This window comes from Artemia sp. Qi Xiang Cuo, chromosome 6, assembly GCF_049724085.1.
Source record: "Artemia sp. Qi Xiang Cuo chromosome 6, ASM4972408v1, whole genome shotgun sequence".
NCBI lineage: Eukaryota > Metazoa > Arthropoda > Branchiopoda > Anostraca > Artemiidae > Artemia > Artemia sp. Qi Xiang Cuo.
In genome coordinates, this window is record NC_142799.1 from 54,799,285 (window position 1) to 54,866,408 (window position 67,124).

The 67,124-nt window shown below is 35.0% G+C and overlaps 3 protein-coding genes across 3 annotated transcripts; all 3 read right to left on the reverse strand.

Annotated features, from left to right (window-relative positions):
• Positions 1-9,254: 9,254 nt before the first annotated feature.
• LOC148951392 (uncharacterized) lies at positions 9,255-9,620 on the reverse strand. The gene has a single exon (XM_089091084.1). It carries the CDS (start codon positions 9,618-9,620, stop codon positions 9,255-9,257), a length of 366 nt encoding a protein of 121 aa, XP_088947210.1.
• Positions 9,621-9,698: 78 nt separating this feature from the next.
• On the reverse strand, positions 9,699-17,266 carry LOC148951393 (uncharacterized). The gene is made up of 3 exons (XM_089091085.1): positions 17,120-17,266; positions 10,802-11,040; positions 9,699-10,017 (listed from the first exon to the last, which is right to left on the reverse strand). Exons 1-3 carry the CDS (start codon positions 17,264-17,266, stop codon positions 9,699-9,701), a joined length of 705 nt encoding a protein of 234 aa, XP_088947211.1.
• LOC148951394 (protein gooseberry-like) lies at positions 16,168-60,552 on the reverse strand. Its single transcript, XM_089090842.1, has 8 exons — positions 60,435-60,552; positions 55,843-56,015; positions 51,377-51,507; positions 44,714-44,811; positions 27,664-27,863; positions 22,964-23,201; positions 21,620-21,846; positions 16,168-18,078 (listed from the first exon to the last, which is right to left on the reverse strand). The coding sequence occupies exons 1-8, from the start codon at positions 60,469-60,471 to the stop codon at positions 17,845-17,847; spliced, it is 1,338 nt and encodes a 445-aa protein (XP_088946968.1). The 5' UTR covers positions 60,472-60,552; the 3' UTR covers positions 16,168-17,844.
• Between the last annotated feature and the right edge of the window lie 6,572 nt (positions 60,553-67,124).

Genomic DNA, 67,124 nt, shown 5'->3' on the forward strand with positions numbered 1-67,124 from the left:
ACGTATTTCGGCTTGCCGTGAAAATTTGATTTTACAAGGGATCCAAATTTTGTATCTCTTGCTGCTATTTTATGCAAAATGTCGCAAAAGATTGCAATGAAAGGTTTTATGGCAGGATGCGTACTTTGCCCTCTCCCCAAATTGAACAACAAAACGATTTCAGCTTTCCTAAAATTGCACTGCAAAATGTGGAACAAATCTTTGTGAATTTATAAAAATAAAACAAAAAGGGGAGACGGAACTCCCCCCCCCTCTTCTTTTTAATTTTTTTGTGGGCTCAACATCTAAAAAATGTTTTTAAATAAAAATAAAGAGCAACGATGAAACTTTACACAAAGTACTTCAGATAAGGTTGCAATTAAAACGAGGCAAAATGACCATGTATACAGAATAGGGGCTACCGTCTACTCAATCATCCAGTCTGAGTGCTGAAGTTTCCATTGTGGTCTATTAGAAATTTACCACAATGCAACAAATAGACGCGTTTGGTTACTACAACAATTCTTTAAAATAAGCTAATTTTTAGCTTCCTAAAGATGCACAAGTTGTTTAAAATGTTTGCTGTTTCAGTAAAGCACAAGTAATTATTAGCTTTATGAGCTAAACAGTTCGATTGAATTAGCATATAAAAAATATATAAGCAACCTATATATTAACAACTACTTGTTGTAGGTGTTGATAATTTAAAATATGTTATAATTTTAATAATAAATCTACTTATAATTTTACGTTATAGGCTATAGGTTTAATTGACGCTTTGAAGAAGTTCAACGTAGCAGCAACAAAATACATTTTGTGGATGAGTTATTATCCAGAAAATCTATGGATAATAGCTATCACACAGTGAAAAAAAAACTGTCTAGTGAGAAAAATTGTCATTTGTAGCTGATTCGGGAATAGTAACTAAAGAGGTGAACATGTTGTAAGTAAAAATAAATGTATCTTTATTTAATGAAATTAAAATGAATGTTCAACAAATAAAATACTATTCATGGTATTTAAGGCTCGACATACAACGCTAATACTTGCAACATTAGAATAATTACTCAACAAAATTAAGCATGGTCTTCATGCCTAAAAAAATAATCAGTGACCCCTGAAGAGGCTTTTAAATTTCAAAATGAAATTTTTATAAATGTCAACAAAAACGTCGTAAATACTGTAAAACTTCACGGTTTGTAAGCTAAGAACAAAAGTTTGGACAAGAAAACTATTATCAAAAAGGATAAAAAAAGGTGATTGATATGGAAATCTGATTGTTTGGAAGCATTCAGCCTACAAGCTCCATTACAAACAAAATTATGTTTCTAATATCTTCTTTTTAGAAAACCCAAATACTGGAAAATGTGAAAGAAAATATTTATAAGTATGTAGAAGCTGTGGACGATGCAGAAATTTGTCTATTCCTTTGAAATTAGTGCCTTAGGTGCATATAATCAGTGGTGTCAACTCACAGAAATTAGGGAGGGGTGGCAATAATACATGCTTTGATGCATATGTTTTTTGGTTTTTCACTGAAAGTACCAGAAAGCAATTTTTCAAAGAAAATACCACAAAAATAAGTATTTTTCAAAAGCTAGATGGGTCAAAGAAATCATATAGGGGCCAATGTTCCCATGCCCAAGGAACCCTCCCCAGACCTACCTGACACAAATGCCAATAATAATGGTATTAAATTGTCACCACAACTCAATACTGATTTCTAAACATTCCTTTTTGAATAAATAAAAAATGAAAGTCCCAACCGAAAGTATAAATTGAACAGGCGGAAAAATAACCGTTTATTTTGTAAAGCATACCAAGTTAAAAGATTGCTTTCTGGTTAAGTCAAAATGACAAAACTTGACAACCAAAGTGTCAATTATTCCAGTTCTTCACTCAAAAGACACGTTTTTTCTTAAAGCTATTCATAAATCATTTTTCTTTCAAATTGAATAGAAGTCCAAGAATGCTATTATCTTCATCGGCTCTTTTGCCGCACACACACTACAAGAATAAAAAGGGTTTATTCAGCTAAATATTTTCTGTAGGCTAATATTTTCAGACAAATTAAAGTTTTTACTCCTTCTGGGCGAGAGCCCAACAAAGATATTAATTTAATTTAGGTGAGACACAAGGCTTACAATAAATGTCCATTTATGCAATTGTAGAAAGTAGTCTATCTGTAACTCCATGGTGGTTCCGGTCAGGTGACTAATTTCTTGTACTAAACTTTCTTAAAATTTGTAAGTCTTTTCATAGGTCTTAAAATTTAGTACTATATCTAAAACCAATTCTTGTCTTTTTTTTCAACATCTTTTTTTGACAAAATTCAACTTTAGCGTAAAGATCGAGGTGTTGAGGAGGGGGTAACCCCCTGTATGTACATAATAATTTCTGTTCGCTTTAAGTTTTAATGTTGCTCCTTACTTACAGTTAAAAAATGTGTTTTTTTTTATTTAATTTCTGATCGTTTTTTTAAATAATGCCAGGAAGTCTGGCCCCACGTCCATGGAGGAACCCCCTCCCCACTGAAATATCCTCTAGACAATTCAATCCTGGTGAAAATTTGCCTTGAACAATTACTCTTAACCACTCCACGTGTAAAATTGTGAAGGAAAACAGAAAGCAAGACATATAAAATAAATTTTGTATAAAAATTCTGACAAATTCCCCCAGTGTATAATTTCCCCGGATAAGTTCACTCCCTGGAAACTTCCTCCCCCCCGCCATGGAAAATTCTCCCTATGGAAAAACCCTGGCGGAAAATTTGTCCCCCCACACCCAAAATGTATGCCTATATTCGAATAACAAATACTATGCGCAAACAATAGGCAAATTTTATAACTTCAAGACCTTTCCCCTGGGGCTGTGAGTTACAAAGGCATAGTAATTGGACCTTTTAACTATAATGAACAAAATGGCTATCTCAAAATTTTGATCTAACGATTTTGGGAAAAAATGGGCGGGGTGAGGGGCCTAGCTGCACTCCAATTTTTTTGGTCACTTAAAAAGGGCACTAGAACTCTTAATTTCCGCTCAAATGAGCCACCTCGCGATATTCTAAGACCACAGGGTCTATACGATCACCCCTGTAAAAAAATAAAATAAAAATAAACACGCATCCGTGATCTTTTTACTGCAAAAAAAAAAAAATAATACAAAATTCCACATTTTTGCAGGTAGGAGCTTGAAACCTATACAGTATGGTTCTCCGATACGCTGAATCTGGTGGTGTGATTTTCATTGAGATCACTTTACTTTAAAAGACTGTTTCCCCTTTTTTTCGTAAATCAGGAAAATTTTATCAGGCTCGTAACCTTTGATGGGTAAGACTAAATCTAGTGAAATTTATATAGTTGAAATCAGCATAAAAAAACGATTTTTTAAATATATCTATTGGTATCAAAATTCCGTTTTTTAGAGTTTCGGTTACTATTGAGCCGGGTCGCTCCTTACTTACAGTTCGTTATCACGAACTGTTTGATAATCTGAAATTACTACAATCAATTGTGGTATTCCACCCTATCTTCCAAAAGGCTAAAGCGTCGTTTGAGCTTTACGGAGAGCTCAACACATTGCTTGGCTTTACTGAAAACTAAGCAGAGCTTCTTGAGTTAGGGTTATGTTTTTCCAATTTATTTCTTATACATTTGAAGAGAATGGATTTAAAAGGAAGAAAGTTGTGATAAAAATTAGTTTCATGTTAGACAAATAAAACTAAGCTGGTTGTTACAAACATACTGACAGCAAAATCTTTTCCAGTCCCGAAATACTCCGAATTAGTATTTTGTTTTTAATAACAAAATCACATGGAAACCAAAAAGTCTTTTAAGTTCGTTTGAAGGTTTCACACATGTGGCATACTCCATCCAAATCAGGATGGGTAATGTATATTACGTGAAAGACAACTAAAGGGTTAAAATGATATTTTACTGTTGGAGTAAGCGAAATTGGAATACTCTGAAAGCTAAGAAGTTGATAATTCAACCGGTCAGAGGGAAAGGGTGAAATAAATCTAAGGGACCGGGAAAAATAAATGAGGAGCAAAGAAAAGTTTACGATGCAGAAGAAGGAATATAATATTTTTCAACGTCAAGTAACTGTTAAGATACTGAATCATTTGTTTCCTGGATTATAGTTATGGCTTTAAATTTGGGCATTAGAAAGTGATATAAGAAAATAAAAAGAAAAACAGACACTCATTAATCCTGTTAAACATTTTAGAGATTCTTTGGTGTGTCATGGACTCTGCATACCTTCATTTTAATCAAGTCCATTGGTACTTAGAAGACAAATTTTCACCAAGTATGATGTCTTGGCTGTCCTTTGGTCTGCCAATAAAATCCCTGGACAATTGAATTTTGGATAGTAGAAGATCAACTATAGATGTACAAGAAAAATTTAAAAATCAGAAATGGAGACGCGTAAGGCAAGAGGGTTAGCTGCTTGTTGTATATCAGAAGCCATTTGTGACCAGTATTTCTCCCTGTCGTTATGAGCGGACTGCTTTACCAGCTTACGAGCATTTTTTAGGGGTTCTTTATGGCTACTGAGAAGGGACCGTTTCTTTTCCACTAGCTTAATTGTGGTGTCCGAGATCCAGAGCCTTTGTTTCCTCTTGGTGTGACCATTAACCTGTTCAGATATATCTTGTGTCAGGACTTTCAGCTTGGACCATCGTTCTTCAATGCCAGTGTAGTCAGTAAGGGCCTAAAATCGGTTGCTAAACTGTAGCTCAAAATCAGCCTTGATCTTTGGACTCGGTAGTTTTGATACAGCAAACCAATGGAAAGTGATTTAAGAAAAAAAAAGGAAAACAGACACTCATTTTTCACCAAGAAAGACGTCTAGGTAATAGGCATGGCTATACTTTGGTCTACTAATATAGCCTTTGGACAAATGAATTTTGGATAGTCGTGGATTAACGATAGATGTACAAAGAAAAAAAAATTTAAAAATTCAGAAATGGAGGCACGTAAGGCAAGAGTGATAGTATCAAACCGAAGTTAAATTCTCTCACTAAGGCTTACAAATCTTGTAGGAACTTCAGTCTCGGTTCTCCCAGAAGCAATAATGGTGCTGCCATCAGCAAAATCAACCAGAGAATCCAAAGTTGGCAAACTATGGTTGTGGGAACGGGAACAAATAAAATGACACAGGCAACAACAATACTAAGGTTTTTCATTTCTAATTGCAAAAATCATGCTATGTACATAAATTAGAAACAGTAGGCTACTGACCCTGAAACTTACACTTGAGGCAAAACATGGTGAACTTTTGAGGATGAAAGGAAAAACAGATCAACTGAGATTATTCTATTGGACATGTTACACCTAAACCAAAGAAGTGTGCTACCTCTTATACCAAAATGAGAAAGTTTACTGAGAAGAATTTAGTGGATATTACCAAAAAAGCCAATTTTCTTAAGATACATATTAAAAGTATGTAATTGCCCCTTCTCCCGCTATTCTCGTCCCTCAATTAGCGCGCTTTGCGAACATTCAGGAAAAAACAGCAGAAATGAAACAAGAGTCTAGCATAAAGTGAAGATAGTTCAATAGAAAATTTAAAGTGGGCTCTGTTGAATGATTTGTTCAAAAAACAAACTTAGATCAAAAAGAAAGTCCTGAAAAAATATTGAGGTGAAGAAGCATGGCTTTTTCAAAAATTTTGCTAAACAGAAACTTTGGCCAATAGGTAACTGGATCATTTTGTGGCCCACTCCTATTTAGTATGATAGCTCGAGCACACCTGAAAGTATTCGGAAAATACCATGACAAAAGGGAAGGGAATAAGCTTAATTAAGGAATAATAACGGAAGAAAGTAAGAACCTGATTACTCTAATAAGAGTTTTACTAAGGCCAGATTACGAGGAATGCTTCAATCCTATAACAGTTCTGGTCTATATATGCCGCTGGTTATAAACACATTAACTTAAAAAAGATGGCGCAAGGCAAGACTAGACATGGCACTGTGACCGAGAAGAATTAGTAGCAGAAGCTGTCCCTCTTCTTATACGTTAGCAGCAACCATGGTGAGTAATCTTTCTGAGATTAAAAATGAAAGGAAAAGTTACAGTTGCTTTAATTCACATAAATGTAGGGGATGCATAATATATTTTCGAAATCCAGAGGGAAATCTCCTGTTTTTTCAAAGTTTTTCAACGAAAATACCGAAAAAAGAGATTTTTCTCTTTGGAGAACTGGAGGAGAGGAAGAATTGACCTCCCTGAATTGACGTGTCTGAAAAAATGTCAACAAAATAATCTTTGATCCGAATAGTAGTGGAAGGAGCAGTCGTAATAAGAAAAGTCATCTAAGGGTAGTGGGCTGGAAGTACTCGAAGCAGAAACTATCTGCCTCGAGGTAGATAATTTCTATTATAATTTATATTGGATATTTTCAATTATAATTTCTATTATAGTTTATAATAGATAATTTCTATTATAATATCCACTTGACGTAGAAAGTGTCATGGTATTAACGACTATTTTTGAGTGTTCACAGTGAGATTAGTGCGGGGCTCCCACAGAGTCAATAAAGTTAATAAAGCTGTCCACGAAGTTAATAAACCGTTTTCTTCGCATGACCCTGTTGAATTTATTGCTGTCGAAAAAAAATTGAACTTTATTTAACTTTTTTAAGAAAGTCCACAAAGTTCAAAAGACGGGTGGAAAATTTCAAATAAACAATGTACAAATTAGTGTCTACAAGTATAATAGTGCATACTTGTTTAAATATTTTGCTTGAAATTTTTTTTTTTTTTTAATAATATTAAAATGAAAAAATGCTTTAAAAGATGGTTTCCTCTGCTCCATTTCTGACTATTTCGGTTACTTTCTATGAAAAATTGCCGTAAAGTCAAAAAGGTAAAATCCTTGTGTGAGCGGGACAAACTTTATGGTTCACACTTTCATGAAGAAGTTTATTAACTTTATTGACGCCGTGGGAGCTGCGCATAAGAATGGCAACAGATGAATAGAGCTTTCCCATCAAGTTGACCAAGAATCATCGATATGTGCCCAAAACACATATCAAGGAAAATGTTTTTAATATTGAACATGAATATGACACTTTTTGTAGCTAAGCGAACTTTTTAAAGGTGGGCTACCTTACTCTGTATAATTTTGTGTGACTGTCTTTTCTGTCCAAAACCCTGAAACAGTTTAATTAGATAAATATAACACGCAGAGATGGAGTAAATACCCCCTCAAAAGTCACTTGTATATGATATAAATGCGCATGATCTATAATAGAAAGGAAAGGGAACATCGTACAAGCACATCTTATTGTGTTTCCATGAATAGGGCCGTTAAATCCTTTCATTCGTCAAATATTTATGTTTGGAAGGTATCATAAAAGCTTGAAAATGGTAGCACAAAATATGTGACTTATGCAAAGAAGACATTTCTTTCAAAGAAGCCGACATTTGGTGTAATGGTTTCGAGTGCAGCTTATTTTTCTGAAGAAGAAGTAAAACTGTGTTTCAAATGTTAACGTAACTATAACGCTTAATTTAACGCCCATTCAACGCTTAACAGAAGAAGAAGAAGAAAAAAACTTAAGATTTGGATGATTCATTTGCGAATATCTTTGTCTTTAAAAAAGAAGAAGAAAATATGATAATGTGAAATTATATCAAAGAATACTTCGCCCGTTGTTTAAGTTTCCTCTGCTTTCAAATTAAGAGCAAAAACAGGAAATTGTGAGTTTTTAACTGATCATCAGTTCCTTGTTTAATCATTGTCTGACTCAAGAAAATAACCTTGCAATGGTCCAATTGAATGGGTATACTCTTTGCTATCTGTTGCAGGGTTTTCTATTTGTAGCACGGAAGTGCTATTTTAGCACTATATTATTATGTGTAACACTGTAACACGTGCTCAGGTTTGCCACATGTAGCACGAAAGTGCTATTTTAGCACTGTTTTAGCACTATTACAGTCAGTTTTTTTTACAGTGGCACCGAAAATCGCTACATAGCACGCATATTTGTGCGATTGTAGCACTTTAGGAGCTGACCGTTGTGGCAACCCTGATCTGTAGTCTCATTCGACTGTGTTAATCCAAGAGGTTTTATGTTACGAGTCATAAATTTTATAATAGAGCGAGAACCGAGCAAACGTTTGTAGTAGATTGAGGAATCGAACTGAAGTTCCGAATGGGGCACCTCTTGAGGCCCTACAATCAAATATCGAGATAATTATTGGATGATTCTGATTTGGTGCTCTTAAAGCAAACAATATTGCATTCTCAGGCTTTTGTATTCATTCACATACTATCCTCAATTGATCTGCCCCGGCAGCAAATCCTTGAAATCTCTGAAAAAAAAAATCGCTTTGTTTGTTTTGAGTTTGAAGAATAAATTTATCCTGATTTTTTTCTAGTATTTTTTTTTTTTTGCAACAATTTTTTTTTCATTTGGCCTTTTTAGTGCACCTCGTAAAGAGCAAATGATTCGATTAGGTGCTTTTGATGTTAAATCTAAAAAATTCTGAAACTGACGACTATTAATTTGAATTTGACTTCTGAACCATTCTATTATTTCGGAGAAAATATGTCGGATTGTAAGAATTGGCATTAACTCATATTAGATTAAAATTGGCTAATATGTTAAGTCAGTAGCTGAATTCGTCTTTTGCTTAGTTACTTTTTATTTTTTGTTAGATCCCACCGTTGATATGTATTTACATTATCATGCACCTAAAAATACTAAAATGGTTGTTAAATACGCTGATTCCAAAGAGTATTAATGCTGCTTATGGTCAATTTCGGTTTTTGAAGAAACATTAAATAAAAGAAAGCCATATTTACACTGAAAGTAAGGAGTAACATTAAAATTAAAAGAAATTATTCCTCATATGAGGGGGTCCCTCCTCTCCTCAACCCTCATTTTTTACTTACTTACTTTACTTTCGGCGGGAACCAGACGATGATCCATCCTACCCGGCACCAATGGATGATGGGATGACTGACGTAGTCCAACATGATCTGTCAGCAGCAGCCTCTTCTGCAATCTTCAGCCAGTCCTTATCCCAATGACATCCGTGTCGGCAGAAGCCATCCAATGGATCCAGGTCATTCTTGAATGTCTGCCAGAGATTCTTTCTTTGGCGACCTGGTCTCCATTTCCAAATTGGAAAGGGGTCTCAGGTGAGGACATCGCGGGATATGGTTCCAGCTGACCGTCGTAGTGTGTGTCCCAGGAAATTTAGTCGTCGTTGTTTTATGATTACCGAGAGTGGAGCTTTCAGGGCACAACACCTTCGAACCTTAACGTTTGAGATATGAGACCATTGGCTGACCCATAGTATGTGCCTTATAGTGATGGTCGAATACTTCTAGTGAACATGTTTTTTCGGCCTTTAAAGGCGAAGTTTCACAGGCGTACAACAGGATCGATCGAACAGTTGCCTTGTAGACGTTCATCTTCGTTTTGATTCTAATTTCATGTTTATTCCAAAGCGACTTCTTCTTGCTTGTGAAGACACGCCATGCCTTTCCTATTCGAGCTCTAACGTCAGCTTCTGCACCTCCGTTCGGTGTTAGGATAGAACCAAGATAGCGGAACTTTTCAACAGTCTCGATGGTTTCGCCCTCTAGTTGGACATCTGGGTGGTTTGGGACATTTTCTTTCATGAATTTTGTTTTAGACTTGCTGATCATGAGGCCAGCTTTCTTTGATGTACAGGATACATCGTTGACCACTATTTGGAACTAAGCCGACGAGCTACTCTTGAGGCCCACATCATCTTCGAAGTCAAGGTCTGTCAGGACGATCGGGTTGTCTTCTATCTGACCGACGACAAACCCTTTGTGGTTGCAAATCATATTCACCATTATCCAGTCTATTATGCTATTGAACAGAGCTGGCCAAAGGGGGCACCCCTGTTTGACCCCTGACTTAATGTCAAATTCCGTTGTTTCGCTGTCGGCAGTTTGGACTCTCGTAAATGTAAATTTGTAAGCTCCTTTGAGTGTCTCGATCAGTTCTGCTGGGACACCGTCTTCCACCTTGATGTTCCAAATCTCGGTCCTGATAAAAGAGTCAAAAGCGGCAACAAAATCGATGAAGGCGATGATAGCACACAATCAAAATATCACGCTCTGCTGTAGGATGAGGCAAAGGGTAAGAATTTGTTTTTGACAGCCCCTGTCAGGTATGAAACCTGCTTGTTCTGGTCTTGTCAACTTGTCTCGGACATTCTTGAAACGGTTGAGGGCGATTATACAAAAGACCTTCATCGTGTGGTTTATTAGTGATATACCTTAGTAGTTCGAGTAGACTGTATTGTCTCGCTTTTTATATACCGGTATAAGTACTGAGAACTTCCAATCTTTCGGGAATTTCTTTTTCGTCTATACCTCAACTAGAAAGTCTTTCAGCACACATAATAGTGTGTGTGTGGGGGTGGGGGGGTGACTTATACATCTCCACTGAGATGCAATCCTCTCCCGGGACTGTGTTATTTTTCATGTTTTTCAGTGCCCGCGCAACATCGGCAAATGACGGTGGCTGTAGATCTATCTGGTAGGGCTCCTTCAGTACACTCTCGAAATCGGGTAGATCACACGGAGCTTTTGTGGGATTAGGGACCTCGGAGAAAAGTTCTATCCATCTCTGAAGGCGGTCTTTTCCCGTCTGAATAAGGTTGCCGGTTTTTTTTTTTCAGGGAGTCCATAGAGTTGGACGACTTGCCTGTCACATCCCTCAGTAGCTTGAATTTTTTCTTTGGGTTAAGCGATTCTGAATCTTGTTGCATATCAGAAGCCATTTGCAACCAGTATTCCTCCCTGTCGTTACCAGCAGACTGCTTTACCAGCTTGCGAATATTTTTAGGGGTTCTTTAGGGTCACTGAGAAGGAACCGTTTCTTTTCCACTAGCTTAATTGTGGTGTCCGAGATCCAGAGCCTTTGTTTCCTCTTGGTGTGACCAAGAACCTGTTCAGCCGGCTCTTGTGTCAGGACTTTCAGCTTGGACCATCGGTCATCGATGTCAGTGTAGTCAGTATGGGCCTCAAATCGGTCACTAAGCTGTAACTCGAAATCAGCCTTGATCTGTGGACTCGGTAGTTTTGATACATCAAACCGATTTGGTTGTTATCTTCTTTTTGTGGGTGCTTAGTCTTAGACTGAATTTACGGATGAGAATAAAGTGATCGGAGCCGTTTGTTGAGTCTGTATCTGCACCTCTGTAGACTCTTGCATCCAGACATGAGCTCCCCCAACGTCTTCCGACGAGGAAGTGGTCGATCTGGGCTTTGGTGACCCCGTCTTTACGCTAAAGTCTTAAAGTTCTCTAAATACTCCTCATTCAAAATCAACTGCCCTTGTAGTCTCTCCTAAGGAATCAGGACAAAAGGTCAAACTTTAGCATTAAAAGCAAAGATTGGGGAAGGGGTGACCCCACTCACATACAGAATCATTTCTGATCCTTTTAAGTTTCACTGTTGCTCCATATTTTTAGTTAAAAAAAACTTATTTTTTATTTAATTTCTGACTGTTTTTTATATCACACCCTTTCTATATCCTTTTTTAAACCCCCTGCTATATATGATGATATTTGTGCGTATTAAGTTTTCATTTTGCTTTTTACATTTATTTGGCAAAAATATCTTTTACATATCTAATCTCTGTTCGTTTTCGTGCCATATTAATTAAGCAAAAACAAGTTTTTTTCTGATGGAAGTAAAAAGCAATCTTTAAACTCGAAAAGAAGACGATTTATTGCTTCGTACCACATGCAACAAATATATATAAAACTAGCTCAAATAAACTGACTCTAATATTTTCCTATATTCGTAGAATTTTGAAAGAAAACTAGGCCTTTAAGAAATCGCTAAACAGTGTATGATTTTCGTAGAGCAGAAACATAAAGCATTTTCAGATATTTTTTCAAACAGATCGTGGTAACGAACTGTAAGTAAGGAGCAACCCAGCTCAATAATAACCGCAACTCTAAACAGCGGAATTTTCATACCGATAGATAAATCAAGAGAATCGGCATGTGATGCTGATCTCAAATATATTAAGTTTAGTCATACCCATTAAAGGATACAAGCCTGAGAAGATCTGCCTGATTTTCGAAAAAAGGGGAAACAGCCAATAAAAGTCATAGAATCTTAATTAAAATCACACCGTCAGATTCAGCGTATCAAAAAACCTTACTGTAGAGGTTTCAAGCTCCTGTCTGAAATTAAAAAAAAGAGCAAATTTTTTCAACTGAAAGTAAGGAGCAACATTAAAACTTAAAACGAACAGAAATTATTACATATATTAGGGGGTTCATCCCCCCTCCCGTCAATACCTTGCTCTTTATGCTAAAGTTCGAATTTTGTTCCAAAACTTTAGAAATGACCCCTGAATCACAAAGGCCGTTTAATTGGAATAAATAGCTCGTTTGAAAGTACTAAAAATACTTTAGCGTAAAGAGCGAGGTATTGACGAAGGGGCCAACCGCCTCACATACATAGTAATTTCTGTTCGTTTTAAGTTTTAATGTTGCTCCTTACTTTCAGTTGAAAAAAACTTTTTTTTTCATTTAATTTCTGATCGTTTTTTAAATAATGCTGGGAAAACCGACACCCCCTTAATAGAAAATTCTCTTCCCCCATGAAAAAATCCTCAGTGGAAAGATCCTACCCCGTATCCCTCTGCCCCCCAACCCTCCCAACCCCACCAGAAAAATATACCCCAAGAAAACATCTGTAGTAAACTTCCTAATAACCAATACTATATGTAAACAATGGGTAAAGTTCATAACTTGCAGCCCTTCCCCCGGGGACTGTGGGGGATTAATTCGTCCTCAGAGATATAGTTACTAGATTTTTTTTACTATGCTGAGCAAAATGGTGACTTTGATCCGGTGACTTTGGGGAAGAATGAGCGTGGGAGGGAGCCTAGTTGCCTTTTATTTTTTTTGGTCACTTAAAAAGGGCACTAGAACTTTTAATTTCCGTTTTAATGAGCCCTCCTGCGAAATTCTAGGACCACTGGATCACAGTGGTGGATCCAAGATTTTTTAGGGGGGGGGAACAGGTTGATCCGATAAACTTGCGTTAGGAGCAAGTTTAATTAACGCAAAATTGCTTTAATTAAGTAAATTACACTACTTCAGACTATATAAGGGGGACCCCCCCCCTTGCCCCTCCCCTGGATCCACCACTGCTTGATCAATACGATTACCTCTGGGAAAAAAAAAACAAAAAAACACGCATCCTTGATCTTTCTTATGGCAAAAAATACAAAATTCCACATTTTTGCAGATAAGAGCTTGAAAACTTTACAATAGGGTTCTCTGATACGCTGAATGACGGTGAGATTTACATTAAGATTCTATTACTTTTAGGGGGTGTTTCCCCCTTTTTTGAAAATAAGGCAAATTTTCTCAGGCTCGTAACTTTGGATAGGTAGGACTGAAGTTGATGAAACTTATATATTTAAAATCAGCATAAAAATTTGATTCTTTGAATGTATCTATTGGTATCAAAATTACGTTCTTTAGAGTTGTGGTCACTATTGAGCCGGGTCACTCCTTACTTACAGTTCGTTACCACGAACTGTTTGAAAATGTGGAATTTTGTATTGTTTGCCAGAATAAGGTCACGGATGCGTGTTTATTATTTATTGGTTTTTTCCTCAGGGGTGGTAGCATTGACGCAGTGTTCCTATAATATCGTGAGAGGGTTCATTAGAACGGGAATTAAAAGTTCTAGTGCCCGTTTTAAGTTAACAAAAGATTAGAGGGCGACCCCAACCCTTTTTTCCAAAATTGTCCGATCAAAATTTTGAGATAGCCATATTGTTCATCATAGTTGAAAGGCCCAATAACTCAACCTTTGGATATAACATGACCTTCCACAGCCCCAGGGGCAAGGTCTTTAAGTTATAAAATTTGTTTATAAAATTGTTTACGCATAGTATTTGTTATTGGGAAGTATGCATATATTTTCGAGTGGTGGGGGGGGTGAATTCTCCGCCTTAGGTTTTTCCATGGGGAGGGAAGTTTCCAGGGGGTGAATTTTTCAGGGTTTATTTTTCTTTAAGAATAACTCCTGAAGCATAAGGGTTGTTTAATTAGAATTAGAACAATAGGAAGCTTTTTTTAAAATAATAAAACACTTTAGCGTAAAGAGTGGGGTGTTGAGGAGGGGGAACCCCCCTTCATCTGCGTAATAATTTCTGTTCGTTTTAAGTTTTAATGTTATTACTTGTTTTCAAATGAAAAACTTGTTTTTTTCGTTTAATATAGTAAAAGAAGTATTTTAGTATAATCTTATATGAACTGAATTTGCCTATTTTGATACGAATTGCGTATTGAAACTTGCAAAAAAGAAAAAAAAAAGAAATCTGAAGTGAAGGTGTCTAGGTGGGATTAAAATTACAGACAAACCTCAGAAACTTGTATTATAGCTTAAATTCTACCTACTAAGTAGAATACCTACCTTGATTTCCTATTGAGGCTTTGTTGTTTCTTGATTCCACATACTGAGTTGCATTTCAACTGTTAAAAATTTACATTAGTAGCTATTAACAACATGGCAGATTAGATCAATGATTTGTTTTTTACAAAATTCTAGAAATATAGGGAATACCACCATGGGCGTAGGCAGGATTAGGCAGCATATTGTCTAGGGGGGGGCAGTCGATAGTGTGATGGAGTTTTATCAACTGCTTTTTCCAAACCATCTGCTTTTTCAGCCATATCTAATGTAAATTTGAAGGTCTAGGAGGGGGGCATCTCCCCCCCCCTGCCCCCCCTCCCTACGCCCATGAATACCACGAGTCAGTTTATTTTAGCTAGTGCCATAGATGCATGTTACATATGCATTATTTGTTCGGACATATATTACATTTGTTCGTTTTTAAGTTTTAACATGACTTTTTGTTATCCATCTGAAAAAATTCCCTATTTAAAATTAAATTTGCTCGTTTTAGTGTTTTTTCAATATACAAAAAAAAACGTGACAAAAAGGTCATTAACGAATTAAGTGATGATAGAAAAACAAGAATTTATCGTTAGTTTTAGTTAGAATAGGGCAATAAATTTAAATTTTATATCCTGCCCCTGTGAAACATTCCCATGAAATATGTACAACATTGTTATATAGATACAAGTCTCGAGGGGCAAGATATTACTCCGCTCTTTACGCTCAAGTTTGACTTTCTCACAGCTCTACTTTTAAAACAATAAAAAACTTTAGCGTAAACAGTGGGGCGTTCAGGAGGGGAAAGCCCCTTTCATGTACGGAGTAATTTTTGTTCGTTTTAAGTTTTAATGCCGCTCCTTACTTTCAGTTAAAAAAACTTTTTTTTACTTAATTCCTTTTAAAACCTTTTCTTCGTAAAACAAAAATGTTCAGAGCCTCTAAAATGTGTTTTTGCAAATATATTTTCCCCTTCCAAAAAAAGTATTTTTAGACTAGGGATTACCATAGAATTAAATTAGGCCCAATCGAAGAAAAAATATCTCGTCTCTAGAAAGGGTACATCCAATTTTCCTGAAAAGTAAAAACGATACTTCCCAATTACGCTGAAATCATGATGTAGTGTAGCCTTTAATAACGGGTAATTAAAACACAATATACTACTTACCTCTTGTAATCAAAATAAATGTTTTGAAAAAAATATATCTAAGATATATTTTAAATATATTTAAAAATATACATTTTGCTTTTAAACCAAAAGCAAATGAGGGTGTAGAAACGTCTGGCTTTGGAGTACCATGGTTTTTGTCCGTTACTCCCCCTTCACCTGAAAACCTACCTAATAGGTTTTTATTTTTACTTATTTAGTTATTCCCTGTCTAGAGACTATATTGTATTAGGACAAGCAAGATCAGATTGAAGGATCAGGAATTCAGCAGAACACAAATACAGTTATGTATTTAAAAAAAAAAAAAAATCCTATTTGAAATCTGGATTTTTAAGATATTTAGAACCTCCAAGATAAATTGAATCCCCTTGTATGTCTATCACTTTCATGGTTTTTTCATAATAGATAGTGCAGTTTCATCTTAGCTCATTGAGCTGAACCCTTTCCTGTTGAAATTCTAGAAACCTTCTTTAGAACTTCAGGGCTCCAGGGAGCTTAGCTTAAGAAACCACGACTAAAGGGTATGGAGATCCTTAGTTAATAGACCTAAACCTAAGTAGTATATAGTTGGCTGATAAATATACATTATAAAGCAAAATGAATGATTTATTCAACTATTCAAAGAATACAAAACAGCGCACAAGTGAACAGATAATCACTGTCTTTACCCCTCCGTTTATTTATTACGAACGCTAAACTGACTTAGAAATTTAATAAAACACTCGCACAAATATCAACTGCACTTGAAAATCACATACTTTCATCAAATATTTTTATCACCCATGAAAATAGAAGAAAATCAGAAAAAATGCATGTGAAGAGAGGCACATGAAGTCGAAGGCACACTTTAAAAAACGTAATAATATTTATAGCTAAGGCCCTATCCTAAAGTGAATTATGTCGGGTTATATCAATTTTGAGCAAAAGTGTGTTTTTCCACATTTCAGGAAGTGCTAACTAAATTTAAGGCATGGGAAATTAATTGACCTAATTAAATCTAATGCTGATTAACAATTCCTAAATAAGGGCAAAATTATTTGTAGAAGTATGCACCGTCTTTCTTTCTAAAAAAAAGTCATTTTTCCAATTAGGGAGTTTATTCTCGAAATCGTATTAATCCAGATAGCCTGTTTGTCAATCAGAAGGTATGTGATTTTTACTTTGCCTTTCCCTTCGGCCTGGAAAAATAATGTACTAACATTAATCCTGGAGAGCTAGAATCAAATATTTTAGAAAGTTAAATGTTACTTTAAATCTGTGGCTAAAATGACTCAAATATGCTTCAGGATCGATGTAAAAGTCTAGAGTGAAATAAACGAGTCTCTAGTATTTTTCATGTTATGCAAGTGTGTCTGTCTAAAATATGTTTCAGAGCAGTTTGCCTTTGTTGACATGTCTAAATGATAGAATCTTGAAGAATCATTACAAGACCTACCTACATTAAACCTTGACCCCCCCTCCATAGGGTGAATGCCTTTTATAACTTAGTAACAAACGCGACTGTTCAGTTACAAAAATCAGTCATCTGTGTTAAACCACTAACAAAAATATTATTCATCCTTTGAAGGAGTTCTTGAACAAAAATCGCACCATTATGGTCGTAATTTAGACGTGGCTTAACAAGAAAAACACTTTTAGCTTTAAATCTGTGCTTAGCTTTAGCTTTAAATGATAAGAGTATGTCAGGCATGTACTTACAGATTTTCTTTTTCGGCCAGCCCAAAAATGAACAAAAAATTCAGAGGGGGTGGGGGACTAATAAAACATTAATTTCAGTTGAAAGTTTGAATAAGAAGTACCGGGAAATTCTAGGAAATTTTAATTTCCTAGAGTCTTTGTAAGAGCTTCACAAAAAGCAGAATTATTCGTAGCGAGCTGAAGAAACTTGCGATATAAATGAATTCTACATGCTAACTTTAGATACTAAACAGTCACAAGCTCACATATGCTTCAGGTTTTAGCCCCCCACCCACGGTAATCCCTGATTTTTACAATTTTCCTAATAATATTTGTCTTTTCTGTATAATTGAGCTGCTGTTGGTGTGCTGTTCACAGACGTGCCCCCACAACGTCACACCCTTCTCCCTCAAATAAATATAATATATGTGTCGATCCTGAGTGTCATTTCTAAAGTTTGTTGGAATTTTTTTTTTCTGATGATGGTCTTCTGTTTGTCATGTGATGAACTTCTTAAGCTTCTGTTCATTAATCCTCAAAACAGGTCTAAACTGGGATATATTCTATAGCAAAATAGGCCTTCAGAATAGCCTAATACCATCCGTACATTCCAGAAAAGGCATGACTTCTTCCCGTAGCCATAAAATTACTATAGGCAACACTGTTTGTTCTTTGAAGAGCGTTGGTCCAATCTTCAGCGCTTCCCGCAGTACCAATAGGCATTGTCATCGCTTGTGCGTGCGCTGTATAATTTGATAATGTGCTGGTATTGTGTTGAGAATACGTTGTGGGAGTTGGAAACGTTGAAGAACTTGAGGAAGGGATCTAGAACCAGAAAATCAATAGTTAATAAGCAGCAACACCTTCCTTGTAAATGCACAAGATCAAATAATCAACTTCCACAAGGAAGTATCGAAAGAATAATCAACTGTATTCAGGGTCATGTCCAGAATTTTTTTTTTGGCGGGGGGACAAAAGGATTTTTTTCGGGGTGGCTTACAAAAAAACTTTAAAAATCAAGAATTTGTTTATATTCATTTTCGTTACGTTTTTACGAGTGGGAAAAACATTTCGGGGGGGGGGGTCAAACCCCCTAAACCCCCTGGATACGGCCTTGTCTGCATTCCCATAGTAAATTACGTGATAATGTATTGTAGTTCCGAAGATCACGTGTAAAGTTAGCACTGAAGTTTATTTATAAGATCTTAATCTACATTTTTCACTAAGACAACATGTCAACGGAGTTTTAGGCTAAGGCACTGACAAATATGAGAAATGACAACCATTTTATTTGTTCATCATTACACGTTTGAGTTGAGCGAGAAAAAATAGTTGAATATACATTCACAATTGGAAATTTCGTTGTTATCAATCCAAGAAAATATTGGGCTATTTAACTATTGTTGGTTGTTTATAATTCCTTTATATTGTTCTAATGTTTTTCTTTTGCTATTAACACTGTAAGCACTCCTTAGAGTATACATTTTTAATGGGTTTTCCTGTGCAACCATTTAAAGTTTCAATATATACTCTTTATAGTTCATAACAATGTACTTTATATATTCAAATTTATTAAATCATTTCTTGTTTTTGAAACTACTGAACATATACTTTAACCTTTAACGAAATAAATCAAGTTTTACATTTCTTTTTCTTTTTACTTTCGCTGTTAAATAAAAAGAGGCAAAAAAAAATAATCTTTTAAAGTTTCATTATGTTTTATGTTTTCTTTTTCTTCATAGTCCTTTTGATTTAACTCTTACCGAGCACATTGGTTTATTTAAAAATAGGGTACTCTTGCATTATATGGGCCTTCACAAGGAAATCAGTCACGAAAAACCAGTTTTTGACGGGTTAATTCAAGACACCGCTATAAAGTAATGGGATGCATAGCGTGGTTTTCATTGCGTATACGATATTTAAACTGATGTTTTTTAAGGTTTAGGGCGGGGGGAAGGTAGCCTACCTAGGTTAGGTTATGTTACGTACTTAATATATGCAATGTATAACCCCCCTTCCCCCACCCCACCCCTAATATGCAAATATATAGCCTAAATTTGTTTCTAAACTAATATATATTCATCCCATTTTATTTTATTAGCATTAACTAAACTTGACTCTTTAGAAAGGCCCATATAATGCAAGAGTACCAAAAATAGATTAAAAAAGAATTGATACCTGTTAATTAGACGAAACACACCCAAGAAGTAAAGTTAGGTTAATCCCAATTAGATATAACCTTATAAGCTTTATTTTACATAATAATATAATTTGGGCTATACATTTGCACATTAGGGGGAGGGGTAAAGTATTTGGACAGCGCCCTAAACCTGACCTAACCCCTCCCCCCACCCAGCCCCCTAATGTACAAACATATAGCCCACATTATACAAGCTGAATGCAATGAATCACCCATCACTTGTCTTTGTGGCTGTGAAACCGGTTTTCTGAGATCTAACCAAAGCTTATATCTTGAGTATGTTTCGTTTAATTAACAAGTACCGAAAAGTTTTTTCCGTGATGGAATATATTTATTTAGTTTTGTTTTTTGTTTTTTCTTGTTTTTCTATGAAAAAGGTATGACGAGAGAGGGGATTTTGATTTTGTTTTTTTAATGGATTATTTGTCGGTTGAAAATCAAAAAACATAAGCACATGAGCACATCAGTTGCGTAATTTCGTCAAAATCCTGGAGAGGGGGGGAGCAAAGTTGGAGTGAATTTTCCCAAATCAAGTAAAAATGACAGTGAAAACTGAAAAATGATCCATATATTATCATAAAGGCGAAGATATAGCCTACAAAAGAAAACTGACCTGTTTCTCTGGATACTTGAATCATGCAGGCTTATCTTAGTTTTGACAAGATTTTTTGCAGAAACTGAATTTCAGCGGGGGTAAACTGAGGTCTGGGGGAAGGTAAACTTGGGTCTGGAGTGGTCATATGCCCCCCCCCGCTCCATAGCAAATTACGCCCCTGGAGCACATTGGTTTATTTCAATAAAGAGACTAAAGAAGAGTTTCTTGAAATGACGAAATATAGCTATTTTGTATTTTTTTCGTCTTTTTTCACGAAAGAGATATGATGAAAGAAAGCATTTTGGTTTCTTTTTTTAATTGAATTATTAATCGGTTGATAATCAAAGCACAAAAGCATAACCTTTAATGGTTTTCTTCTGTTTTCTGTTTATTAACCTAAATTCTTGCATTAAAAAAAGCTTAAAAACTTAGGTAGAACATAAATACAAAGGCCGTACCCATGATTTTTTTCGGAGGGGTTTTACTCAAAAAAATATTTTTTTTCGGGGGGGGGGGGCTACACAAAAAAACTCAAAAAACGCATACACAATTTTTTTATGTCTATTTTTGTTACGTCTTTACGAGTCAGACAAACATTTCGGTAGGGGGGGGGGTTCAAACCCTCCAACACCCCCCCCCTGGATACGGCCTTGATAAATCTTTTAATATAATAAAAGAAAAAATTTATAAAATAGACGCATCAGTCAGTTAGAGAAAATTAAAAATATATGAACACAATATACTATTATTTATCAATTTATAGATTCAAAAAAATGCACACACAAAAGAAAAACCAAAAATGAAATTCACAAAAACGAAAAAACATGTATTAGTCGGTAACTAATGAGATAACTAAGCTAAAATTATTGCATATTATAAGGGAAGTCATCAAGTGACTGAGTATATTTTTCCTTTGTCTTAGGAGTCACTACAACAACAAAAAACAAGATTGAGAAAAAAATGTCCTAAAGTAAACAGGTTTGCACCAGTTCCTGTTTTTACTGTCAAAACTTAAGAAAGTGCAACAGGATAATTTTCAAACAGCTTGAAGAGGGGAAAGATGAAAAGAATGGAAAATGGAAAATACTGAAAAATCAAGTATCTGAAAAAATTCTTTGGCTTGCATTGGGTAAATAAAAGAAAAAAATACGAATTGCATTTCGTATGTGTCCCAGTATTTTCAGTTTTTTCCACATCTTCGTAAACTTTTCCAAACTTGTCCCTCGCTTCTCCACCCCCCTAAAATTATTTCCTGCACAAGTCCCCGGTAGAATCATAAGGTTTAAGGTTTTAGAGAAGCAGATACAGTTTTTCTAAAATACTCAGAAATATTTTCATGATTTAATTTTTGAAATTTTGTTACAACTATAAACAAATAGATTGAAAAAAAAACAAACGGGAAGAGCAAAAGACCCGCATTTTCTCGGTATGACATTGACAATAAAAAGCACAAATTAAAGGGAATAGCTGTTTAAATATATTAAATATATTACCGAATGACGCCAGAACCTACTTCATAATCTAGCAAGTTTGAACAACCAAAAAATAAGGAGAACAAACAAAAATATTACCTGTGAACTTAAAATATGGCTGGGAACATGTGAACCAGTTGGGTAAGAACTAGACGGAATACTCGATCCTAACCCAGGGAAAGCATTTGAGGATTGACTAATAGGCAACTTGGCTTCAATAGGAGAAGGTGGGTTCACGGCCTGTGTCGTTGAATTAGACATTACTGAAGGTATTCCACTGCCTAAATTTGATGGAGGCATGTAGGCGTTGCAAAGGGCGGCAGCATCTGGAGGAAGAAAAACGTTATAGTTATTGCTTAGAAATATATGACCAAGATTCATATTTCTCAACTGACGTACAGATTAAGATTTGAACAGAAACAGGAACAATTACCCAAGGTAAATGATAAGCTATCCTTTATAATTTTTTTTTGGATATTGTAATAGACTCAGAGCTTTAGCAAAAACACAAAAGACACAGTGGTGTCGATTCACAAAAATTTAGGGGGGGGGGGTATTTTATTCTAAATTTAAGGATGGCACATTTTCTTTTTTCAATTGTTCAATGCAAATACCAAAATTAGAATTTCTCAATAAAAATAGATTCCCGTCAAAAAGGTAGTTTTTAAACATAAAGAAAGGGCAAAACAACCCGGGGAGTATATGCCCCCCCCTTCCTAGTTTACGCCACTGAGAAGACGTATAAAATCAATATCCTGGCATTTTTGCTTGTATGGTTGGATCCGTCTTTAAAAACTACACTGGTCTACGCTGGTTCGCTAACAGCGACCAAATTATTATTCTTATAAGTAACTCATATTGTTATTTAAATAACTGCAAGTAAAAAGTCCCATGTCGTCTCAATTTTGTTCTACTAAAATAAACGGAATCGTCCAATTTTCATGTTTTGTTTAGCCAAACGCCCACACCAACCTCTGGTGACAACCGTGCAAACCCGCATTATAGATAATTATCAAAGCATGGGTCCTGCTTATCTCTCCAGATGGATGGTTCTTGGCACCGAGTTTTCTAGCAATTATATCTTCATTTTAATCCTATTTATTGATTGCTACCCTTTTTTTTAGCATGAATTCTGTGTTCATAATGTTGATGTATCAAAGGATAATTTAAGCATATTATCCCAAAACTAAAACATATCTTCAACACTTCTTCTATACTCGATTGCCGTACTTCTCCTGAACTTTGAAATTTAACTTGAAGGAGTAGAGAAGTCATAACAAATCCATAATGTAATCAGAGGCTTCTTGCTAAGAACTTTCACCGAATACGGTAAAAAGAGACCAAACTTGTCCAGAAAAGGAAAAATCTAACAGCAAAGATTCACGAAGCTGTGCTAACAAGTAGAAATAAGAGAGAAAAAGAAACAACAACAGCAAAACTCACCATGGCCGGTAGAGAAAGAATGTGGATCTAAGCCTAGCGTCTGGTGCCCTAGACTATGACCTAAGCTGCTGAATCCTTGACCTAGCCCTTGCATGTATCCACTGGAGGATGACGAATTGGCAGGAGCTGTTGGGTATGCAGTTACAATAGGGGGCATGCCCATTGTTGGGTTATAACCACCAGGTGACGTTGATGATAGTTGTTTTCTTAGCCTTGCACGGCGATTACTGAACCATACCTATAAAACAAATGAATAGAATTGCAGAATTTTGAAGGCAATCAGCGGTAGGAGAAAAGCAAACCTTACTAGTAGTGAGTGAAAATCTATAAAATATGGAAGTTTAAACACAGGTGGACATAAAAAGAATATAATTTTTATGCTGATTCTGAACACCAATTATTGAGTTTATCTTTATTAACATAAGTAAGTTTACTTAATTTTACAAACACGGAGAAAAAAATCTTAAAAGGGTTTACTCTTGGAAAAAAAATGAGTATCCCTCAGAATTCTGGAAAGGAACACGTCAGTAACCTATATAACAGAAGTTTAAAACTCCTTATCCCCCTCCTCAACCCGGAAAACTACTGATGTGATTAACTTTTTTCTCGGTTGGGGGACTCTAGAGATGATTTTAGCTAACAAATACTTTATAAAATTGAAGAATAGGTTACTCAAAAGGATATTTCGAGCTTTATTATCCTTTAAAGTAACAAAAGAGATGATGCCACAACAAAGTACTACTTTTGCCAGTTTGCACTAGAAACTGAAATTTTGGCCCAAAATGAGCGAAAAGGTCATAAAAATAAAATTTTTGCAGCAATTATTTTAAATTATCTAAGCTCTTCTCAACATTTAAGGAAATATTGCCATTTCAGAGGGCCATTCGTCCCTAAACAAACGCTTAGTCTTTGTTGAGGTCTTTGCAAAGGTTTTATAGATAGCCTAATAACCTGAGAATATCGTTTGAATGAGTTTATTCATCGAACACATTATTCATAATACTATAGATGCAATCAATTTTTAAAAGAGGGTTTGAAGGATTCTTCTGGGGAGTTATTTTTCCCAAAGACGTCCTTCAGAGCCATCTGTAGGAGACTGAATTACTTGCTAACAACCCTTAATTTGTGGTAATATGCTGAAACTAGGCTTTATAAATAAAAGGCAAGAAAGATGGTAGCCCACCTCTTTTTAGAGAGGCATTAAAATTACAAAATACAGGGGGGGTATCCAGGGAAAGGTTAGGGAGTTTAAACACCCCCCCTGGAAATTTTCGTCTGACTCGTCAAAACGAAACAAAAGGGCATATAAACAAATTGTAATGCCTTTAAAAATAAATCTGCTAACCCCCTCCTCCTCCCCCCCCCCCAAAAAAAAATCCTGACTTTGGCCCTGATAAAATGACACACGTCACTAATATGCATAGCTACATATGCGGTTGGACGGTAAAGGCAAGTACGTACAAATGATTTTTTTCGAGGGAGGGCTAATAATAAAGAAAACACTTATATTTGATAATTATAATAAAAAGGTGCAGAAACTAGGGGAAAATTGAGATTTCTGAGGGGAAGGTGGGACATTATAGTCTCCTCATAGGTAGGTCCATGGGTATGGGTATCTCCTCTCCTAAAATTAGCCAGAAGAACAGCAAAATAACCTAAAAATGAAAATAAAACCTGTCCATCCTGTTCTAGAAATTATTTTGAGATTTTTTTCTTACAGGATTAAGAAAAAACAAAAAACTATTGATGAAAACGTATAGAAGATCACTTTTACAGGTTATGTTCTTTACGCATACCAATTTCAATGACATAAGTAGGCCTATTACATATGAATTTCGTTTACTTGATGTCATCAAACAAGATTTAAAAACGAGCACAGTAATTAGATAAAAAAGCAATAAACAAAAGCGAAGAGTGGTAATAAAATTTAAAAAAACAGAAATCACCCTGTAAAAAAAACTTCCATCCTTAAACCTCTCCTGTTATTTCTGAAGAGCCGTTTCAGCATTTGTAAATAGCCTACGAATCAATTTTTCACGTACTTTTGATCTAAACGTTGAAAGTCTTTCAGAAATTATTTAATAATCACTTCAGATTTAATTTTAAGCCTTTACTTTTATTTGAAACTGTTTTCCATTTCACTTAATAACAAAAAGGATCACAAGTTAAATATAAAAATTTGGACTGAATCAGCGGTTCATAAACAGAAATAGAGCTACCAAACGATCGACCCTGGTCTGGATTAGGGTATACTCTTGGGTATGCTACACGAGTGGGTTCTAGGCGTTTACTAGGTATTTTCCACGGGGGGTATTTTCCGTGGGGGGGTATTTTCCGCGGGTAGGTATTTTACGGGGGTATTTTCCGGGGGGGGGGGGTAAACGCCGGACACCACACGAATGATCTATTTTAGGAGATCAAGATTAAGGAGAAGAAGATGGCTGGAATCAAAAACAACAAAACGATACATTATAAGAAAAATAAAAGAATTTCTAGAGGATTTGGTAAAAATATTGATATTTTGGCGCAAAACCCGTACTATTTCCTTATACCTGTAGTTCAGTCTCTTTACTACCAGACATTCAATTATCCACGAATGAAAATTTAGGGTGAAACAATATATTCTCAACAGTCCATAGGATTCCACGGGCACATACATAAACATTGATTCAGCCTCATACTTATTCAGGGTGTGAATGCAAAATCTGTTCATCTATCCATGAACCTGTGGCAAATATTTTTGTACTTATATATTTAAAAAAAACGTAATAAAAAGAAGTTTAGCGTTCCGCAGTTGTTTTTAAACGACAATACTTGTAAATTTGCGGATGTCAATTTTGAAAAATACCGACGACTAAAAGATCTCTTCAAAAGGGTCTCCTTTTTACGTGGGCATTACTTAGATGTTGCTCACTTAGCAGAGCTCCTAGCTATCTTCAACAATTCAGACGTTTATTGCGCGATCAAGTCCGTCAATGCCTTAAATTAGTTTATAGACCGCTTTAAAGCACAATACACAGTAACAGAAGCCATCCTTATGTCATGGACATTTTGATAAATTGCTTTGCTTAATTGTCTTTAGATTTGAGTCCTCTTGAAGACCAGCCACACATGGTGTCTCTCGGGTCATACCACAAAAATTCCAAATTGCTACACTTTGAATTCAGTTAGATTATTCAGTTAATTATATTTCATCTTAATTACGACACAAACACCGCTTGGGCACTTTGTGAGTGAAATTACAACAACTGATATCTAAAAAAGTCTAATTTTCGCGCCGAGAAATGACATTAAAATATATATTACTTGTATATTAAACGCTATATATGGTTAGTATATTGTGAAAAAGGGCGTAGGTTTTACAGCTAAGAACTGTCAAAGTTAATATGAAATAAATCTAATGAAAGAAAGCATGGTGTTCAATTTCTTTCAAGTGAGAATTATTCTCGTAAGCTGGTACATAAGAATAAGTATTTTGAACAATATGTAGGAGTTTTCAGGTTCAACACACTACTTCGAAATACAAGTTCAGACGGACTACTAGAATAAACACTTAAAATGGCAGCAAAATTTTAACTTCAATATGTATTTTAATAAGAATAATTGGTACTGGTGCGTTATATGGACACTTTTATATATTATACAAGAAAACCAGTCACGAAAAACCCGTCAAACAGGCTATTCTCAAGAGACCGCTATACATAAATGACTGCAAAGCCGTGGTTTCTCAATGAGTTACAATATTTAAATGATCGTTTTTTGGGGTCTAAGGGGGGAAAAGGTACCTAGGTTAGGTTACGTATTTAATATATGCTATGCTTTACCCCCCCCTAATGTGCAAATATATAGCCCAAATTTTTTTTATAAACTATTATATATTCATCCTATTTTATTTCATTAGCATTAACAAAACTTGACTTTTTAGAAGTGTCCATATAACGCACCAGTACCGAATAATTCTTAGTTGGGTGTACCGTGGTTTACGCTTCTTAGCCAATTAACATCCATTGACCTGTGACATCGTTCCGTATAGATGTGGTAGTAAAAACACCAGGTGCGTCTTACTGGTTTTTCAAAGGAGAATCAGTCTAGGTCAAGTGACTTTCATGTCATAGGGGGGGGGGCTAAGATAGTATTCCTGGAAGTTGACTGCACGGCAATATATCGAGTATTAAAAGATACTAAATCATTTCTTCCTATAGCAGAGCCGGGGATGTACGCAGAAGAAGAGGGCCTTGTGGCCCGCTCTCCCCAAAATCCTAAATTTCTTATAATTTATCGGCACTTTTTATTCAATTATTACTCCCCCCCCCCCGCAAAGGATTCCTTGATCTGAAAGGATGGCCAAGTACTTTTTTTGGGGGGGGGGTTAAGTATAGGCCCATCCCAAGGCGAGTAAGTGTTGAAATATGCACCACTATGACATTTACCGTCTTGTGCAATCGTAATATCGGTGCGTCAGCATCAGAGACATCTCTTATTTTTATTTGAGTTGGGAGAGGGTACAAGAGCAAAGAAATTCGCTATGGAGGTGGGACCGTAGAAAACTCATGGTCACATCACTTTCAGGTTGTTTTTATAGATACTTTACGCATTTTCTGAGCTTATTGGGTATAGCACAAATCGATTCAGACTTGGGAAAACACTGAAAATGCCATTCCTCTTACTTTGGGTGGTTCAACTAAATTTATAACACTAACTTGTATTCTCGCCTCGGTGAGTTTAGTCCTCTGGGCCAATTCCTCTCTTGTGTAAATGTCAGGATACTGAGTTCGTTCGAAGGCGCGTTCTAATTCATCCATTTGATGAGCGGTAAACGTAGTTCTGCATCTCCTTTGCTTCCTTTTAAGAGGAATTCCCGGCTCAGATTCCACATCAGATCCTTCTCCGCTGCTTTTGCCTGAAGATAAGAGAAACAAATTACAAATTTATGTTTAGCTAGAACGGCATCAACTGCGTAAGCCTCAAAACAGGGTAGCGCTAAAGTCACTTTACTATTTTGAAATGAGATATCTTTTTTCTAATAAATTAGTATTAATTTTTTCAAGATTTTGAAATTAATACAATAAAACTCGAATTTCCAAACTAATAAAACGTAGCCTAAGCGTCCTAAAAAAGCACACATTTATAAGACACACTATTTTAGAATACAATCAATCTCATAAATTTTGAAACGCCTCTTACATTATTTCACGATAAGGATCACCAGGATTCCTTGCTGAACCGGCCGTTGACAATTGAATAATAAAGATTCATTTTATCTGAATACAAAAAAGGCCACTTGCCGTCATTCTCTGCCATGTTTACACCTTCAAAGATAAGATTATATGCCCTGAACATACCCAACACCATATGACTTCACGTCAGTAATGGAATTTAAATCGGCACTGGATGTGAACACACGCTGCCATACCCCCGCTAAGAATTTCAGACGTCCAGAAGCGTTAAAACTTACTTTACAAATCAATAACATAGCGCGATTATGCATGTAAATGTTTTACTGGTGGGATTTATATATATGCGCATATTGTGTAATTCAAGCCTCCCTCGGGTTAAATTCCGCTAGTACAATTTGGCATTTATTGCTCAGGACATTTATTTCAAATTAACCCTAGCCCTTTTAGTCACTCATTTTTATTCGATTCTGAACTTAGTACTCTAAATTGTTGTTTTTTAACAGTTTTATCTGAAAGAATTAATAGAATGGTTAACTTTCCTCCCCGGCTACAATTTAAATACGGAAAATGAAATAGCATGGGTGGTCTTGGTAAGGGAGAGTGAAAATAAACGTTCAGTACTGGACGAGAGTAGTTCCACTAGCCGGTGGCATCAATTGGGGGTGGGGTATTAAGCTCCTAGATTTTTTTTCCCCCACCCAACATTTTGGAAAATATCGTTTTTTTTTGAATTGTCACTAAAATATATTTTTTGGGGGATTTTCACTGAAACACATTTTTTTTTTGCATTTTCATTGCGGAGAATTAAAACAAAACAAAATGGTCCATCCTTAAATTTTGAAAAATTCATCTTGCACCCTCCTAACTTTCATGAATTGACACCACTGCCACTAGTCTTTACGAATTGGTTTTGATTCACCAATAGTTCTTCCCTTTCATCAGCTATCAACCCTTTGTACAAAAAATGTTTTGCTTTATGACACAAAACTCACAGAAAATTAGTTTTTTGCGTAGAGTATCGATTATGTATGAATTTTGTTTTTAACACAAATTTGTCTTTCATCATATACATGAACTAAAATCTTTTGTAACCAGTGATGATGGTGAGGAAGGAGAGGGGTTATTACTGGCCTAGTTTACTTTGAGCAGCCTTCTGACATGCTACATTATTGCTACCCCTTTAAATTAAAAAAAAAGTCTTCAAATATTTAAACCTTTTCGGAAGTTTTAAATTTAGGTTTAAAACAACAATGTTAGTACTTAGTACGTTAGATCTAGGTATATATTTCCCTTAACTTGACAAAAACCCTCCAGGCAATCCGATATTGGCTTAAAGTAATAAAGTTAGGAGAATATAAATTAGCGAGGGATGGTTTTCTTATTCATGGAATGATAGTATGGGTTCAAGAGAAGATATAGTAAGTCTGTTGAGAATGATTAGAGTAAGACTAGAAATCAAGAATCCCGAAATGGTGGTGTGAGCGAAGTCTATTCAAGAGCTTAGTTTTATATAGGCACGATAAATCAAACAGTTGATGGTAACGAACTGTAATTAAAGAGAGACTCGGCCCGAGAGTGACTCAAACTGTAAAAAAAAGGAATTTTAATAACAATTAATACATCAAACGAATTAGATTTTTATGCTGATTCAAAGTATATAATATTCATTAAGTTTAATGATACTTATCAAAAGCTACGAGCCTGAGAAAATTTGGTACTTATGTATTAAACGTACTCTTTTATATATTGCTAAAGAAGTCAAGCTTGGTTAATGCTAATGAAATGAAATAAAATAGGATGAATATATAGGCCTTATAGTTTACAAACAAAATTGGGCTATATATTTGCACATTATGGGGGTCGGGGGGAAAGAATACCATATATTAAATACGTAACATAACCTAACCTAGGTACCTTTTCCCCTTCCTAAACCCCAAAAAACAACAGGTTAAATACCGTAAACGCAATGAAAACCACGCTTTGCATTGCATGACTCTATAGTGGTCTCTTGAATTAACCCATCTTTAGCGGGTTTTTCGTGACTGTTTTCATTGCGTTATATAAAAGAGTACGTTTAATACAAAAGTACCGTCATTTGTTTAATAGTCAAATAATGTTCATATCAATCCATCTGACCTTACCTTAGACCTTACCTCCTCCTGTAAGTTCTTTTAAGTTTCTAAATATTGAATGCGAAAAAAGCCTTTTTATTCGGTACTTAGCCTGACTTAATCTCAATTACTACTAATTAACAACTACTGCAGCACCAAGTCGCTTGGGGCTAACACAGCCGCAAATGCTCCTCTTCCACCCCCATCCATTCAAAGTTTTACTCTTCACCCCTTCCATGAAATTCCGATTTTCTTAAAATCCTTTCTTAATACCTCCTCCCTCCCCATTTGGGGGAAACCTGTTACCTGTTTGGCCCCATACGGATAACCAAAAAGCACGGTCTTTGGAAAGCTGCCATCTTCATCCGTAGAACGTGACGTAGCCATCTTAACCTCTCGTTAATAATAGCCCTAGAAAGTGGGATCGAACCCTACATTTTTAAGTTTATTATTTAATATACGACCAGCCAAATGAGTTCTTAGCTTCTTATCTTTCTAAACTCTTATCACCTGAAGCACTCTTTTTCATTGGTATTCTACTTTTTACATCTTCAGTGCAACGAAACTCCAAAATAGGGCATTCATCTCTCTCCAATTCATTGTCCTTCTCAAAGAATCAACAAGCAAATCCACTTTTAAACATTCGAAAGAACGAGATGTCCAGATTAGATGGCATAATAATTTACAAGTCTACTGTAGAGACATATGCTAAGATTCTGGCCTGAATACGCGCAAACAATGGCAATAAAAATTACAGGGAGTTGAAATTCGGAATTTATTGCTGCAATGCATCAATATTAGCCGTCATAAATGTCATTAATTGACAAAATTGGCCCAAAACGACGTTCATCACAGAAGCTTCCTGTTTTTTAGTCGAACCTAGGGAATATAGGGAATTTTTTTGCAAGGAGATGGAAGGAAGGTTTAATAATGTTTTCACCCAGAAGAACCATACTTGTTAAATAATACAACATTCTAGATTTTTTGAATATTTTGGTCTTCTTGGAGGGATTTCAAATTCGAACAGCACCAAAAGGCAAATTATGCAAAAAAAAACGAGTAACATCAAAATCACAGGGTTTAGGTGATTCTGCACAAGATATTCTCTCCCGACACAACTGCAAACAAGTTAGGGGACGAAAGGGTGATCTACCCATCAATCATAAATAAGTTTCATTTTTCTTCTTAAAAAAGGGTGCCATAGGTTCAGAGCCGTATCTAAGATTTTTTTTTTTTTGGGGGGGGGGGTCCAAAAAACTTTATAAGACGCACAAAACATGTGTTTATATTTGTTTTTGTTATGCTTTTACGAGTCCGAATAGCATTTTTTTTGGGGGGGGGAGTGGGCGTGGGTGGGATTCAAACAACGTCACACGTTTGTCGCAAACTACCATGTACCTCCATTTTTTTTGGGGGGGGGGGTCCAAAAAACTTTAAAAAATTCACCAAAAATGTGTTTATATTCATTTTTGTTACGTTTTTACGAGTCGGACAGACATTTTTTTTTGGGGGGGGGGGGGTTCAAACAACGCCACACTTTCGTTGCAAACTACATTTTATATTTTTTCCGTAATTCAGACATGCAAAGAAGCACTATGGGCCCTTTGGCAAATTGGTAAATGTCAAAGACGACCATCGTTTTTATAGAAAAATATAAAATCTCGGTGGTCCCTAAGTTTATAGTACTTTGAAGAACGTTTCAAGTTCACAGGAAAGTTATAAGTTAAAAGACTCATTAGGAACACTCCAGGGATCCCGGTTTCTTTGTCATTTTAAAATTTGATCTCCAATTTTAAAATGTAAGCTATAACAACCTGAAAACAAGAGGTCTTAATGTAATGAGGTTTCACGCTGTGTTTAGTATTACATAGGGTGTAGAAGGGTTGGTAGACGACCACTATTTGTAAACTACCGACAGGAAGCCGAAATCAAATCGAATTTTGATTTTCAACACCTTCGTGGACGTTAAGTGTCACCTATGAAAATAATGATATATCGGCTATAATCTGTTAAAGAAAGGAAAACTTAATTGCACTTGGGTTTAGCTTAGTGACACCTAAAAACTGTAGCCAGCTTGAAGGAAGAAATACAAAAAGTCTGAAGAGTAGAGAGCCTTTGAAGTTTGATGAGTTAAACATAGTTTTTTGGTTTAATGGGTGTCCTTAATGTGAGTAAATCACAGGGGAATGTGACTTTTAGGGATCGGATTGGGCTTAGGGATGGAAAGGACTTTCAAATGACGAGGAGTCAATGAAGCAAATCAAACACATGGAATGCATGCTCTTGAAAACCAAATAAATACCAAAACTATATCTGAGAGTGTTCAGGTTTGAACCCCCTACCCCTAATGGTAAAAAAAAATGCGATACAGCCCCAAGTATACAGGGAGGGGAACAGTCCTAGGTATCCCTCCCTAGGAAATATATTGGAATGCCAGATCATAGTAGATACTTCCTCAGAGGCTCGTAGGATTTCTTGGGGCTGCGCTTGAAAAAATGGCAGCCAATGCTTTCATTATCTGGTAAGTACGGATGAAAAAGTAATATTTTGGCAGGAGACCAGTAGCCCTGCTACGGTACATGCTTGCTTCACTAGCGACCCGGTTCAATAGTAGCCGAAACTCTGAAGAACGGAATTTTGATACCAATAGATACATCAAAAGAATCAGATATTAATGCTGATTTCAAATATATAAGTTTCATCAAGTTTAGTCCTACCCATCAAAAGTTACACGCCTGAGAAAATTTGCCCGATTTTCAAAAAAAGGGGGAAACACCCCCTAAAAGTTATAGGACCTGAATGAAAATCACATCATCAGATTCAGCATATCAGAGAACCCTACTGTAGAGGTTTCAAGCTCCTATCCGCAAAAATGTGGAATTTTGCATTTTTTGCCAGAAGAAAGATCAAGGATGCGTGTCTATTTTTTTATTTTTTTATAGGGGTGATCATATAGACCCAGCGGTCCTAGAATATCGTAGGAGGGATCATTCGAACGGAAATTAAAAGTTCTAGTGCCCTTTTTAAGTGACCTAAAAATGGAGGGCAACTAGGCCCCCTCTGACACTCATTTCTTTCCCAAAGTCACCCGATTAAAATTTTGAGATAGCCATTTTATTCAGCATGGTCAAAAATATGATAACTATGTCTTTTAAGATAACTTAATCCCCCGAAGTCCCCAGGGGCAGGGCTGAAAGTTATGAACTTTACCCAATGTTTACATATAGTATTGGTTATTGGGAAGTATGCAGACGATTTCAGGGGGGATTTTTTATGGTAGTGAGGGGGGGTCTGGGGTTATGTGAGATGATCTTTCCATGGAGGAAGCTGTCATGGAGGAAGGAACATATCTATAAAGGGGGCACCGGATTTTCCAGCATTATTTAAAAAACGATCAGAAATTAAATTAAAAAAAAAGGTTTTCAACTGAAAGTAAGGAGCAACGCAAAACTTAAAACGAACAGAAATTATTACGTATATGATTAGGCTCGCCCCCTAGTCAATACCTCGCTGTTTAAGCCAAATATTTATTTTGTACTTTCATAAGAGCTATTTATTCTAATTAACGGCCTTTGTGATTAAAGGGTAATTTTTAAAGAATTTGAACAAAATTCGAACTTTAGCGTAAAGAGCGAGGTATTGACTAGGGGGCGAACCCCCTAATATACGTACTAAAATATATAAATATAGAAGTTTGTCATGTATGTTAATTCGTCAGTTACGTATATTTATTACTAATAAAAACGTTAGTAAATAAAATTAAACAACTTTCGAGAAAGCCATTTAACCAAATAAAAGTAAAATTAATATGAAATTTTTTTTAACTATTGATAAACGATGAGCCAAAATCAAAACCTGCATTAATTCAAAAATGTTCAAAACTTAAATAAAAAAAAACATGTTTTTTTTTAACTGAAAGTAAGGAGCGACATTAAAACTTAAAACGAACAGAAATTATTCCGTATATGAAGGGGTTTTTCCCCTCCTCAACGTCTTGCTCTTTACGCTAAAGTTTGACTCTTTCTCACAACTCTTTTTTTTTAAACAATAAAAAGCTTTAGCGTAAAGAGCGAATCAGGAATCAGGGACGACGTATAATTTTTTTTCAGCCGAAGGGATAATCTAGAAGAAATTGTGGTGGAAACCATATTTCATGGACATGCAGGCTCTCAAGACCCTCCTTGTGTATGAGTTTGTCTGAATTCAGCACGTACATGGAATTTTTTTTTTTTAGAGGCAGAACTTTTTCGAAAAAATGATAAAGAAAATGTAGCAAATAGGCACAATAGATTAAAAACGTTGAAATTGAAATGAACGATCGTAAAAAGCTTGGGATCTAGGAGAGGAAATAACTATAAGCCTCCACCTTCTCCGTCCTGTCTAGGTCCCTGGTATGGAACCAGGACCGGATTCAGGGGAATACCTGTTTTGAACCCCATCCCCCCAAAAATTTTGTCGGATTCGTAAAACAGTAACAAAACACATGTAAACAAATTTTTGCTTCCTTTTGTAAGGTTTTTCTTGTTGTGAAACCATCCGAACAAAAATACACCCACCCCTGAACTATAATACCGGTTACGACCTTGTGTGGAACCATTTTACTTGAAATTGGGAGACAAAATGTCATTTAATTCTATCAAATACTGCAGAATATGAAAATTTGCTTGATTTTTTTTTACATCACACTAAGAAAAAAGAAACTTGATTTAATTTACGAATCGCAATTCTCACTTGGAAAAAACTATAAAGAAACTCATTCATTTCAAACAACGTCCTTTATATAGCAGTCGGTCTCTTTGTAATCATTTACTTGTCAGGTTGCGCAATTTTAAAGGCACGTGGATTTTCTTTGAAATGTATAATCTAAAACAGAAACCAGAAAGTAATAATTTGAAATTCAAAATACAAAGTTATAGCCATATTATGTCAAATCACGGTTTCAAACTTAAGGAACAGAAATCTTAGGAAAATTGCAGATTTGCGACAGCCATGACGGGGCATATTGAAATTATCAAGGACTAACTTTTTTTGCCAAGTCAGGGCTAGTTTTTTGTTTTATTATTTCGATGGCTCGAGTTTCTAATTTGGGAAAAGCCATATAATGAAAAGTATGACTATAAACTCTGTTTTAATAGCTTTGCCGAAACAATGGCACCGGAAGTGCAATAAAATAGAACAAAAATAGGCTAGCCTATTTGATTTGGGAATGAAAAGGTTAATTGTGCTTTCTTGTGCTTTCAGAAAGGTTCTTACCGAAATTGAGGGAAAACTGTCGAATTTAAAGTATTAATGAGGTTTCTAATTCTTCAAATATGTACTGGATATCCATAAAATAATTCTTTTCCATATTAATCCATAAAATAATTTATAATAATTAATCCTATATAAATAAAAAAAACTCATTATTAATTAATAAAAACTCAATAATTAATCCTAAATAACAAAAATAAATAATAAATAATAAAAACTATTTATAAAATAGTTTAAATAAATAAAGTGTAAAATAATTAATCCATAAAACAGATCATTTTATTCCCATATTCACTTGGTATTCATGCAAATCTCACTTGAAATGTTAAAAATAATCGCTATTAACTATTCTAAATCCAAAAATGTTAGCAAACATGATTATATTAAGTTTAGGTCTACCACTCTTTGCTAGTTACTATTTTCTGAGCCATGGCGTCAATTCAGAGGTTGGGGGGAGGTTAGAGCTTGGTATTTATACAAAATCCCTCTAAATTTTGGTCCCAGGTACTCAATTCTGAGACAATTTACGTTTAATTCCTTCTCCTGGAAGCACTTCTGCATTTCAAACTTTTCGGTAAAGAAATGGCTGATTTTGACAATCAGCTTCAGTCCCGTAGATACCAAAAACTGAATTCGCATGTAAATATAATAGAGTCGTTTTATTTTATCATTTAATTTTAATTTTTTCAAATTATAAAAAAAAACATTTTGCTTCTCCCTAACATCTTATGAATTGATGCCACTGGTTTTAAATGTTTAACAGATATCAAATAATTTATATCACCAGACATATTTTAGGGTCGTAGGAAGTAAAAACCGATAAATTTCATAAAATAGACATGTGGAATTATCAATTTCTAGAGTGAACGGTCCCAAAAGCTCCCTTCCCCTGATTATGTCCCTGATATGAGCTTGGAAGGTACTTGTGTATTAGCCAGTACAAACTCGAGAAGTGAAGTCCTAATGAAATATAACCTTCATATAACCATTATTTTATATAATAATATAAGTTGAGCTGTATATTTGCACATTAGGAGGGTGGGTGGGGTAAAGTATTTTGAAAGCGCCCTTAACCTAACCCCAACCCCCCACCCCTAATGTGCAAATATATAGCCAAAATTATTCAAGTTTAATGCATACTGTCAAAGTCCAAAGCACTATATCACCCATCACTTGTCTTTGTAGCTATGAAACCGGTTTTCTGAGATCTAACCTAAGCGTAATTCGTGATTGTGTACTGGCTACTGCACAAGTACCGCTTGGACTGATATCTGGAATTCTTTTACCCCAAGAATTTGGAGTGAACGGTCCCAAAAGCTCCCTTCCCCTGATTATGTCCCTGATATGAGCTTGGAAGGTACTTGTGTATTAGCCAGTACAAACTCGAGAAGTGAAGTCCTAATGAAATATAACCTTCATATAACCATTATTTTATATAATAATATAAGTTGAGCTGTATATTTGCACATTAGGAGGGTGGGTGGGGTAAAGTATTTTGAAAGCGCCCTTAACCTAACCCCAACCCCCACCCCTAATGTGCAAATATATAGCCCAAATTATACAAGTTTAATGCATTATGTCTAAGTCCAAGGCATTATATCACCCATCACTTGTCTTTGTAGCTATGAAACCGGTTTTCTGAGATCTAACCTAAGCGTAATTCGTGATTGTGTACTGGCTACTGCACAAGTATCGCTTGGACTGATATCTGGAATTCTTTTACTCCCAGAATTTGGAGTGAACGGTCCCAAAAGCTCCCTTCCCCTGATTATGTCCCTGATATGAGCTTGGAAGGTACTTGTGTATTAGCCAGTACAAACTCGAGAAGTGAAGTCCTAATGAAATATAACCTTCATATAACCATTATTTTATATAATAATATAAGTTGAGCTGTATATTTGCACATTAGGAGGGTGGGTGGGGTAAAGTATTTTGAAAGCACCCTTAACCTAACCCCAACCCCCCACCCCTAATGTGCAAATATATAGCCCAAATTATACAAGTTTAATGCATTATGTCTAAGTCCAAGGCATTATATCACCCATCACTTGTCTTTGTAGCTATGAAACCGGTTTTCTGAGATCTAATCTAAGCGTAATTCTTGATTGTGTACTGGCTACTGCACAAGTACCGCTTGGACTGATATCTGGAATTCTTTTACTCCCAGAATTTGGAGTGAACGGTCCCAAAAGCTCCCTTCCCCTGATTATGTCCCTGAAATGAGCTTGGAAGGTACTTTTGCATTAGCCAGTACAAACTCGAGAAGTGAAGTCCTAATGAAATATAACCTTCATATAACCATTATTTTATATAATAATATAAGTTGAGCAATATATTTGCATATTAGGAGGGTGGATGGGGTAAAGTATTTGAAAGCGCACTTAACCTAGCCCCAGCCCCCACCCCTAATGTGCAAATATATAGTCCAAATTATACAAGTCTAATGCATTATGTCTAAGTCCAAGGCATTATATCACCCATCACTTGTCTTTGTAGCTATGAAACCGGTTTTCTGAGATCTAACCTAAGCGTAATTCGTGATTGTGTACTGGCTACTGCACAAGTACCGCTTGGACTGATATCTGGAATTCTTTTACTCCCAGAATTTGGAGTGAACGGTCCCAAAAGCTCCCTTCCCCTGATTATGTCCCTGATATGAGCTTGGAAGGTACTTGTGTATTAGCCAGTACAAACTCGAGAAGTGAAGTCCTAATGAAATATAACCTTCATATAACCATTATTTTATATAATAATATAAGTTGAGCAATATATTTGCACATTAGGAGGGTGGATGGGGTAAAGTATTTGAAAGCGTCCTTAACCTAGCCCTAGCCCCCACCCATAATGTGCAAATATATAGTCCAAATTATACAAGTCTAATGCATTATGTCTAAGTCCAAGGCATTATATCACCCATCACTTGTCTTTGTAGCTATGAAACCGGTTTTCTGAGATCTAACCTAAGCGTAATTCGTGATTGTGTACTGGCTACTGCACAAGTACCGCTTGGACTCATATCTGGCATTCTTTTACTGCCAGAATTTCAAAAATAAGAAATAGAAAAATCCCACTAGTAGGAACTGTGAAAGAAAAGGATTACTTGCTATTTAATTTTGTGGGGCAAAAAAAGGCCATTTTCTCATTTTATTTGAAATTCGGCTGACGTGGTGCTAATAAACGGCGAAGACTATGGAATATGGCTTGTTTTTTTTGGCAAAAATTAATAGCCTATCATATCCAGTATAATCCAACTTTTTGTTAGTTTAAGGAACTAATGAGCTAATTTTGATCTGTTTAGTGTTTTAACTTCAATCTTTATTTTTGCCCCAATTGTATTTGTTTTGTTACCCGAATTTAAATGAAGCAGCATATGGAAAAACGCACCACACTTACTCGTAAAAAGTTATTGATAGAATGCGCTCACTTTACTATTTCCAAACTTGATTTTATATTTTCTATTCCAGTGAATCAATCCATCTAAATTTACACTTGTTCATGTCGAAATCTGATCAATTACTTCCAAGATAATCCAATATAGAAACTCTATAAAGAAAGCCTAATCTCATTAATATCATTATTCGGACATGCCTTATTCAAAGAACCCAATGATGTGATCCCATACGGTCAACTTCAGCTCCCTAATTCCAATTTTCCCAATAATTTCCCACGATTGTGTCCTATATTCAGTTCAAGTTTCTATAGACAGGCTACTCATTCTTAAACACTTTACCTGTTGGACCCCTAACGTGTCGGTATCTCTGTCCAACACCTGCCCGAACTTGGTGTTGTATGTTCTGAAGACACCTCTTTGACTTTGGTAGAAACATGCCGAAAGTATTGAATATAATACCTTTTAAAAGTAGTTTACATCACTAAACTCAGTAAGAGTCTAGTAAATAGGTGTCAGCATTAAGTTAGTGATGGCATGGGATACGTCTTTGGCGGTCTAAAAGAAATGCCGATGTGATTCTTGTAACTGCAGAACCTGGGTTCAGCCACGAGCCCTTTGATGCGTCAGAAACATAAGAACAATATCAAATATGTTAAGATACTTTTATGATATATCTAATATTCTTCTAATATGCTTCTCTGACGCTCAATTCTGAGTGTCAGATGACGCAAAAAGTAAGATAAAATATAATACTTTAGAAACAAATTTGGGCTATAGATTTGCACATTAGGGGAGTGGGGGTAAAGTATAACGGGTCTGCATGCCTAATGTGGTAGGTACAATTATTCTGCATATTATGTAGTAAGAATTGTTTTCTAAGTTCACATTGTCCAAATAATTTACCCCCACCCCCGCCTAGCGTGCAAATATATAGCCTAAATTACATATTTTCCATTTATTCTGTCACTTCTCTTTGTTTTGTCTCTCGCTAAGCTGAAAGAATCTAACGAAAAAAACAGGTTCTATTATGCGGCAAGAATGAACAACTTGAGCGGTAGGGGGTTTGTCATACAAGTACCTACGTTAAAGTTTCATTTTTTAAAACAATTTGTTCACATGCTTAAAACATGTAAACATTCCTTTACATTGGCTATTTGGCTGTAATAATCAGACAGTTTATATTCATACATAAATTTTGACATGCACGGAAGGGGTGACCTCCGAACCCTGCCCGTAAATGCCATTACACCTCCCCACTTGGAAAAATTTTCGGATATGAAATTTTTTTTTTCATTAGGTTTTTGATTCGAAGAATCAAAAACCTGGACAAAAGATTCTAAAAAGTGTTTTAAGTTACATTACATTATAGTCTGCAGCCAAGTGGTTGTTGTAAAGAATTGCTTACATACTTCAGATCTCCTAAAATATTATATTTTTAATTATCTTATATTCTTCATATAATCTACTTTTTCATATTCTTTTTCAGTTTTTGAACCCCCCCCCCCCCCAAAAAAAAAATCCTATGTGCGCGTCTGCTTCCATACATCTGCCTCAAAAAAAAAAAAAAAAATTCTGGCAATCCCAAGATTTTTGGGACGAACTACACAAAAGACGAGCCAGAAAGAGCCTGGTTCGCATGGGACTTTCATTCCATGCTTTTCGCTTGACATATTAAAATACTTCTTTTCCCATTAAATTCTCGCAATTTAAGACCAATTTTTGCGCATTTTTTTAAACTCACTCTCAACTATTTCTCAATAGGTTTTTTTTGGGGGGAGGGGGAAGTAAAAAGGATTATTTTCATAGAGGTTTTACAAAAATCCTTTAGAAAAACGCATCAAAAATTTGCTAAGTATTATTCATTTTTTTACGACATTATATATATATATATATATATATATAATATATATATATATATATATATATATATATATATATATATATATATATATATATATATATATATATATATATATTGAGCTAAAATCACATTAATTTTGGTTTAATGAAATTTCAATTTCGATTAAACTTTGTTTACATCCAATCTGAAAAGCCTTGAAAGTAGGTAGATTCTTCTGGTTTTAAACTACTCTTATTGATTATGGTTGCGGCAAGTGACGTAAACCAAGTAAAAACGAACCCCAACCCATTCTAACCGAACATTTATAAATACAGTAAGTTTTTTGGAAAAACTGTCAAGTGAGGAAAAGTACCTATTTAAACCTGATTCGGGAATGATAACTATTTTTTTTTTTATTAATCTTAATGGTAAAAGTTTATTGCAAAAACAATTTTATGGTAATTTCCAAGAATGATTTTGGAAAAAGACCCTTCTACAATGGTGTCGGATCGAAACTGAAAACTGCACCGTTAGAATTAACACAGCCGAAAACTCGTTTATAGAATAATTAAAAGCTGTCTTCGGAGAATCATTCAAGGCTTAACAAATATGGAAAGTCCAGGTATCGAGCTTGTAACCCAAGGTCGTATCCATGGAGGGAGAGCGGGGGCGGGGGGTAGGTTAGGCGTCTTAAGCCCCCTTCCCCAGAAATTTTTGTCAGACTCGTAAAAACGTAGCAAAAATGAACATAAACAAATTTTTGATGCGTTTTTTTTTGTAAAACCCCCCGAAAAAATTCCTGGATACGTTCTTGTTGTGACCACCCTCCCAGGTTGTGGCTGTACTTTGACCTGTACACCCTTATATTAAACCCCTCTTATTCATATTTAATGTGAATTTCCTTATGTGTTTTGAATTACAAACTTCAGGTTTTTTAAACAACTAAGTTCAACGAACGTCCTAAATCGTCTATTGAAATCAATTCAATCTAATATTCGCTGTTGATTCAGTTCAACTAAAAAGTTACATTGTTTACACAATTCCTAAAAAATCAAAATAGGTGAACACAAAACTAAATTCTGAATCTATACATTTATATCATTTCCACTCGGTAAATGTGTAGAAAAATTAAAAAAAAAAAACTTGTAAGCCAACACGACAAAATATTTTCGATCTGTTAGAAACTAATCAAAACTTCTCAAATCATGCATCATACGGTCACGCTCAATATGATTCAAGTCAAATCTCGACAGCAATCCCTGAAAACGAAGTTTCATTTATCGGAAGGTTGGTCTCTTCAGCTTAAGATGTCATCTGCCAGCTACAATCTTTTGGCCTCTATGTGCCATTCAATAGGTAAAAGTCTTGTAATTCCATGCAAGCCCACACAAGAGACAGGTATAAAATACCCAAATGCCAGTTACTTAATCGTTAATATGAATGTTATTTAGTCCCTTTTCAGCAAAATCCTTAAAATGTGTTTGTGCTTGAAACTTTATAACTATGACTAGGCAATTTTCATTTCTAAACACAGTACTGGCAGAAGCGTCAATTCAAGAAAATAAAAAGGGGACGGGGCAAAATGTATTTTAAAAATCTAGGGAAGGTAATTTCGTTGTTTTTTTTCGAGTTATTTCGTGGGGTATTGCTTACAATATTGAGTAAATGTTAAAAGGGCATAGGCTACATAGCCTAAATGTACACATAGCCAAATGCATTCAGAGACCTTCTAGGAGCTTTGATCCACACCTGCACCTCATAAGACGAGGTCTATGGAAGGGGGTGCATAACAATTTCAAGGAAGGTTAAATTTTGAAAAAAAAAGTTTTATTTGTCGGGAAAGTGCCATAATTTTTTTTTTCTCAGAGATAACAAAATTCTGTATTTTCGGAATGTTTTGGTATTCCACGAAGGAGGAGAGAGGGACATTCTCAATATACCTCCCCACTAATTCAGTCATTCTAATTATACGTGTCAGCAGAGGAGGCGGGGGCTCTCTCTCTCCCCTGGTTTAAGAGAATTTTATTTGGTACTTATCGGTTATTGGAAACACATTCAAGAATTACGCTTAGGTTACATCTCAGAAAACCGGTTTCATAGCTACAAAAACAAGTGATGGATGATACAATGCACTGGACTTAGAGAAAATGCATTGGACTTGTATAATGTGGGTTATACATTTGCATATTAGGGGTAGGGGTGGGGGGTTGGTTAGGTTGCGTTAGGTTTCCATAATCTTGTTTCTAAAGTATTATTTTATCATAATGTTTTGTTATTTTTCATTAGGATTAACCTAACTTCACTTTTTGGGCGTGTTTTCAATAGCCGACAAGTGCCTTTTATTATATTAAACTTGTATTTCCCAAAATTACAAATATATCTACTATAATATAATTTTATTCATTGGTTTTTCTAAAATTTTTAATTCCAACTACAGTAAGAAAAACCAAAAAGCAATAGTTTCTGATCAGGAATTTAAAATTACCTGTAGGGAATAGGGTTTATTAAAGAATCATTATAAATAGAATCCCCCTCCCTCTTCCTAAAAAGCCAAACTCTTTAAAAGAATTGGTTCTCTACATATAGTTTCTTCTAGAATCTGACTTGGAGTGCTAAATCCTCTTTTTTTTCCTTTTTTTTAACAGTTGGACCAAAGTAAAACTAGTTTAATCAAACACTTTAAGCATTCAAATTTAAGCCAATTTAATCAAAAATATATGGGCTTAAAAACCACAGAGAAGAGAGGGATTTTCAGGCTTACAAACTAATTTGCCTTCCCTGAGTCTATTTCTGCTGTTATGTAACGCTTACTTCTTTTTATCAATTTTTTTTTTAGAGAAATACATTTTTATTAAAGACCAATATTCACAAAAAAAAAACATATCAAACAGACCTACCACGTGAGAGTCTATACAGATTTGTTTGTGGCAGGACTCAATATTTTACTCTCTTACTACATATTTACCTATACTGAAAAAAAATGTAATTATTTAAACAAATGAAAAATAAACCTCATGGGAACCGCGAACCAATACTTACAGAAGATAGAAATACTCATATTTACAAATGAGTATTTAGGATACTCATTTGTAAATATGAGGTAACATAATACCTGAATTTAAAACCTATTTGCAAGAAAAATAAACAGACTTATTCAACCTTTTATCGATCTGAATAGAACATGATTAGGTTACGAGAAAGTCAATGACAAGAGGCATATTCAATACTGACGATGCAGTAATATATCATTTTCATGAAAAAGCTTAAAAAGCAGCGGGAACATTCACAAAAGTAACAGAGATATTAATAAAATTGCTTTAGAGCTATTAAAGAAAATACAATGATCAGTAAAATCAGTAACAATGTGCTAACAATAATAATAACTATATCTACAAGGTACTATACCTTCCGGATAGAAGGCCACACGAGCTGAATACACCTGTAGGCCACAGTACCCAATTTGTAGTCTACAGCAAGAGGGGCGGTACAAACTGAGGGTGGGCCAAGAAAGGTGGACGTGGGAATATATACACGAGACAATTAAGGAATTCCTTACAAATGCGTGCGGGCTTTTGGTGTTAAAACTCTTCACCTGGGCCATACATACAGAAACAAGAAATCTAAAGGTAAAGAACCATTAATTCTAATAATGTGACAGGTCCGTGCACCGAAATGATTTGCGGAGGCCTTTAATAAGCCCGCTTCGCTGGCGAAAATAACAAGTGAGATTACTTTGAAGGATTAATTGAGTGAGGGAATAGAGCGTTAAGAGCATGTAATTTAATTGAACATTAATAGGGGCTACAATCTGGATTCTAACCCCCATAGGCTATCCAAACTGAAGCCATGAAAATGCCCGATTATAAGCAAGGTATGCAAAGATTTCGCGGTAATTATTGGGAAGCCAAATTGAATTGTAATAAACCACCTGATGAATACAAAATAAATCAGTCAACAAATGTTTAACAATTAATTACTTACTCATTGTTTTTTCATCGTCGTCTCTGCCCCGCAGAAGTCGAGATATAGCGGAGACGGATGGTGCAGAGGCTCTGTCGCAAATCCCTTCTTTGATCAATCTAAAATTATTATCGAATTAGTCAAATTACAATTACATCCCGAGATTTCGAGTCAGCTCCCCCCAGAAACACCTTATCTCTACAATATACTTAACAGGGCCGTTTTTTAGCACTAAGATCTTTCATCTTTCTGCAAAGATTATCGTTTTTTCAACTCATCTTTGTTCTAAGATCTTACAGCTTACTGATGTTAGCAAAAAGCGTGAAAGACGCCATCTTTCTACCATATAGAACAATGATAAGAGAACTTTGATGATATACTCATCATTGTTCTCAGACCGCTGATCAGAGCATAATGATGAAAGACGTTTGCATAAAAACAACAAAAGATGTAAGATCTTAGTTCAAAGATTTCACTTAATGATAAAAAAGGATAACCATCCTCCATAGCCATTGCTAGCGCATAGGGCGTTGAGTTGACGTTTGAGATACGTTTTTTTACAGGTACTAGTACCAAGCTTGTCACCCAGCCTCGCTGCCACGGGGATTGATCTCTGAGCCTCGTATTGTCAAGCAGAGCATCAATCCAATGTGCTGCCACAGGAATAAAATAAAACATAACCTAAAATAAAAATTAGAAAAGAACAATATGGGGTCTCTAAAACAAACTTAAAAAAAATTGAACACATCGTTGTTCTTTTTCAACAAGGATTTGAACCAAGTTAGTTTAAATTTATTTCCTTAAATGCGTAACGCTTATTTTTCAAGCTTGCAAAGATACGTGGAAAAGGAAGACTTAGACGCTTAAATTTTTTTCTTACCCCGAAGCCCTTTAGAAAGCCCCCTTCGTTGTAGATATGGTTAATTATTAATCGTAAAATAATTAAACTGTTTTTCAATTTCTTTGCTACATGTACAAAATTATATCAAATGACATCGGGGGAGGGAGGGGCAGTGATAAAAACAAATTTCTCGACAATATGACTAGGAAAGGCCCAGAAATACGAAAAAAAACTTAAGATAGGGCTTTGACCCAAACTCTCCCTCCTCTGTGTGTCCCTGCATGGCAAATTACTTTGAAAACTACTGAAGTCTAACTGTTCAATATGTGATATACTAAAAATCTGGATTAGGAATATTCAATAAAAGATTTTGTTTCAGAACCTTTCTTTCAAATTTATCTTGGCATAATATGCTTTTGTTTTGAATATTATCAGGTTTGCCATTCCTCATCTTATTTTTAAGATTAATTGCCAAAATTTAACAACTTATTAACGACGATTAAACATACGCAAGCTTAAACGCACAATGTACCGTAATTAACCAAAATTAATATACCTTAAAAGTATGTAATACCCACTTATTCGTCTTAAAATGAGAATGAGGTCATAAATTACAAGAAGTATAATCTTAAATGCAATCTAGCTGTCTAGAATACTATACATCAAATCTCTCTAAAAACATCAAAGAGAGACAAAATTAGGTGACATGCAACTTTTTAATGCATGCCAGTAGCCTTGTGAGAATTTTGACTGGACTAACATTATATTTTGATATAACACTATATCGCTATATAAAGTTATATCTAAGGAAGCTTTCCGCAGGTTTGAACCCTCTCCTCGGGCCACATGATACAAAATATTACTTGAAAATTCTTACTATTTGTTACGCAATGGCCAGAAAAGACCGCTTCTATAGAACCAGCCCCCCTCCAAATCAGAGTCCAAGGTGAAGGCTTGTCAGTGCCTAGCAAAAACACAGCTTAAAATTATATTTGGCGTAATTTTCCCACGCGTTAGATATTTCAGGCAAATTATAGCGTACTGACATTACGGAAAAACGGCGAAAAAAGGAAAAACAATTCTAATATGTGGGAGGGGCGGCCAAAAGCCACCAGCCCTGCTTACGCGCATAACATGGATGGAGGCGAAGGTTTTCGGTGCTATTCAGTCAAGCAGGCCTTATCAGACTCGTAGTAAATTTTCCATTATAGAATATCGCCAAAAATCATAACAAATTCAGCATACCTAGCTCCGTCCAAGGGCGGATCCAGGATTTTTTTGGAGGGGGTAGGGTGCGCGAGCCCCCCTCGCCCCCTGGATCCGCCACTGGTTCCATCCCACAATACACCTTTGACACTTAGTTTTCGAAAATGCTGCATCTAGTTTGTCATGAATTTATTAAAGAAACACAAAACTAAATTACTTTTCCCCGCATGTCTTCTGATGAGACTGTACGAGTTCCCAAGAGGGGCCAAGTACCAAAGATGTCACAAAAAAGGGAAAAAGCAACAGGGCGTCCAAGGCGTCTATTACAGCCAAAATTCATCCCCTTTTGTCTAAAATGGCCTTTTGCACACTTTTTAGAAGTTTCCTGGTGACCATAGGCCACCTCAATAGTGACCATAAGTCACTAAAGAGAGAAAAAAAGGAAAAGAAACACTTCTAAGAAAGAAGCACTAAATAAATTTATAGTTTTTTATGTAAACTTCTTTGTCTTAGGAGGGCAGGGGGTCTAAATAATATAATTTGTCTAATGTTGCCAAATGGATTTTCTTAATTTCACTCCGCAGCATATTCAAAATTTTCTATTTACCGAGATTACTGATGACAATTCTGAGACTAAGGCTGCAATATGCCTAATCAAAATACGGTGAGTTAATAAGTTCAAAAGGAAAAAATATGGTGGGGTGTTAAATTATTCAAATAATCAATTTTAAAACAACTTCACAGATACATTTTAGTACAATTGAGACAATGTACCTTGTGCAATCGGAGGATTTGAGACAAGGCTCTTTTGTACCAACCCCCTTCCCTCAATCCTGAAACTTGCGCATATGGATATTTTACACCTCTTTTGACTCGTGAACGTCAACGCCCTTTAGGAGGTTTTAGGATAGTGGTAATAGCTAAAGTGACTCGAACTGTTACTAAATGCATAGACTGTCATTTGTATCTTACTGAAAGCCAATTACTGAGCCGTTTTTTTTATATATAATGTTATGAAAAATTCAACATACTGCATAAGCTTCGAACATTTTCCTTTGATGTCTGTATATTGGTATAATTATAAATCAGTTCAATTTTACTTGCCGAATTTTAGAGGCAATTTTCATCAAGAGTTTTTTCTTTTAAAACTTTAATTTTTATTTCTAATTTAAAACTTTTATTTTTATTTAATTTTATTTTCTTTTAAAACTTTTTTAATTTCTCGCCAAATTGAAGAAAAATTAATTAAATAAATTAAAACTTCCAATTTCAGCCATATATTTAGCTTTCAGTAAGCAAATACACTTATTTGTGCTAATTTCAGTCCATATACAGTTTGATTCCCTTATTCAGCGTAATCTTTAGTTCTCACTTATTCAATCATCTTAAAAATCCTAAACACTTAGAAAACTACTTTAAGACAATCATGAATACCTATTTATTTCACCCCTAAGGGTGCACAACCTCATTGTATGCCGATTATCCCCCCACCCCTGATGGAAAAACATACAGTCCATTTTATATATTCGCTAATTTTACGTCATCGCTTTCTTCGCTGCTTGAGAAACGATCGCCGTGGTAAAATTTTAGCGTTTAGCGTTTGCAAGTATCTACTGTAAAAAAGAATGACACTACAAAAATGGGTTGTATATTATATCCATATTGGGTGGGGAGGGGGGAGTCAATCTGAAGCAATGTGCCCTTGAGCTCAATGTGCTCAATCTGAAGCAAGCATTTAGGATTTTTTAAAAAGTAGTTTCCAGTATTTTTTAAGGCTTTCTTTAAATGGTTAACGATAACAATTAATTTCAAATCGTTTAAGTTTGGAATTAACTATTTTCCATTTCTGTTAAAAATACATTATTCATTTAATTTAATTTTTTTTTATTAACACAGTTTTGCAATTTATCCAAAGTAAATTACTAATGCTGGTGGATAGGTTCTATCAATAATAGTAATTATTTTAATTAATAGTAGAAAAGTGGTATTAGCAGGTGTGGTAGAATTTTTTTTAAATTAACCAATAATTCCTTCATGCCCAATCTTCAGCCTAAATAACATTCTAAGGACACTTGAGCGATATGTCTGTACACACGAGAGGGCTACTAAAAGAGCGTGCATTTTTTAGGACTATTAAAACATGACTCACTAATATCACTATTCCTTCTAAGGCTTCTAACACAACTGAGAATGTAACCGCAGCTCCGGCATATATAGCCTAGATTAATTTTTTTCGATTTTGACAATGTACGCTGTTTCTTAAGTAAGCAATTTCCACAAAAAATAGCAAGGAAAAATGTTTTGTTTTATTGGCAATAAAATGTTTCATTAAGAGCCAGGTCTGACTTAGCAGGAATTAATTGAAACAAAAGCTCATTATAATGCAATTAAAGTCAATGACGTGTTAAGTAAATTGTAAAAAAAAATCGTGCAAGACTTCATCAGCATATCTATTAACTAGTATCTTTTAAGTTGCCGTGAAATACTGTGGTCAGATAGAACACAGAAGGAAATTAATTTAGGGAGGGGGCTTGGAAGGGGGAAGAAATCTGTCAAAAGAACAAAGACAAGTATTTTATATAGACAATGCGAGAAATTAAATTGTATATCGTTAACTTTGTGTCATTACTAGGGTCCAAATCTGTAGTCAATCATCTTCCTGTGTCTGGTGTCAAACGTACCAAAGTTACTCTAAAAGTCAGACACGTATTAGCTTTTGAATCTACTAGCACTCTACAAATGCATAACATACAAAATGAACTAAATATCATTCTGAAGGCCTTCCTTCAGTGAATATAGTTTAGTCTTGAAAAGATTTAATATCTATTATTAATTGAGTGTTTAGTTACATTTTTATAACATCAAGTCAGTTACACGCAGAAAGAGGGGGGTCTGCTTCTAGACTTCCCTTCTCAAAAATATCCAATTTTAATTATGTTTACTAATATCTTTTAAGTTTTTCATACAACTTACCGATTTCTCCTCCCTCTCAGAAACATACTTCTGCATATGGGACAGTTATAATATTTTTGTGTTTTGTTGCGTGTGTGTTTTTTAGAGGGGGAGTGAGTGTTGTGTTTTTCTCAGACTTCTTAATTTTTCTTTTGGATTTATTTGTTCTTTTTTGAAGGTAGTATAAAAATTATAATTATATATATATATATATATATATATATATATATATATATATATATATATATATATATATATATATATATATATATATATATATATATATATATATATATATATATATATATATATATATATATATATATATATATATATATATATATATATATATATATATATATATATATATATATATATATATATATATATAGGTCCAAAAATAATAGTAACGGTAATCGTCAAGAGCTTGGGACCATTTAAAGGAAGCCATAAAAAAAAATGCTAGAAACTACTTTAAAACAATCCTGAATCCTAACTTATCTCATTCTTAAAAGCACATTAATTTTGATTTCATAATATTGGAGTTTTGATTAAAGTTCGAAGTTTGTTTACATCCAACCTGCAATTTTCTGAAAGTAGGCATATCCGTCTGTTTTTAAACTACTCTTATTGATCATGGTTGCAACATGTGACGTATAACCAAGTAAAAAACGTACCCAAACCTATAGTAACCAAAAATTTATTATTACGGTTTTTGGAAAAACTGTCAAGTAAGGAAAAATAGCTATTTAAAGTTGATTCAGGAATAACAACTATTGTTTCGATTAATTTTAATGGTAAAAGTTTATTGCAAAACAAGTTTATCGAAATTTCGAAAAATGACCTGAAACCCCTCAATAATGTTGGATAGAGACTGAAAACTGCATCATTAGAATTAACTCAGCCGATAACTCCTTTATAGGAGAATAAAAGTCCCCCATCTTGTGCAACAAGCAAAATCACTTTTCTGTATGGGAAGCAATGATGTGTCTGCTTTTTAGTCGCCTCCCCAAGGGGGTACTGAAACATCATAAATACAAACCTGGTTAGCATGACCACGTTAGCATGCAGATCGGAGACTGTTTTCGAGAAAGAGTATACAAGCCTACCTTTTGTAGACTTGTTGCAAAAGTAGTTTTTTAGGAAAAAAATTTTAAAAAACACAATTGTAATAGTTTTAGATAGCGTTTTTCATTAGCTTTGACCTCGCTACTTAGTACTAGATAACACTGCCCCCCTTCCCAAGACAAACTTGATCTTCCTTTCTATCAGTTCTAAAGGGGCTAAAACACCACAATACGGAATTAATGTTGGGGGGGGGGGCAGAAACAAAACTTGATTTCCATTTTCGGTGTTTTCTCCCCTCCGCCCCTATAGTTAGTGCAGCTTTTGACCTTTGGGGCTTATTATATAAAAAATTCTAATAAACAAAAGTATAACAGAGATTGTTCTACTTAATGGAAATTAAATATTTCGAATTCCTTGTGATAATATAATTAAAAAAAAATATGACTTTGATTTATTTTATTTTAGGAATATAGTTTAAAATTCAGTATCTGAAAATTCAAACGGAGGATTTCACGCAAAGCTTTTACATCATTATGTAGTTTATGTCAAGAAAGGTTACGTAGAAGAAACAAGGTAAAACACTGATAAAAAACTTTATAATAATAAAAAGACAATACCTGTCTCTAATCTCCCATGAAAAAATTCCAGGGTTCTCTCGTCGATATTCTTCAACACGTTTCTCGATCTCAGGTGTAGCAGCCTTCGGTTTTGAGCCTCCAATAACGCCAGCTCGAATCGAGCCAGTTTCCTATTACATTAAATATTATTCAAACTAGGAAAATGATGTTTAGTTGTATTATTTTCTGTAAAATTACTAGCAATTGCAAGGAATGATTTTTATACCCTATACAGAATTTGCCACTTGATCAGAACTCACCTGAGTGCCACTTCTGCACTGACCGCAACGCCATAACTTGCTGTTACATGCTTTGGTGTCAACTGGGGTGATGGGACAGGGGGTTTTATTCCCCCTTGGTTTCCCCCAACATTTTGAGAAATACCTTTTTTAGGGTATTTACATTGAAAATGACTTTTTTTTAGTATTTCCAGTAAAATAAATTACCTACTAAAATTGAAATACATGTTTTGCCCCTTCCCCCTCCTGCAATCATACATTGAACCTAATAGTCCCATGAATGGCCAATTCAGTGAAACGTGTGACGGGTACCATCTGGTGTAAATGATTTTGAAATTGGGTCTCGATCTTTTCTTTTTAATAATATTTTGAGTTAATAAACTTCTGAGCTGAAATTGAATGGCTAACCTAATATAGGACTTGAACAGAGTAGCTATTTTATTCACGCGTTTGAAGAGTGTTCACGTGCGCAAAAAAAAAAAACTGGCCCAATAAAAAAAAACAAAAAAAAAACAGCGTTTTGACGACATATATCTTAAATTTGTGAAGCATGCGTAGACGCCCAAGAAGAATCTTTGCTGGCTTATTTTAACTTTAAACATTAGGAGTGAACTTTAATCTTCTTTGACTCTTGCGATAAGCACTCACATCGAATCGCCGTGAAAACTATTTAGTTTTATGAAGTCAAATCCTGAAAAAAAGTTGGTAAACGTACGATGAAAATGAAATTTAACAAAGGTTGTCCAGAGCTGAGGCTGTACCCAGGGGTACACGTTTCTTCGTGCCCCTCCTGTTCACTTTTGGCACTTTCAATGCACATGAAGGTAACTCATTGTAGTTGATCGAGTGATGGAAGCAGAGGACTGTTCTTAGCAGTTCTGCTTCCCGGCTTTATAACTATAGTCTTTGGACAGCACATCCCGACTCCTAAGCAGGAATCAATTCAAGAGGGCGTAACTGATCAGGGAGGGGCTCCAAATTTAAAAAAAGGTAGTTTTTCAATATGTACCCATGACGGAGCTCATAGTTTCAGGATTTTTCATCAGAAAATAAATGACAAGGCAATTTGTACAAAAAATTATATAGAATAATAAAAAAATTGTACATGGCTGAAAAATTGTATGATGGCTGGTTGTATTTTTGTTGGATTTTGTTGTTCATTCAAAACAAGAAGCTATGACTTTATTTAGCAAAAAATAAAACATGAATTTCTGCATTAAACGAAACAACTTTGCAAAGCTACAAAGTTAAAGGCTAAGATAAAATACACTCAAATTTACAAAATATGACCTTTTGGCTCTCAAAATACTATCTATAGCAGCCTAAGACCTAATTCCAAGGCCGTATCCAGGGAGAGGGGGGGGGATTACACGGTTTGAACCCCCTCCCCCCCGAAATTTTTGACCGAGTCGAAAATAAGTCGAAAATTAGTAAAACCTAGGTAAAAATCAGTATAATTAGTCGAAAACTGAGTCAAAAATTAGTACCCCCCCCCCGAAAAAGTCAAAAATCAGTAAAAAAAACCCTGAAAAAAAAATCCTGGATCCGCCCTTGCCTAATTCACTGACCTTCAACGTTATATTTTGGCTGCCGAAGTAGCAAATAAATAAAATAATAATTTTTTTTTCTGAAAAGGCAAATTTGTAAAGTTGAAGGTATGAAAAACGATACTTATTTTTTAAAGTAATTAGTTATAGCCATGGCCAGAAAACTTTCTGTTCCTTTTTTTACGAGATTCCAAGCTACATAAATCGGTACTTTTGTCTTATAGCCACCACACTCAAGATCTTGTATCGCGAATATAAGACAATAACCGGTTTTCACGGTCTTTATACCAGACAGTGTAAGCTTCGGCTCGGTAGGAAACTAAATTGTAGCTATATTTTAATTAAATATATAGTTGGTATTTTGGTTAGGTTAGGTTAGTTTAGGTTACGTATTTAATATAATGTGGTCTGGGCGGCGCCCCTTCCATAATTATTTGTTGTAGTTTTTATAATTTTGTTGATAAAGTATTATATTTTCATCATGTTTTGTTTTATTTCATTAGCATTAACCAAACTTCACTTCTTGACAGAACTTGAGTGTGGTGGCTATAAGACACAAGTATCCATAAATCTTTAAAATACAAGAATCTTCTTCACAAAGTGTAAAACCTATTATTTGTGTAGAAAGTTTTATAAGTCTGGCGGTATTATTAAAATATCTTTTACTGCTGTTTAAAGTAGTGTTTGAACACTTTTACAATAAAGCTGTCACAGTTTTATCGAGATGGAAGTGACAATCGTTTAGAAGATATGCTGTAGTTGAATTAGACATCAAGAAAGTCACAATTTCATGTGTTTGAGGCTCAAAAGATATGGATATCTTCCAAGAACGTGTTGTTCATACCTTTTAGCATTTATAGCTTTAAATTAAATAAATGAATATGTACAGATCAATCTCGGGCGTTGAAGAAAATAGAAAAAAATCATTTAAATACCAAAAGACCAGGATACCGAGGGGCTATTCAGACCCCGTTACCTTATGTTAAGGGCGTATCCAGGATTTTGTTCAGGGGTTATTTCAGGGAGGGGTTGGCAAAAGAACTTTTCTATGTGCACTTTATTACATTTTTATGAATCGAAAGAAAAATTGTGGGAGGGGGGGGGGGTCAAATTTATCTTTACACTAATCATAGCACACTTCCACTTCACGTAGCGCGCACCAGTTGGTGAATAAGACTATGAAAGTGGGTGCCCTTCAGAGAAAACTAGAAAGAAGTTTTTACCTGAATTTAAATATTAATCCCCCGGTACTTATCGGTTATATAATAAAAACTCGATAATTTCGATCGCGAATGATGCAAACATGAGCCAAGGAGCTTATCAAGCAATTTCTTCATACCACAGAATTAGCTTTGGCTGGGTTTCAAAATAAATTCTAGCTATATTATGTTTAAGTATTTACTTGGTATTTTGGTTATGTTAGGTTACGTATTTAGTATATGCTATGCTATGCGGTGGCCTGCGTTTACCCCCCCCCCGGCAAATACCCCCTGGAAAATACAACCCACGGAAAATACCCTCCCCCCTCCCCATGGAAAATACCCTCCCCCGCGGAAAATACCCCCCCCAGAAAAAGAAATACCCCCGTGGAAAATAATGCTTTCCAATTTTGAGAATTTTATTTCAGTTTTATGTTTTTAATTTCCGTAGGGGGATGGGATTTTGGTACTTGTGTATTATGCGCCACTCACTCAAGTTTTCGCTGTGTAAAATTCGAGAACACGCAGTTTTTTTTTTGTTAGTTTCTTCGTTACTTTATAAATACATTTGCGCTATAGATTTCCACATTAGTGGGGGAGAGGAGGGGTAAGCATAACGGGTCTGCATGCAAAATGTGTTTGGTACAATTATTCTGCATATTAGATAGATAGAAAAATAAGTGTATTTTAAAGCAAAATATACGGCCATGAACACAGAAAAATAACATCAATGAATATAGTGAATGGTGGAGGAAGGGGGTGTTTAATCCCCCTAAAATGCCCTCCCATTTTTTTAATTTCCGTAGGGGGATGGAATTTTGGTACTTGTGTATTATGCGCCACTCACTCAAGTTTACGCTGTGTAAAATTCGAGAACACATCGTTTTTTTTTTAGTTTCTTCGTTACTTTAGAAATAAATTTGCGCTATAGATTTCGGTTAAACACCTCCCCCCCCAACCATTCACTATGCGGGGGGGAAATACCCCCCGCATAATACAGAAGTACCAAAATTCCATCCCCCTACGGAATTTAAAAAAAACTCAAATAAAATTATTAAATTTGGAAAGCCTTATTTTCCACGGGGGATATTTTTTTTTTGGGGGGGGGAAGGGTGTTTTCCGCGGGGGTATTTTACGAGGGGGTATTTTACAGGTGGGTATTTTGCACGGGGGGGATTTTCCGCGGGAGGGGGGTATTTTCCAGGAGGGTATTTTCCGCGAGAAGTATTTTCCGGGGTGGTAGGTCCCAGGCGGTATTCACCGGGGGGGGGGGGGGTAGGAGTATTTGCCTAGAACCATGCTATGCTTTACCTCCACCCCCTAATGTGCAAATATATAGTCCAAATTTGTTTCTAAACTATTATATATTCATCCTATTTTGTTTTATTTCATTAGCATTAACCAAACTTTACTTTTCGAGTATTTATTATACAACCGATAGGTACCCCCCCCCAGACCTAGTAAAAGCAAACGCACTTTACCTGATATCGATTTAGTATCTTGGAGACGCATCCGTGAGAGACTCGTAACTGTCGTGAAATAACACAAGGTCTTACACCGGCTGCCGCTAGTTCAACTATTTTCAACCGAATATGGTTTGGCAAGGGACGGCCATTTATGAAAACACCACCAAGCTGGTTTACCCTTCCTTGACCTAAAATTTGTACTTTTTTAATAGTAATAAAAATTAATAGTAATAGTAAATAACAATAGTAATATTTCTTTAAATAGAGATTTGAGGGAATATTCGCTTAATGCTTTATATACAAATTTAATTAGAAATGATTTAACTAATTATATTAAAATACCAGTAAATAATTAACCTGTTACGAGTAGACCTTCTAGGCTGGCTGCCAAGAAGGCAAGATTAGCTTTAAGAGCTTGTCTGTAAGTGTTTTTATTCCATTTGAATGAAATGTCTTTTTCCACTTCGCTTAGTGTACCAGTCCTGGTTGAACTTCCTTGAAGTAATGATGCTAAGGCTGTTTTGAAAATTTTAAAAAACTTTTTTCAGTTTTAATGATTGAATTTTAATGTGAGTTTCTTTTATATTGTCTTTTTCTTCGTTTGTTTTGCTGAGGACGGCCCTTGGATATAGGGTCGAAATATTCATTTAAAGTTGCGTTCCACTGTCTCAGCTATATAAAAATTTTCCTATTGTTCTACTTATTGTTTACACATAGAAACCTGAGTTTCAGCAAAAACAGCTATTACCGAAACTTGTAAAAAAAAAGGAAAAATTACGTAAAGATCCTTCTCGGAAAGCTATACTTTAACGGAGATGGGAGGCTTCCTACCTCACCCCCACCCGAACAAATTTGGATTTCAACTTACTTAGATGTATGATCCGTAACCACGTCCTGGTATTCTTATAGCCCTTCAAAAAATCAGTTCACCTGTAATAACTACCATAGAAGCACTAAAAATATATTTGTGAGCAATAAGAAGTCAAAGGCACAGATACAAGAGAGGAAAAAGTCTTGAGATTTTCTGTAACTCCCAAGTTTTTTTAATTTTCACCCCCCCTCCCAAAAAAAGAAAAAGTTTTACATACATGCCTCCAAAGACTTTAGAACTATGGGAACATCTTGTTATAGTGCTGCTAAGCTATATCGCATTAACCGACGGCAAATAGCTTTTAAAATGGCTCAACTCAAGCCATTATTGCGTTGTTGGGTCGGTTGTTAGGCGTTTATTTTTTTTTTTCAGTGCGGGGAAACTCAAATATTTAACTATAAATTACGTGACAATTTATGCTCTTGAAACGGAGACCCTCAGTTGTAAGATTTATGCGGCAAATGAATATTTAAAATAGGCATCAAATTAAACACTAAAATAAAAGAAAACAGTGATAATAAAGAAATGACTAAAACCAATGTCTATTTTTTTTCATTGTTTCAAAATTATGAAGTTAAATACCCAAAAATGCAGTAGCAAAACTGGGACGTTTGTTAGTTAAAACAATTTGTTCTTGCAAATCGGTAGTAACATGTTTCTGTAACATCATAGAGGAGTTTTTAACTATTGAAGAGTTCTATTAGTAAAATATAGTAATAAAGTTCTATATAGTTATATACTTATATAGTTATAACTATTTAACTATATATACTATATATAGTTATAGCTATATAGGTATATAGTTCTATAGTACCATGCTTTGAACTGAATCCATAAGCAGAATTATGCCCCATGGGGTGGGCAGGTTATCCCTAAAACACTTTTAAAGTGCCCTCTACTCCTCTAAAGTCAAAAATTCTCAGATCTATTTTCTAACATACTTTTTGATTTCTTGACTGAGTCATATTTCCACCCAAACACGATATAAAAAGGAATAATGTAGCCTATTGATGGTGGAATAATGTAACCTATTCAAACCCTGTACCCCTGCCCCCTCCAAACACTGTCTTGCCTGGGGCCGTCCAAAGAAACAGTACTCGTAATGACAGGAATAATAATAAAAACATACTGCAATTTTTGGAATTTTTCCTCTTATTTTCTGTTCTTGCAACTATTGAAGAAGCATTAGTGGTAAATTACGGATTATGTGGGAGGACAGTTCTCAAAGTGGGGTCGAAGCGCTCTAAAGTGCTATTATTTTCACAGTGAAAATATTAAGAAGGAACACTTCTCAATGAAACGACGCAAGAAATATATTTTTTTAAATCTAGGGGGCAAACATCCCATCCCCCCAATACAATAGCTGCCAATGTGAGTCCCAGTCCCAGCAAAACTTACACCGTTGGCTAAAGTTGTAATCCCATAAAAATTAGTATAGGGCCTATATATATATAACTAAGTGTTTGTTCATTTTGAGGTAGGCCTAAATATATACCAAATCATATTATTGAGTTAGGAATAAAGTGAATACACCATTTGATGCCTTTTTTTATGCTGATTACGAATATAATAATCATTTCTATTGGAAATGAATTTCAGCCCCCTCCCCTATATATGCCAATTCAGGGTATAGCTTATATTTCTACATTTGAGGGGATGGGGGCAAATTTTGTTTCTGATGTAAATGGGAGGTAAGTTTAAACTTTACACCCCCCCCCTAATGTAGAAATTTAACCCTGAATTGGCATATTTAGAGGGGGGGCTAAAATTCATTTCCGATAGAAATGATTATTATATTCGTAATCAGCATAAAAAAAGGAATCGAATGGTGTATTCACTTTAATCCTAACTCAATAATATGATTTGGTATATATTTACCCAATTTTGAACCTCTAATTTAGATTCTATATCCTTATCTTATTTTTATCCTTTTGTTTGCACCTAGTGAAATAATGAAAAAAAAAGAAGAAAAATATCCAGCTGGGATCCATTTAATGCACACACGATATAGAAACGTGTACATTAGCCAGGATTATTTTTTGAAGATTATAGTAAACTTTAGGGGAATTAATTCAAACATTAGAAGCATGAGACTATATTTTCAAAGCGAAATAAAAGATATCCAAATTATTATTCAAAAATCAATTTTCAAACCCAGATTTTGCATAAATTTATAGGTTAAAAGGATTTATAAAATGTATTTGGAAAGGGGGAGGGATACTAAGCAATATTTTAAACGGTAGTTATGTATTAGGCTATACAAGAAACACTCGAGAAGTGAAGTTTGGTTAATACTAATGAAGTGAAACAAAATATGATGAAAATTTAATATACTTTATTACCAAAATTAGGTTAGGTTAAGCAACAATCCCTGGAAAAATATAAATGCCTGTTCTTCGGTCCTTGGCAAACCCCAAATCTTAATTTGAACATCTATGGTGATACACTATATCCTATCACTATACAGTGCAAACTAACCGGTTATTGTCCTATCTGATCTTCGCAATCAAAATTCTCGAGTGTTTATCTGATCTTCGCGATCGAAATTCTCGATTGTTTTTCGTATAGCACATAGTTACCTTTTAAACTTGGGTTTTGAAAATCCAATTATTTTTTTTAAATTTCGATTATTTAGCCTTTGGAGATTTTTTCAGTTAGAAACTTAGTATTGCTAAATGTGATAAACAAATTAGATTAAAGACGTAAATGGCCGAGCCTGTAAGATTCTCAAAAGAAGATTAAAACATAATTGATAATTAAACGTACATTAAAATACAATTTACGTCGTAAAATATGTCATAAGATAGAGAAAGAGAAAGGGGCATAACAAAAGTGGAGGGAAAACGAGAGAGTCTGAAAAGGATTGCAATGAACTAGCATTCGAATAGTGAGTCTTTTCTTAAGAAAAAGGGTACTTTTCAATTAGCTGGTACCCACACGATATATTGTATAGGGAAGATGCTAAAGAAAACTAGTCAAGCGGGATCTTTCAATAGAGAATTGGATCGTAAACCGTGGTCTGTCATTGCGTTCACAATATTTAAATTATTGTTTTTTGGTTTTTTTTTTGGGGGGGGGGGGGAGAAGGTACCTTGGTTAGGCTATGTATTTAATATATAATGTGCTTTACCCTCCAACCAGTGGCGGATCCAGTGGAGGGGCGAGGGGGGCGCCCTCCCTCTAACGTAGTCTAAGATAGTGTAGTTTACTTAATTAACGCAAGTTTGCGTTAATTAAACTTACTCCTAACGCAAGTTTATCGGATCAGCCCATTTTGCGCCCCCTTTTCAAAAATCCTGGATCCACCCCTGCCCCACCCCTCTAATGTGCAAATATATATCCCAAATTTGTTTCTAAACTATTATATTTTCATCATATTTTGTTTTATTTCATTAGCATTAACCAAACTTGACTTCTCACGTGGGTACCAGCTAATTGAAAAGTATCGAAAATAGTTTTGTTAAAAATTTTACTCTTGGGTAATTCATGTGCGATAAACAGCAAAGTTTTGTTTCGAGAGGGTGAGGGGTGTTTTGAAAATAGTGCCAAAGAATGATGGACAGTAGGATAAGATATTATCTAGGGATTTTTGGGGCGGGGGAGAGGGTCCGAAGTATCACCAGCGTATGCAGCTGAATTAGCGCTAGAGAAATTACAAAACACTAATCCCCGGTTGTAATTTTCCTCTGAACTATGGGTCTAGCTATGCCAGTCACAACAATAATTGGTAAACTACCTTGGAACGGGTATCCAGTGAAACAAGGCCGCATCATTCCTAAAGCTAGTTCACTTTTACTGCGACAAAAATTAAACTAAAAAAATTAAAAGCTATCCGAAAATTAGTTATATCTCTTGACAAGGCACTTATGTGACTGATGACAGAATTTGTTCCGTTACGGTTACATGAAGCATTCACAACCATGACAAACCAATCAGGGATGCGCTTTTTAGTGGAAAAGATGAATGGTTCGAATAAATAGTATATAAATGTGATTGGTGCAAATGTCTAAAACAGGCGGAGCCAAAGGAACAACAGCAAATGAGGATTAAATATAAGCCGGAAAGTTGAAATTTTATGAAACGATATGTGGAAAGATTGATTTCATGTGGTTTGATCACCGTTCAATTATTACTATCCATGGTCTAATTGATTCGTTATTTTTCCTAGTTGCTCCCTTAAAATAGTATGGTAGAGCTACTTTATTTTCGACATAAAATAGTATTAGGCCTATAACAAAAAAAAACAACAAGCAAAATGTATGGGAATAGTAAATTAATAATCAGTAAAAACTCAAGGTCTAAATCAATGCAGTTAACCAGAATTCATTCGGGGTGGCTGCATATATATATACGTATATATATATATATATATATATATATATATATATATATATATATATATATATATATATATATATATATATATATATATATATATATATATATATATATATATATATATATATATATATATATATATATATATATATATATATATATATATATATATATATATATATATATATATATATATATATATAACACAGCATATATATAACAAGCAAAATGTATGGGAATCATGGGCGCCCATAAGCTGAATTCCAGGGGGGGGGGGCAAACCTCGTTTAATTGGCACTTTTAATGCTACATAATAGGAATCTCAGAACAAAAATATAAAAATAAGGCAGCATCATTCAGCCAGGGGGGGGTGCGGGAGCCCCCTGCTCCCCCATATGGGCGCCCATGATGGGAATAGTAAATTAATAATCAGTAAAAACTCAAGGTCTAAATCAATGCAGTTAGCCAGAATTCATTCGGGGTGACTGCATGTATATATATATATATATATATATATATATATATATATATATATATATATATATATATATATATATATATATATATATATATATATATATATATATATATATATATATATATATATATATATATATATATATATATATATATATGGCGAATTTTGGTTTCTTCACGGAAAAATAGAAAAAAATAACACATTTGCCCTCCTAAATTTTCGTAAATTGACGCCACTGGCCCTGGCTGCATACCCCTAGATACCTTCCCAACCTCATAAATCTTAACATGTTATCACAGATCTAGACGGCGTCGCGTAGTCTTCTTTGGTGAAAGTCTGTTGTCATTCAAGACAGGTATTGCACACACCATTTTACTTATCGTAATGTATATCAATCCATTTTCTTAGAAGCATAGAAGTATTTCTCATGATTTTTTTTTCAGCACCATTGTTGATATGTTTATTTTTGTAATGACAACCACTGTGTGCTTATTAGTTTTGGTGATAATAAACAAAAATATTGGAGCACATCCCTTACTCAGTCGTCCATGGGTCACTTAGGAAATGTGATCCTTAGTCTTGATCAGTAAATGGCTTAGGCTTAAGTGATCAAATAAGAGATCGATGAGCAATTAGTTCATGGCTGGTGCTTGGTAACTAATAGGATATTGTCTTATAGGCTACTAATTACAAGTAGCCTATATGATTCCAATTGCATTATGGGGACAATAAAAAAATAACGTTATTTAGCCTGCGTTTTTTTTTATCTTACCTGCGTCAGTTCCAGTTTTCACCACATTTTGCAAATATGTGAATGTGCAAATTTGGAAGTACAAAATCAAAATCCGGTAAGTATATATCTCAGAAATAGGGTTCAATTTTTAATAAAGTTGGTATTCTAGGGACTTACAAGTCACTAATTGTATGCATGAATCTGCAATTTCAATATCTGCCTTCTAAAGTAAAACACAGTATGTTACCAAATAACTCTCATTTCCCACTACCCATCGTATCGGAGAATATCCAAGCTCGTTAATTACACTTGAGATTGTTATGCAGTATAGGCACATAAAAACGCGGTAGGCTATATAAATTCAAGACGAAAAGCAACTATAGGAATGAAGAAAATAAATGCTACAACAAACAAGAATAAAAAACAACAATGGAGACAAACTTGAAATAAACTACAAAATTAACAAAAATTTGAGGGAGGCTGCAATCTACGTCCTCCCCTTCCCCAGAAAAAAGTAAAGCGTCAATTAGGATTTATTTGCGGTCATGAACAGTTGAAAAGCCGATACAGATTTCGTTTGTCGCTTCAAATACTCTCGTAACTGTAGACAGAGCACGACAGTGAAGTCAATTGGAAGGGAGAAATGCGTGAGTGACTCCTAGATCCTGCTTGATTTCGAAAAATACCTTTTTTGAGGATATTTTTATTTAAAATGCTCTCTTTGCTATTTTAATGAAAAATTTAAAAAAGCGATAAATTTCCCTTTAAATATTGAGAAATGCATTTCCCCCTTTAACTTTCGGTAATGTATTTCTACTGGAGAAAAATAAACCTAATAATTAAAATAAAAATTTAGGGAAATGTCAAAATACAACAATCTATTTTACGACTTGGACCAAATATCTACTGAATCTCCCAAAGTCTCACTCTAAGAGGCTATTTACAAAATCTGGCTCTGCGCATCTGGACCTTCAATTTTAAAGTCCTTTCGTAAACACCGATTTTGTTTATAGCTTTGTCTCTAACCATAACTGAAAATTACTCTTTTAATCATAGTATGTTTTTTCCTACTTTGAAGTAAACTCTCTTGTATAAACACAATTACTTGAGACTAATTGTGCATTTTTATAACTTGATTTTGAGAATGGATTAATATACACTCTAGTAAAGATCGAGAACCCTAAGATTGGGAGAGAGCTCATCCAAACAAAAATTAAAAGTTCTAGTGCCTTTTTTCAATGGCCAAAAAAGACTGGACAGAAGCGAGCCTCCCTCTCACCCCCCATTTCTCCCCAAAGACATTCAACATAAAATTTTGCGATAGCCATTTGGCTCAGCATAGTTGAAATGTCCAATAACTGGGAAATCTACACAAATTTTCTTGGGGAGAATTTTCCGTGGGGAGGAATGTTTCCAGGAGAATCCTCCAGAAGAAAAATTACACGGGGGAATTTTTCTAAATTAATATTCAGAATTCTTTTTAATTGTCTTTTTTTTCAATCAATCAATCAGTTTTATTCAATCAATAAACTCAACAAAATACACTTCAATATAAACTCCCCCGTAAGGCTCTATGGCCAGGAAAAAAACAGGGGAGAAACAAAAATGAAACAAATACTTAAAAAACAAAAACATTATCAACAGTAGTATGTTACCTTATACTTTGCATAAAGCTATAGGAATTACCATGCTATTTGCATAAAGCTCTACACCTTTTCAAAGAGAGTGAGTATCCTCTCACATGGCCTTACATTTCTATAGAAGTTATACGAATTACCATGCTATTCTATGTTCCTTCCATTGTTATTCTATGGGACCTCTACACGTGATTAAACGTTATAAAACTACGTGCTATTTGCTTATGTCCCCGTTGGTACCAGTACAAACGAGTGGGGATTCCCCATCTGTTCCTAAACATTGAAAAATAAATAGCAGTATGAACGGGGGATTCCCCGCACAAATTTGTTTCAACTTCAAGTTTTTTTTCAACCGGAGTGGGTTTTTTTTTTCGAGCTGACACCTGTTTATTAGGCAGCCAATCAGAGAGCTGATTAATAATTAGTCATTTAAGCCAACTATAAAACTTTAATTCATTGTAATTCAATTTTCGTTATTTAGTAGCATATTGAGAAAAGTACTCAGTATTTTATTAACTCTTAAAAAAAGGATATTTCTATTTTCAATGTGAGTACACTTTCATTCTTTATTTCCAAAAAAAAAAATCGTTTTACTAGTACATTCAAATATCAGGGGGACATAGCCCCCCTCCCCTCCAACCAAATAAAAGCTTAAAATATAAGGATAATATTCGATAGAAACGGAAAAGAAAGCTTTTTTATATTATGTAAAACAAAAAAATCACTTTGCAATTGATATGGTAGGAGCCTACTTCTATCGCTTTATTTCTTTTTCGTCCAAACATATCCTTTTCCAATCGTGCGTTTAAAATGTACTGTCTTTTTCCGCTCTAAATAAAACCATATGTGTTTAACATGTTACCAAAGAGGGGATGATTTCAAGACAACATTTGGCATGCGTCTTATCGGGATTAAGAAAACAAAAAAGATGGATATGTGCGATTCAAGACTCATTGACAAAAGAGTTTGTGTTTTGGCCAAATTAGACACATATTTTTCAATTGTATTTGATGAAAGCAAATGGATTTCACAGATGATTAAGAGGCTTTTATAAAAATACATGACTGGGAACAGGGTAATGTATCAGTTTTAACATGTTTTTCTTTTAATTGGTATCTGTTAAAAGCGAACTAGGTTTGTCAGATAAGTACTTCTTTTATCTTTTAAAAGAGGTTGTAGGGATTTTAGCGGTACCTCGGCCATTGATTCCTCGTAGCTGGACGAGGTTATTTATGCAGACTAATTTTTTTATGTGTAAAAAAGGGAATTGTTTTTTTTTCCATACTAAAATTTGCCTTCTTTTTAAGGAAGAGGATTCCTACAATTACTCTCCCCCGAAAAAGAGCTAAGATTAACGGCGTTGCTCCAATACAACAAGTGGAGATAGGCGGTCCATTGGGGGCCACTCACATCCATTCCAGACCGACGCTGCCTGCTCAAAACTCACCAGTGCCAACTCCTACGCAGCCAGGTAGAAAGCTGAAAAGAGAATGGATAGTTGCTCACATGATGGGGAGCCCCACTGGCTCATCTGTACACGCCAGTGACATCGCCACCACATATATGCAATAAAAGGACGGTACTCAACAGCAATCTGAATTTGGACATTTTAGTAGTGTCACCTCTAGTTTCGACCAATTTCAATCCAACATTTTTTGTTTTTTTTTTAAGTATTTTCTTTTTGCCATTTTTCAACACCATAAAAGTGTATGTCAGAGATGTTAAAGTGTTAATCTCCCCCCCCACCCCCAACCATTGTTTTAAATTTCTCTGCTCCCCTCAGAGATAGCTGAATATAATGAATTTTTTTATTAGCAAAGAAAGCACTCTTTTGCGTATTTCTGAACTTTGTGTGGGAGGGGGGTGGAGGGAAGTATTTAGTTTAAATATTTCTAGGAGGAATTGAGTTTTGAGGATGGGGTGAAAAAATGAACATTTTTTTTTTTTAACTTTATAAAATAATTGTTATTTAAAATAGAAAATAAAACCTTTTTTCTATAGGTTAATTAATTAAAATTTTTGATGTTTTTTTTCAACACCGTACAAGTGTATTTCAGAGATATTAAAATGTTAATCCTACCACCCCCAACCAGTGTTTTAAATTTACCTGCCCCCCCCAGAGATAGCTGAATATAAAGGATTTTTTTTATTATCAAAGAAATCACTCTTTTGTGTCTTTCTGAACTTTCTGTGGGAGGGGGGTGAAGGCAAGTATTTAATTTAAATAATTCTAGGAGGAATTGAGTTTTGAGGATGGGGTGAAAAAATGAACATGTTTTTTTTTTAACTTTATAAAATAATGGTTATTTCACATAAAAAATAAAACCTTTTTTTCTATAGGTTAATGAATTAGCCTTTTCGCCATTTTTTTTCAACACTATAAAAGTGTATGTGCGTGTGTGTGTAAGTGTGAGTGATTGTGCATGAGTGTGTGTGTGTTGATGTGTGAGTGTGTGCGCATTTGTGTTGTGTGTGTGTGTTTGTGAGTTTGTGTGTAAGTGTGAGTGTGTTTGCATGTGTGAGTGTGTGCGCATGTGCGGGTGTTTTGTGAGTGTGTGTGTGTGAGTGTGTGCGCATGTGTGAATGTGTGTGTGTGTGTGTGTGTGAATGTGTGTACGTGTATGTGTGTGGGCGTTCGTGTGTGTGCGCGTGTGTGTGAACGTGTTTGTGTGTGAGTGTGTGTGTAAGTGTGTGCGCGTGTGTGTGTGTGTGTGTGCGCATGTGCGCGTGTGTGTGTGAGTGTGTGCGCATGTGTGAATGTGTTCGTATGTGTGTTTGTGTGTTTGTATGTGAACGTGTGTAAGTGTATGTGTGTGTGTGCGTGTGTGTGTGTGTGCATGTGTGTGTGTGTGTGTGTGTGAGTGTGGGTGTGTGTGTGTTGGTGTGTGTGTGTATGTGTGTGTGTGTGCGTGTGTGTGTGTGTGTGTGAGCGGTGTATGCGCCGCATCTACTCTATAATTAATTGAAATATTGCAAATTCAATAACAATGTAATGATTTTCACTGTTTTATTGTATGTTTGTGTCTATGTTACTAACCAAATTTGTAATTTATTATGCATTTGTTCTGTAAATAATGCTTTAAGCAAAAGTATTTAGTTTAAATAATTCTAGGAGGAATTGAGTTTTATGGATGGTATGGAAAAAAATGAACATGATTTTTCAACTTTATGAAATAAAGCTTATTTCACATAGAAAATAAAACCTTTTTTCTACAGATTAATGAAATACCACCACCATTG

Excerpts from the sequence above, each read along its gene's own strand:
- LOC148951392 (XM_089091084.1), bottom strand. The coding sequence starts at position 9,620 with ATGAAAGAAAATGTCCCAAACCACCCAGATGTCCAACTAGAGGGCGAA.
- LOC148951393 (XM_089091085.1), bottom strand. The coding sequence starts at position 17,266 with ATGCCTGACATACTCTTATCATTTAAAGCTAAAGCTAAGCACAGATTT. Across the intron at positions 11,041-17,119 it reads AAAGGATGAATAATATTTTT|ATCAAGGCTGATTTCGAGTT; the intron begins GTTAGTGGTTTA and ends CCGAGTCCACAG. Across the intron at positions 10,018-10,801 it reads CTAAAAATATTCGCAAGCTG|GACCGAGATTTGGAACATCA; the intron begins GTAAAGCAGTCT and ends CTCTTTTATCAG.
- LOC148951394 (XM_089090842.1), bottom strand. The coding sequence starts at position 60,471 with ATGATGCGGCCTTGTTTCACTGGATACCCGTTCCAAG. Across the intron at positions 56,016-60,434 it reads CACTGGATACCCGTTCCAAG|GTCAAGGAAGGGTAAACCAG; the intron begins GTAGTTTACCAA and ends TACAAATTTTAG. Across the intron at positions 27,864-44,713 it reads CGACGATGAAAAAACAATGA|GCAAAAGCAGCGGAGAAGGA; the intron begins GTAAGTAATTAA and ends TCTTATCTTCAG.